Source organism: Salvia splendens, chromosome 17 (genome assembly GCF_004379255.2).
Source record: "Salvia splendens isolate huo1 chromosome 17, SspV2, whole genome shotgun sequence".
Taxonomy (NCBI): domain Eukaryota; kingdom Viridiplantae; phylum Streptophyta; class Magnoliopsida; order Lamiales; family Lamiaceae; genus Salvia; species Salvia splendens.
In genome coordinates, this window is record NC_056048.1 from 1952027 (window position 1) to 2024115 (window position 72089).

Here is a 72089-nt window from a genome sequence, read left to right on the forward strand (position 1 = left end):
TTTAGAATCTAGTTTAGGATAGAGTCGGTCAGGGGTGTAACCAGGCTAGAATTCGACTTATTTCCTTTTGTTTGTTCTTCACGCTTGAGGACAAGCATGTGGTAAGTGTGAGCAGTTTGATAGTCGCATTCTAGGCCTTGGTTACTGGTCAGTATACGCGGTTAATTGGATTATATCAGCAAAACAGTTGCTAAAGTGTGCAGGGAAATGGTTCTAGTCAGTATGAAAAGGTTCGGACAACTCAGGTGAAAAAGAGCACCAGAAGGGTGCAATACTGACCAGGATGCATGCCAAAAAGGCTCGAGATGGAGAAGAAGGATTGCTGGGAAGGATCAACCACAAACAAGGGCAAAAGAGTCATTTCACGAAGAGAGTCTACCCTAAAAATCAAGGGCAGACCTCCCTATAAAAAGAAGCCACTTGGAGAGAGGAAGAGCATAATCAAAATCGGGATCGACAACACTCCACTTTTAGTTAGAATATTTTCTCTCGGTAGATCAGTTTTCTTCAACATTGTCCTACATCTTCTCATTCTTCGCTACAGCCATGATCACCTGAAGTTTCCAGAAGTCCGCCGGAGATTCACTTTCCACCGTTCCAGCCAGTTTATTCCGTAGTCGTAGCAGTTTCATCGCCCGGAGTGGCAAAACAATCTTTATTCGCTTTCTTAGTTAACCTTTACTTGTTTCCGTACGTTGGATCTGCTGCATTTTCAGTACCTATCATCTTTTGAAGCATTTCGTTTCGATCCAAACGTTTTATGCAATGAAGTTATTTTTTTTATGCATCTCTTCCGGTTTAAATCTTCTTCATTCTGCCTAGGTAGCTTATATCTAGTTGTTGCAGTAATTTCTAAGTGTTGGAAGCATGATTTCATTTGGAGTTGTTCGATCTGAGTTTGTAGTTATGTTTGTTGTTTAGATCTAATTCCCGAAGTGTTTAAGTGCGAAATTTTAGTTTACGTGATTTCTGTCACCTTGCATGTCACCCAGTGAGCGTAATTTCAGTTTCGCTAGATTAATCTTTTGATTTAGAGTTTTAATCGTGAATTTGATTTGTGGAGTTTGTTAACCTGAAATTCTCGTTCATGGAATCTGAGTTGTTTGCTTTGTGTTCATACTTGTTGGAGAAGACAATGTCCACATCCAAATTTGGGACCACTTTTACTTTTTAGTTACTTTTGCTTTTGTATTTACTTTTTCAGCTGGTACCCTACAGACTGACAGTGTAGCCAGCCAACTCACACCTTCTCTCTGATATTCCGTTTAGTCTTTTATAGTTACCCAGTACTTCTCACATGTTCCTGAAACAGCATGTTCCTCACTCTCACGTACACAGCTGCATGTCGATCATTTCTCACTCCACATAGTCAGTAGAGTACCACCTTTAATTCCTGTTTAGGTAGAATCTCAACTCAAGCGTGGTAGCTAACCAAACACTTCCAGAATATCACCACAATTTCCCAAACGCATCATCTCTGTGGGATTCGACCCTTACCTCCACTATACTAGCCAGTAAAAGTGGGTTGAGGAATTTCTTTGATACCAGGTTTAGGTTGTCGTGCCAACGACTCAGCTAGGTTGGGATATTATCCTGATCAGTTGGATGCACACCTGAATATAACACAATACCGAAAACCTGCTCTATTACACAGATTTACGTAGTTTATCAACATTGTGTTGGCTACATCCATGGGGAGGAAATGAGAACAGATTGTATTCAGATTGTTTTCAGATTACAAAGTTATGCACCATACTTCTATATAAAATAGGCATACAGACGACGGGCTAGGCCCAATAAGATAATTAAGGCCTAAAACAAAAACATAACATAGCGTCAAACAACATATTCAAGGCATACTAACAGCGAGACCCCCGTTTGACTAGCGACAAACAACATATTCAAGGCATACTAACAGTGGTAAAATCAAAATACTGGAGAGAGGCCATGCAAGAAGATATGAAAGCCTCGGTCCGTACTGTAAATAGGAGAAATGTCAATTATCGAAAGTATTGGCAATCTGTGGGTTTTCACTATCAAGCAAAGACCGGATGAATATATCGAGTATACAAATAGTGGATGCATGAGGAGACAATATCACATACTCCCTACGTCCCTAAAAATTTGTTACTTTTCATTTTTACCATTTTTGGTAGTGGACCTCATATTCCATTAACTCATTCTCACTCACATTTTATTATAAAACTAATATATAAAAGTAGGACCTACATGCCACTAACTTTTTCAACCCACTTTCTATTATATTTCTTAAAATCAATGCCAAGTCAAATGGTGACAAATTATAGGGGATGGGGTAGGACCCACGCGCCACTAACTTTTTGAACTCACTTTCTATTATATTTCTTAAAGCCCGTGCCAAGTCAAATGGTGACAAATTATGGAGGATGGGGGGACGGAGGGAGTATGTGGAAAAAATGAATACGGTTCAACTGCAGGATTTGTTCATTATCAATCATTGAAAACAAATCCTTCTCAATTGATATACCATTTATTAGCACTAAAAATACTTGCAAGTATACAAGGTAAATCTACTATAGCTAAAGGTCAGTACCGGGATATCGAACACAGGGAATAAGATTGTAACTGTCTATTATATACCAAACGTCATATACTATTTAGAGATACGAGATTTTTGGTTTGATTAATTAAACTAGACAGAAACAAATAAACAAATAACACAAAACATAAAAATATAAATATCAAATAATACAAAGCAGACTAAGGAATTTAGAGTTTTTTAGGAACCACAATAAAAAGCTAATATCCAAAAGACTTCCTTTAATTACGGTCTCTAGAGGTACTAAGCTATCACAGATGTAAAACTATATCTTCTCTCGAAGCATATAATTTGTAGATTGCTACCTAGAACCGAAGTCTCCTTCCTAGAACTAAGATAACAACTCCTAAAAGCTCTTAAGATAAATTCAAAGGCTCAAATCTCTCGATTTTATTGGCAAAGACGTCAACCTCTCCTCTTTCAAATTAGACTAATCACTTTTCAGTTCTTGTAGTAAAATCCACATGTATTCATAAGATGGCCAATCAAACAAATGTATAAGCACAAGAGAAATTGAAATAACTACAAGAGCTAACAAGGAAAACCAATTGAATAAATAACTCAAAATCATAGCATGTTTACCAAAAATTCTACAAAAGATGTTTAATACTCATACACAAGTAAAACAAGTCCAGAGCCTTTGTCCTAGTGGCAAAGAGCATAGACATTTTGCATGAGGTGCTGAGTTCGAGCCCTCTTGATATCAGTTGTAATTTCCTCCTATCTATAGTATAGGAGTTTATTTGTAATTTCCTCCCTTATATAGGAGTTAATTTATTAAAAAAAAAGACAAGTAAAACAACAAAAAGTACTAGACATGAAGTAAAACAAAATAAAACCCAAGGTTGAATGATGTAGTCTTCGGTCTTCTCTTGCCTGGATCTGCAGAGCTCCGCTCCAATGGAGGATGAAAGAACAATATATGGAATATGGCATAGAAGAAGTATAGAGATGGAGATGATTGGAGGCTCTGGGGTGAATATTATTAATTAGGTTATGAGATATAGATAGGCTTGAAAAAGATTTATAATTTGTAAAATGTATCCTCCAAGTAATGGGAAAGATGGTAAATTTGAATTCCTCAATTAATAGGAGAGATTTGGCAACAATTTCTTTTCTTCCTTAATTTTCGCCTAATTTTTTACTGCACTGCGCAACGTTCATAAAATGACCATAACTTTCTCCAAAGAACTCCGATTTAGATGTTCAAGGTACCCACGTAAAGCTCTTTTGAAGAAGAAGAGAATGGTACGTATTAAGCACTGATTCGACTTCAAAATCGTTGGCAGATGGGCTCGAACAGAGGCTGCTGAACCTTCACACTTTTGCACATTTTTTCTGCCTTTTTCTATCATTTATCAACAAAAACGTTAAAACACCAAAATGTATAATATACGCAATTTAAGAACATAATTTACAAGATTGACATTTAAAACGAGCCAAATCAAGTGTTGAAACGGATTTTACATATGTATAAATATGCCAATTTTGCATGTAAAAGTATTGAAAATTTGGATTGCTACAATATTTCAAATCATCGTATTAAATATACTAAATTTAGTCAAATTTTGTCATTTATGAGTCATTATCTCATAAGTCAAATTTTGTCATTTATGGGTCATTAACACAGTTATTTGGATTATTGGATACACGTAGGAGAAAATGTTCCCTAGAGATATTACTATTTAGGGTATATATTTGTCATTAGGTCATTATGACAGGGGTATATTTGACATGATATTTTTTTATCAAGAGATTTGAATTAGGTTAACATATTTCAGTGCTGGAAAATAGAGAGATGATTTACATGCATAGTAACATGAGATAATATGATACACGGGAAACAAATCATGCAACAAGTAAATTACTTAATTGATAATTGTGGCGTTAACACTTCTTCATTGCTATCATCAACAACGGAAACATTTATGTTGCTGTCGCTAGTGCTGGTGCTGGTGTTGGTGCTTCTTCAAATTATGGTTTTGATTGAACAATTGAAATTCGAGCTCTAGATAAATAATTTGATCATCAATAAATTTATTATCCATCCAAATGTTGACAATGCCGCATTATTACATAAGCTTTCTTACAGTACAAAGCATTAAAAAAATTAATTGATTATGAATGCTTTTCTATATCTTCATTATTATCCTATCAAGTATAATTTTGTAATTATATAAATACAAGAGGAATTCATTCCCTTAATTTTCCTGGAAAAAGTTAGAGTGATTTTTCTAAATTACTTCACCAAAGTCTAGTCAGATTAATGAATGGGGTTAATCAGTTAGAGATAAATCACACTGTCCACAAGTATCCATAGATAATAATTTATTTATTCATAATATATAACATAGTGAACATAGTACATATTACAAACTTGGTCTTGAAATATAGTTGCTAATTTTCTATAGCTAGAGTTGCCATACATAGGCAAAATCTAGCCAACTATTTTTCTTAAACAAGATTGTATTATAGAGCCAAAACACACACATGCAATATTAATTGCTATTTTATTTAGTCATAAGGTGGTAGTTTATTTAGGTGATGAAGGAAGTATAATAAAGGAGTGAGGGATGTATATATGTATAAGTGAACATTTATTGGTGGTGTGGTTACACTTTCTCGTAATTTATCAGGTTTGACAGATTTGTGAAAGGAATTGTGGAGCTAATGCTCGAATAATTATGCAAACAGGATTATTGGCCGGAAGCAGCTGAGATGGAGGTGGTGGAGGCGGAGGTGGAGGTGGTAGAGGTGGTGGTGGAGATGGACAAAAGACGTTGAAGGGTGGTACCGGTATGCATACGGTGGCGGAGGTGGTGGAGATGAAGATGGAAGTGAGAGCCACCACAAGTAACAACTTATTGAGTCCCATATTGTTGAGCTCTATGCTTCTTATATTTAGATGTGTTTTGGTTGAAAATTGTTGTGAAATGTGATCATATATATAGGCATCCATATTTGTGACTATGCCAAGCAAGGTTACTATATATGTCAATTATGCAATGCATTCAATTTGAATAATAGTTGCTACAAGTCATATATATAGCTAATCAATTATCTAAGTTAGGTCACTTCTTCCATTTCATATTAGTTTACAGTTTACTTCCATTGCATGATAATTTACTTCATGTTAGGCAGGAGTAGACTAAAAAATGGAGTACTCAATTTTTTTGTGAATTATATATTTTTTATATTTAGATGTTATACACTCTTCCAGTTAAATATGTGCCTCCGAAAAAGATTTCAAATCCAAATTTTAAAACACTAAATGCAATCGTTTTATACTAGTATTCTCTTCGTATACCATTTAAAGAGTCATTTTGTCATTTTGGATTATCTACGGTTTAAAGAACCATTTATTTTTTCCACTTTTGGTACGAGGATTCCACATTCCACTAACTTTTTACCCTCACAATTCATTTTAAAACTAATAGTACTAAAAATAAGTCTTACATTGCACTTACTTTCTCCCTTTACTTTTCTTCACAAAGTCATACAATTTCTTAAACATGTGGCAAGTCAAAATGACTCTTTAAGTGATGGACGGTGGAAGTAACATTTATCACTTAGAATATTAGTGAATCAACGCTATGTAGATTCTATTATTGCTCAAGTTAAAATGCCTCAGTTGACATGTAATATTAATTAATATGCATAATGCACAAATGAGAGTACTACAATTTTATTTCATTAAAACGAGAGTTTATGAATTCAAAATAATATTAGTTTGCTAACACATTAATATAAGATAACATCATAGAACATACCAATTCCTAATATTGAGCCAGGAACTGGTATTCATGAATCAACGAACTAACATTGAGTAAGAAATTAATATATTTTGTAATGATATTTGATATTAATTTATTTGCTAATAAATATGGTTCAGTGACTTTAACTTTAAGAAAAGTTCTCAAATAAACCATCTCCATGCATTAATTATAGTACTTATTTTCTTGTAATTCTCATAATTAAAATTCAACTTGTTCATTTTCTAAATTGTTCTATGAGTTGAGATGCATCAAAATATCGTAGAATGATGTAATATGTATGTATGCTTCTAAACACGTAGAAAATAACACACATTAATGCGTACATTGTTCGGACAAATGCATGCTCATAGTCCTTTTTGTCTTGTTAATCATACTACACATTCCCTTTTCTTCTTCATTGCTATCATCAACAATCATCTCCGTTGTTTGTGCCGGTGCTGGTGCTTCATAGATGGATTTTCATTGAACCAATCTAATTCATCCTTAAATAACTTGATCACCTATACATCAATTTATTATCCTCCTAATGTTGACAAAACCACATTATTACATAAACTTTCTTACAGTACTAAGCATTATATTCATTTTTATTTTAAGAAGTGTAAAGATAATTATTATTAGAACTTTTTAGCTATATAAATGAGAGTGATCGAGAATTGAGAACTTACTGTTTCATTTTTCCCCCTAAATTTGCCTGGAAAAAATTAGTGTGATTTTTCTAAATAATTTCACATTAAAACCAAGTCTAGTCACTAGTATTAATTAAATGGGGTTAATTAGTTAGAGATAAATCACATGGATTTTGACCAAAATAAGAATTGATTTAAATGCAAAATGCAGGCCAATCCTGATCATGTAACTTGCCAATCTGATGATAAAAAATTATGTGTCTTATAAGGATGTCGCTATTAGTTAGTTTTTAGGTCATTTTAAAAAAAATTCGGATTTAAAGTCATTTTTAGATTATTTTAGGTGATCCTTCTAAAATGATCTAAATATAAATTAAAAGTGACATCCGTATTTTTTTATTATGAGTTCTGCAATAAGATTGAGTTTTGCATATATCACAACTCTAAATCACATTGTCTACAAGTATCCATAGATAATAATTTATATATTTATATACATAGAGAACATAGTACATATTACAAACTTGATCTTGAAATATAGTTGATAATTTTCTATAGAGTTGCATATAGGCAAAACCTAGCCAACTATTTTTCTTAAACAAGATTGTATTATAGAGCCAAACACATACATGCAATATTAATTGCTATTTTATTTAGTCATAAGGTGGTAGTTTATTTAGGCGATGATGGAAGTATAATAAAGGAGTGAGGGATGTATATATGTATAAGTGAACAATTATTGGTGGTGTGGTCACACTTTCTCGTAATTTATCAGGTTTGACGGATTTGTGAAAGGAATTGTGGAGCTAATGCTCGAATAATTATGCAAACAGGATTATCGGCCGGAAGCAGCTGAGGTAGAGGTGGAGGTGGAGGCAGAGATGGAGGTGGTGGAGGTGGAGATGGAGGTGGAGGAGGTGATAGGGGTGGAGGCGGAGGCGAGGGAGGTGGTGGAAAGGGTGGTGGGGGAGATGGAGGTGGTGGAGGTGATGGTGGTGGTGGAGAGGGTGGGGGTGAAGATGGAGGTGGTGGAGGTAATCGCAGCGGTGGTGGTGGAGATGGACAAAAGACGTTGAAGGGTCGTACCGGTATGCATACGGTGGCCGAGGTGGTGGAGATGAAGATGGAAGTGAGAGCCAACCCAAGTAACAACTTATTGAGAATTACATTTGCAGCGGAAGTGTTCAAGACAATAAATCACGTATGAATACATAATGTATTGGACATCCTAGGCTAACTTATTAACGCCAATTGCTCAACACCACCTCTCGCTCATTCACGTTCAACTTGCACGTTAGAAAAGAAACATGCAGTGCTGAGTACTTGGTATACTCAGTGGGCACAATGCCGAAACATAATTTTAGTAAAAGTTTTGTCAGCCATAGTTTAGTGAACGCAGGGTTTTAACTTAAAAGGCTCGAGTCACTAAAATTTACTTTGGTTCGTAAAATTGATTGCACAATCATAAACATAGATACCATATCTGAACGTATCTGAACCGGGAATGTGGCCACATTCCACGACGGTCACTGGACCGGCCAACTTAAAAGCTAGCTCACGATCCCTATATGTGTACGCTAGTCCGAGTAGGGTTTGCGGCTCTACTGCGACCCGAATTCGATTAAACATAAATGGCATAGCCAAGCATATAGGTATTTCATAAAAGATAAAAGACATGACAAAACATAAATAGCATAATTTTCACATAATCATGCTAAAAGACAAGTTCACATTTTGAAAGACGTCCCTTTAGAAATAAAGCAATACTTTAATTAGACTTTAAGAAGTCAAGAAAACTTAAATGTGAAAGCATCCTAAGTCCTCATTTTATTCATTTTCTTATTTTTTTAGAAAAATTCTAGGATCCTTGAACATTAATTAAATCGGAGATCTAATTAACGGTTTTACTTAGGGAAGCCCATGATTTATTTAGGCACAGCAGGCCCAACTCCTACTTTATTTTAATTATTGGCCCAAGCTACATAAATTATTTTAATTATTAGTCTAAGATCAAATTAATTCTTTAGGACTAAACACATAAACTAAATTAAATTGGCAAAGGCCCAATCTAATTAATTGTTGGTCAAAGTACTAAAAATAACCAACATATACTCCCCATCAAAATATTGGAGAGGGGCAATACATGAAGAAATGGAAGCCTTGGTTCAAAACTGCACATAAGAGAAATGACAACTATTAGTAGACAAGCATTCGATATATTAGTTGTCAGTGGGTTTTCACTATCAAACGAAGACCAGATGAATCTGTCTAGTAAAACAAAATTCGATTGGTGTCAAAAGGGACACACATGGTGAAGAGTACTGGACTTATGAGTTATTGTTAATTAATGAAGAATGAGTCCTACCTCATTAGTAATTCACATACAGGATTTCATATCCAACATGGAAAACAAGTCACACAACAATCCAATAGATATGAGATTCATAGTAAGATACTTCACACCTTTATTAGTGAAAACGTGATAACTTGTCAAACTCAGAATGTAATAGCCGAGACTTAGATTTCTCGGGAATTATGAAATAAAATACTAGAACTTTTATTGACGAATGAAAGAGTATTTTTATTTCTTGAATAAGGGTACAAGTACAACTTCAGAAATTTCAAAGCCACCAAATTTCAAGTGTTTGGAATTAAATACACACCAATAAACTTTTACATGTTAAGAAAAAGAGAGAATTTCAAATAGAAACCCTATCTCTTTTAAAATGAAACTACTAGCTTCGGGCCCTTCTTCTAGCATGGTTTCGGCCCAGTTTCCGATGGCCCGTTGGGCTGAACAGACGAGACAGCAACCGAGAAGAGTCAGCCTCTTGTCCCTGCCAGAAAACAACAAGATAAACAAGAGGTTACATAAGACACTAAAGCTTTTAGTTGGCAAAGTAAGCAAGGATAAGGAACAAACCTACTTTGAGCTTTGAAGACCAAAACTTACCGAAAAAAAAGAAAGGTAAGAGGTTGCTTTATCCCTGCACTCCACGGCTCACACCAGCCAAACGAGCAGCCACCAAGCACGGCAGTTCGGCACCGAGTTCGGCAGTTCGCCACCAAGCACGGCAGTTCGGCACCGAGCTCGGCAGTTCGCCACCAAGCACGGCAGTTCGGCACCGAGTTCGGCAGTTCGCCACCAAGCACGGCAGTTCGGCACCGAGCTCGGCAGTTCGGCACCAAGCTCGGCAACTCCGTGATCTGGAGAGAAAGATCAAAACATGAAGAAGAGCTCGGCTGTTATGACAACTCGTTTCAACAGCCGTTAGATCTCCTCAATCGTTTACAGAGACAACAAGAGAAGTGTATTAAGAAAGGGAAGGGGAAACAATACCTTGCAGAAATGTGAGTGAGTGTTGGACCGAAAGAAGCAAACTCCAGCCAGCAGGCTCCCCTCCAGCTAATACTCTGCAAAGCTGCAGATAACAGCCCTTGCTTTCCCTACCCAAACCGGTTATAGTCCGGAAATCAGCCCCCACAGTGCCACCTCTAGTGTGCACCTGCAAAAGAAGACAAAATGCATGAATGAATCAGAGTACAAGGCAGCACAAAACACCAAAATCAGTTAAAGAATGCTGCAAGGTCAGCCAAGTACCTCAGTCATTGTGCAGCTTTCAGTTACAAGCTGTGCATAAATATGCCAATCTCCTCCTCAGTTCCATCCCCCACCACACAACAAACTAGTTACTAAACGGAGCAGCAAGCGGAGGAGCAAGAGAGGTCAAGACCAAGGAAGGGAGTAGCTTAGCAAGTTCAGCGGAGTTACAAGGGAAAGGTAACACCCATCAGCTTAAATCTCAAGTTTAATGGCATCATTCGAGCATGATAGAAACAAAACATGGAAACGATTTATGATAACATGAGAATCTGAGAAATCAGTAAACCTCCCTTGCACATACCCCAGCCTCATTAGGATGCATGTCTAGGGTAGTGTAGCACTTTTGAGACTGGAGGAAAGGAACCATGGAATGGTGTCTTCCACACAGAATCAGTCACATAGAAGCACAACCACATTGCTTTTCAAACGCGAACTAGGACTAGACTATGACAAGAGAAAGAAGATAACTAGTAGGAACTTAGCTTCGGCGAGGCGACTGCCTGATTAAACGGCGCACTGCCACGAGGGTCTCCGCAGCGGCAGAACCGCCGTCTGCGTGTCACCCCTAAGCCGAGGGGTCCAGCGTCGCCGAAGGGAGGAAGATGGAGGCGACGGCAGCGTGGACCGAGGGATGCCGCTGAAGGACGGAGAATACGACGTCTTCCCTCCACGGGTGACCCCTCCGCGAACAAAACGTCGTCAAGATTGCCCGTACAAGGTTATGCCTCAAAGGGGGAAGAGATGGTGGGTAGTGGGTCGCCGGTTAGACAGCGACGAGTCCTCCACCTCCCCAGGTTTCCGAATTTTAGACCCCTTCTTGCCGAGTAGGAGACAGAGGGTGGGAGCGGTCGTGCGATGCGGAGAGGAACGGAATAGAAATGGGCTGACTCCGGTTCCTCACACGCCGGCGAGGAGCGCTGAAGGTGGCGGGGTGCGAAATCGCCGAGAGGAAGGAGAGAAAGGGGGCTAGGGTTCCTCATTTTCAATTTGGGGATTTTTGAGAAATGAGAGAGAGATAGTGACGATGGTTGGTGAAGGGGGTATTTGGGCCTTTTCCACTATTCATCACTTGGGCCTGGAATTAATTAAGCTGGGCCAGATTAAATGAGAAGAAGAAAAGAATTGGGCCAATTAGATAAGCTGGACCGAAAATGCTTAATGAAATAATACTTTGGCCCAGATTAAGTAAACTCCTTGCTGGACTTAAGAAATTAGTTCTCGGTTTAATACTTTTAGTGAAGAGCCTCTTTTCAAGTATAATGGAAATTATTTCCTAAGCCACGGAAGAAAAGAACTTATAAGCCGTGCGTGAAATAAAAGCCAGTGAATAATTAAAGCGGACTTTATTAGTCGCAGAAAGTATTTCTTAAAATACTTAAGATAATCCGAGAATTCTAATACCGAACGGGTCAGCCGGTTACAGAACAAATTAAATCACCGATTTAAAGATTTAAGACTTCTAATTTTAGAAGGCAGAAATTAAAATAATAAGCACACGCTTAGGCATGCATTCATGCAAGATTTTTGAGGTCTAATTTAAATATATTAATTTTGTAAAGGAACGTCGTCGTTCGACGCATAATCTCAGAACAGGGGAAAGCACCTATTTTGCAAGAGTTAAGCAATTGAGGTGTGGGCTTCTTTCCTTTTTATTTACAGAACTCTATGAGAATAAGGGTGAACTTTTGAATGAATTGTCATGCCATGTTTTATTTTGTGATTGCCATTCATGGTTAAAACGAATTCGGGTCCCAGTAGGTCAGTAAATCCTACTCGGACTAGTGTACACATAGGGACCGTGAGCTAGCGCAAGGTTGGCCGGTTCGTGGGTCGTGAGCTAGCGCCAGGTTGGCCGACCCAGTGATCGTGGAATGTGGCCACATTCCCGATTCACACAGCTTGACATGGTATATCATCAGAAAGTTAAAAGACTGCAGTCTATTTCAGAAAGAAATAACAGATTTTAGTGACCGGGACTTGTTTTCAGAAAAACCCCGCGTTCACTCAGCTTGGCAGACAATTAAAAGAAAAACAGTTTTCGGCATAAGCCACTGAGTATATCAAGTACTCAGCCCTGCATATTGTTTTCCTAAATGTGCAGGTTGATCGATCGAGGCAGAGGAGGTGTTGGGATTGAAGATGAAATAAAAGAAGGGTAGCTAGTGTAGTATGTCTCCATACATGTTATACTTGTCTTGGAACTCTTCCGCTGCATAGACCTAGCTTTGTCTCAGTAAAGACAATGTCCCCCTTTTCACTCTGATGTAATAATTTGCTATTTTGATGACTTTTAGACAGTATTTCCTTAATTTCAGTAATTATGATGATGTGTTGAGACCGTTTAGAATTTTTAGTCGCGAAATAGCTGCGCTTTCTTTGACTAGGAAGTTGTGGTCGTGACACAGAAGCAGAAAGTTGTAACACTATAAGTACTAGAGCTGGGTTTATGCATACATGTAAATTTGTTAATTTTGCTTGTAAAATTACCGAGAATTTTGATTGGGCTGTCAACACTTAGAAAAGCTGATTTCATTTTAATTATCTGCATGTAGAAAATGACAAGACTTATTGTAACAACCGGAAAAAAAAAGAAATTTTTTTTTAAATAATCTAACTTGGTCACCAAGTTAGTAAATTAATATAATAAAAAAAAATCTAAGATATTTTGCTCCAAACCGCCATCCCTCTATATTAAATCTTCTCCTTAGTTTATTCTTCTCTCTTCTACGTTCTCTGCAGTAAGAAAAAAAAAACACATCCTGCTCAAATTCAATTCAAGAAACCCAGAGCTCAATCAATTGAATTACAAGTAATCCATACTCCTCCGTTAATAGCACAATTTCGCACTTCTTTTGGAAATCAAACGTTATGTAAAATTTTGACAGAAACTGAATCTGCAAAATCCAGTGGGCTACTCCTTTCGGTCCTACAATTTCACAATCGATATCGGATTATCAAGGTAAAAATCCTTTCCCATTTTCGAGTTTCAATCATCAGTTTATGCATAAACATACCATCATCCGAACTAATCGCATAACTCAAGCAATTAACACAATTGAACACTCCCACGATTAAATCGAAATGCGAAAGAACTTGGTAAGGGGACTTATCTTTTGGGGCTGAACGGGTTAGTTCCGGGATGTTTCGGGGCTGTTCGGAGTTGTTCGGGGCTGCGCGGTGTCGGTTCGGGGTGGACTCGGAGTCGATCGGAGGCTGACCGGCAGGCTGGGACAGCAGCGGCTACAGCAGCGGTTCTCGGCGACGGCGGCAGATCCGCAGCGGCGGTGGCGGTGCGGCGAATCGAGGGAGAGAGAGACCGACCGAGAGAGAGAGGCCGACTGGGAGAGAAAGGGACGGAGCGTGCAGACCAGCGGACTTCCGGGACGAGGGCGACGAAGTCGCCGGATGTGCATGCACAGCGGTGGCGGCGGCGGAACGGGAGAAAGACGGTGAGGATGGCGGCGCGACGGTGAAGAGAGAAGAGAAAGAGAGAGAGAGACGAGAGAGATGAGACGTGAGAGTGAGGGAGAGGAGGCACTGCTCACTTCTTCAATTAGGGATTAGAATTGGAGAAGGAAGTGAAATGGGGGAAAGTCACGTATGGGGGAAGGAGTATATTGGGTCATTATTCATTTTAATTGGGCCACTTTAATTAATTAAAGGGAATCGGGCCTAGAATTGAAGTAAGGGAATAAATGGACTACCTCATTTAATTGTTGAATTGGACCATGAGGTCATTTATTAAGATTTGGGCCAAGAGATTTATTGTTTGGGCCTAGAGAAGAGAATAAATGGGATTATTTTCCTAAAGGAGTTTGGGCTGCAATATAAGTTTGCTTTATGCTATAATTCTAATTAAGTTCTTTGGGATAGATTAATTTAAATCCTTGGGCCGATGAATAAATTTAATGGTGATGAATTAATATGAGTCCATTTCTTTTAAAATCATAATGGCTGCTTTAATTAGAGGGAGGCCCAATTTTTGAATTTATTTATTGTGGGCAAAAAAAAAATGGGAAAGAGACTCGGCCCAGTTTCGAAAATGGTATCATTTGAGAGATAAGGTGAAGAATTTTGGGTTTTGTAAATAAATCTTTGGGTTGATAATTGAATTAATTGTGGAGAATTGTATTAATTAATTTTAGGATATTTCCAAGGCAGAAATAAATATAAATTCTCGGTGGGAAATTATTACGATAAGTTAATCATGGGATTAAATAAATTTTTTTTAGGAGTTATTTAATTATTTTCGAAATAATTTTGAAGTATGAATAATTTTTCCCAAGTCCGAAAAACATATAATTTTTCTTAACAAAGGGAAATAGTTGCGATAATTCAATTATGCGCTTAAATAAATTTTGGGATTTTTGTTCAATATTATGATGGAAAAATACGAGGAGCTAACGGAGGAATTATGGGCGTAAGCGGCCGACCGACATCGCCCCGCGACGCCTTGGGCGGCCGCTGAATAATAAAAAATATGCGAAAATCGAGAAACGAGATAAAAGACTTTAATGAGGGTGCATGCATTCTAATTTAAGTAGTTTTGTCCTTGAGTCTAATTAGTGTATTATTGTATTGTGTTTTTTTAAAAAAGGGTGCTTTCGCAAGTAAAGTCGGAACGAAAGATTCAAGTTAAGGAATCTAAACGATCAAGGTGAGCTTTCTTATACTAAAATACAAATCGTATTTTATGAAAACACAAACACATGTTCGTGATGTTTTAAAGATGTTGTCTTGCCATAAATGTTTTGTGTATGATGCCTATCTGTTTGGCTAAGGCCAAGTGAATTATGAAAGATGATATATGTGAATCGATTCGATTTTGAGTCCTAGTAGGGTGGTGTCCCTACTTGGAACCTCTGACCGTGAACGGCAGAGAAGATGACCGTGGAAGGTGGCCACCTTCCCGGTACATGGAAACCTCTGACATGATGGGCAGGGAAGGTGACCGTGTGAGAACACCATCTCAACGGCACAATGTGATCAGATATGGCTAAGTACAGGAAAAAGGGGTTGCAACCCAATGTGATATTTTTAGTAAGCTCGGGTCTTTTCAACAACACCCCGAGTGTTACTGTGATGATGGCTTGACAATATTTTCAAATGTATATGTGTATTCTTCGGCAATGTGTTCACTGAGTACTTTTTGTACTCAGCCCTGCATATATTTCTAAATGTGCAGGTTGAGCAGCGAAGTGGTGGAGGAAGTGCTATTGAGACAAGACATTTAATTCAGTCAGATTTTGACTCTCGGAGGTTCATGTCTTCATACATGGAACCGCGTTCATTTGCTTCCGTTGTGCATCTTAAAAGACTCAAGTCTATTTTGTTCAAAACTCTGATTGTAATTCGAGCTATTCCCGTTTGTTTCGAGCTATGGTCGAATTGTGTTGTTTTCCCCTTTCTTCCCCGCTTCTTTAATCCTCCCCTAGTCGCGATCAACCGTGTTTTCTATCCTTAGAAAATGCGGTCGTGACAGAGTGGTATCAGAGCATTCTTTCTCGCTCTAAACCCGTGAGTCTTCTTTGAAAATCTTTGGTCTAGCCTCGTTCCACTAGACTGTCTAATAGATGAAAATGCTCTTAGCACTCCCACCAATCGCGCTCAACGAGGAAAAAGGTAACTTGTTCTTTTTTCAAAAGAAAGTCAAGATGTTTGAAAGTTTGAAATGGAAAAAAAAAGTACTGAAATATGAAAGTATAAAGTATACAAGTCTGGTACCAATTGTTGAAATGATGCCTCTTTCTGAGTTTGTGAAATAATACCTCTTTTTGAGTAGTCATTGAATCATGTTGCTAAAATGGGGAAATCAAAATTTCCAAGAACTTAGAATACTTAGTTATGCGTTCCTTCTAGAACACAATATGAACTCGAACTTAGAAGTACAGTATGAACATTTCTCGCTTTCCCGAGCGACGAAAAGAAAGTACGCGATAAGAAAGAAACTTCGTCACGAGAAAAGCAATCCGGCATAAACAAAACAAAACGATGTTTCTAGAAAGATGGTAGGGGTTATATGTTATTCTCTACGGCCCAATGACATGAATAATCTGGGTTAGCCATTGTCTTTCTGGACAATCCAATCACATACATACATAGCAAGAGAATATGATTACAATGTAAACAAAGAACCTAGCTCTACAATGTAAGTAAGTAGAAACAGCGTGATACGAGGATGAGCGTTCTGACGAAGCGAGAGTACCAAGGAGTCATAATTCCCACATATGGTCATCTGACGTGATCGTAAGGTGAAAGTAGCTTGTGACCAAAGTTTCCCATAACTCGTTTACCATCCTCTATAAAGAGTTAAACAACGGAGAATCACCATCGTAGTTAACCAAGAAGATTCATCAGCAACGCTCACTTGGATTACCATGAATTTCATTTTCTCGCATCCCCCTTGATCAAAATACTTTTGTTGAATTAAGACCTTAAATGACTCCTTTTGCAAGGTAACGTGCCATTATTTCCCTCTTCTATGTCAGGGTTGTGAATCACTTTCAGTTCTGAGCTTGCTCCCTCCTGTTTTCTGATAACCTCCAATGACTACGGTCCTTCTTTACTCGTTCTGTATAAAAGCAATACTTTGACTATCTAAATTCTTGCCACCAAACTCCTATACTAGGAGTTACTTTATTTATAGTCTTCAGAATGAACATGTTTCCCTAAACTATTGTCTCTTCAATAATAATATATTCTTCAAAGATCATTAGTAGACTTTAGTGTTTTCAAATGATCTTGTTGACACTCTTTAATGTATAAAGAATAGTCACCTCTTCTTAATCCCACTATAATTATTCCATCATGCTTTGAGCTCTTTACCAACTTCAAGTCTAAAGTAATTTGCTCTCTTCCCAAACTAGTTGCTCTGGTTGTCTCCTCTACTAGTTAATTTCCGTGATTTGGTTATAAACTTTGTAAATTCATTAACGTGATATAGTATCACGATGTTGTTGACCTAAAAGGCTAGTTCCTTATTATTCTTCTTTCTCAAATCCACTTGAGCTCAATCATTTTCAGTCTTACTATATTGGAGCAGCCACCTAATGAGACCTTAAACCTTTTAATTTGACCCTTTGTGTTTTCAGACATTCTTATTAACAAGCTCTTTGTTTTATATGAGGACTCTCATCTTCTAAATTCAAATATGACTGTTGTCTCTTGATTTGAGCTTTTCTGCAAGCTCCATATTTAAAGCTGGCACGTTGCTTCTCTCTTGGCTAGTTTCCTCTTGTTGCCTTCTTTATTAGTTAGTTTCCCTAAATTGAAACTCTAAAAATTTCATTGATATGATCTTCCATCACAGTGTTGTCGAGCAAATTGCAATTGTTTGTTTTTCCTTTTCTTTTCAAATCCATTTGTAACCAACCATCTCAGGTCTTCCTGTTATCATCTGGGGATACTTGAAACTTTTCTACTTCATTGTTTATTTTGATTATATTATTGGCAACCTATTGTTGACATCTACATTCTATTCATCATACCCTCACTTTTGCAATTTATTCCATCTGGCAAGCTCTTCCCACAATAAAATTCTCAAGTTCTATGGGTATAGCTCAAGCCCTTTGAAGTTGTATCTTTTCTTTTCTGGGGTGAGCACAATGAGCTCAATTGAGCCTAGTCTTTGCACTTCATGAAAACCTTTGTTGCAAGCTACTGGTAAAAGTTTGTGGTAAACCAAACACTCACGTAATTGAAATAATTATAATTGTTTTGTTTTTATGGTTACCTTGAAGCCTACACAAAGCAAGAACGATTCGAATATTTCTCTTGGAATCCCAAATTCAGTTCTTATCAAAGTTAAAACCGTTAGATCAACTCTATATTTCCTCGCGTGAGACCCTCATGGGAAGCAAGACACTGATCACTGACCTCATGGGAGGCAAGACACGGACAGTAATAGGCAACATGGGAGTTAGAGGAGAAAATGAAGGAAAAATATCCGGAGTCTTTTGTCTAAATACATCCTAAATTTCGGGACGAAATTTCTTTTAAGAGGGGTAGATTGTAACAACCGGAAAAAAAAAGAAATTTTTTTTTTAAATAATCTAACTTGGTCACCAAGTTAGTAAATTAATATAATAAAAAAAATCTAAGATATTTTGCTCCAAACCGCCATCCCTCTATATTAAATCTTCTCCTTAGTTTATTCTTCTCTCTTCTACGTTCTCTGCAGTAAGAAAAAAAAAACACATACTGCTCAAATTTAATTCAAGAAACCCAGAGCTCAATCAATTGAATTACAAGTAATCCATACTCCTCCGTTAATAGCACAATTTCGCACTTCTTTTGGAAATCAAACGTTATGTAAAATTTTGACAGAAACTGAATCTGCAAAATCCAGTGGGCTACTCCTTTCGGTCCTACAATTTCACAATCGATATCGGATTATCAAGGTAAAAATCCTTTCCCATTTTCGAGTTTCAATCATCAGTTTATGCATAAACATACCATCATCCGAACTAATCGCATAACTCAAGCAATTAACACAATTGAACACTCCCATGATTAAATCGAAATGCGAAAGAACTTGGTAAGGGGACTTATCTTTTGGGGCTGAACGGGTTAGTTCCGGGATGTTTCGGGGCTGTTCGGAGTTGTTCGGGGCTGCGCGGTGTCGGTTCGGGGTGGACTCGGAGTCGATCGGAGGCTGACCGGCAGGCTGGGACAGCAGCGGCTACAGCAGCGGTTCTCGGCGACGGCGGCAGATCCGCAGCGGCGGTGGCGGTGCGGCGAATCGAGGGAGAGAGAGACCGACCGAGAGAGAGAGGCCGACTGGGAGAGAAAGGGACGGAGCGTGCAGACCAGCGGACTTCCGGGACGAGGGCGACGAAGTCGCCGGCTGTGCATGCACAGCGGTGGCGGCGGCGGAACGGGAGAAAGACGGTGAGGATGGCGGCGCGACGGTGAAGAGAGAAGAGAAAGAGAGAGAGAGACGAGAGAGATGAGACGTGAGAGTGAGGGAGAGGAGGCACTGCTCACTTCTTCAATTAGGGATTAGAATTGGAGAAGGAAGTGAAATGGGGGAAAGTCACGTATGGGGGAAGGAGTATATTGGGTCATTATTCATTTTAATTGGGCCACTTTAATTAATTAAAGGGAATCGGGCCTAGAATTGAAGTAAGGGAATAAATGGACTACCTCATTTAATTGTTGAATTGGACCATGAGGTCATTTATTAAGATTTGGGCCAAGAGATTTATTGTTTGGGCCTAGAGAAGAGAATAAATGGGATTATTTTCCTAAAGGAGTTTGGGCTGCAATATAAGTTTGCTTTATGCTATAATTCTAATTAAGTTCTTTGGGATAGATTAATTTAAATCCTTGGGCCGATGAATAAATTTAATGGTGATGAATTAATATGAGTCCATTTCTTTTAAAATCATAATGGCTGCTTTAATTAGAGGGAGACCCAATTTTTGAATTTATTTATTGTGGGCAAAAAAAAAATGGGAAAGAGACTCGGCCCAGTTTCGAAAATGGTATCATTTGAGAGATAAGGTGGAGAATTTTGGGTTTTGTAAATAAATCTTTGGGTTGATAATTGAATTAATTGTGGAGAATTGTATTAATTAATTTTAGGATATTTCCAAGGCAGAAATAAATATAAATTCTCGGTGGGAAATTATTACGATAAGTTAATCATGGGATTAAATAAATTTTTTTTAGGAGTTATTTAATTATTTTCGAAATAATTTTGAAGTATGAATAATTTTTCCCAAGTCCGAAAAACATATAATTTTTCTTAACAAAGGGAAATAGTTGCGATAATTCAATTATGCGCTTAAATAAATTTTGGGATTTTTGTTCAATATTATGATGGAAAAATACGAGGAGCTAACGGAGAAAAAGTACAGGAAAAAGGGGTTGCAACCCAATGTGATATTTTTAGTAAGCTCGGGTCTTTTCAACAACACCCCGAGTGTTACTGTGATGATGGCTTGACAATATTTTCAAATGTATATGTGTATTCTTCGGCAATGTGTTCACTGAGTACTTTTTGTACTCAGCCCTGCATATATTTCTAAATGTGCAGGTTGAGCAGCGAAGTGGTGGAGGAAGTGCTATTGAGACAAGACATTTAATTCAGTCAGATTTTGACTCTCGGAGGTTCATGTCTTCATACATGGAACCGCGTTCATTTGCTTCCGTTGTGCATCTTAAAAGACTCAAGTCTATTTTGTTCAAAACTCTGATTGTAATTCGAGCTATTCCCGTTTGTTTCGAGCTATGGTCGAATTGTGTTGTTTTCCCCTTTCTTCCCCGCTTCTTTAATCCTCCACTAGTCGCGATCAACCGTGTTTTCTATCCTTAGAAAATGCGGTCGTGACACTTATTCAATTCTTAAGAAGTAGATATAAATATCTTTTCTATATATTAAAAGGATATGATAATGTGTTGATCACTCTTGTATTGCCCATACATGTAATGATCTGATGCATATCTGCAACCATAAATTTTAGTAACTTTTCCTTGGCATATACGGTTGTTATATTTTTTTAAAAAGTAATTAGTTATTGGATCTAAAGGTCTGTAAAAAGGACTACAAATTATGCAACAAGTAAATTTCAACTATCGTGTTAACTTTGTAAACGTGCCATAATTTGCTCAGAAAGACGCATGCTCGTCCTCCTTGTCTTGTTCATCAAACATATTCCTTTTTTCTTCTTCATTGCTACCACCAATAACTCTGTTGTCGGTGCTAGTGCTGGTGCTGGTGCTGGTGCTGGTGCTGGTGCTTCCTCGAAGGATTTTAATTGAATCAATCAAATTCAAACTCTTTAAAGAGAATTTGATCATCCACATATACATTATTATCTCTCCAAATGTTGACAAAGCCACATTATTGCATAAGCTTTTTTACGGTACAAAGCATTAAAAAAATAAAATGATTGTGGAGTAATGCATCAAAATGCTTTTCAATATCTTCATTTCAATATTAGGAAGTGTAAGGGTTATATATGAGAGGTAATTCACAATTTAATGTTTCAATTTTCCTGGAAAAAAGGTAATTAGGGTGATATTGCTATATAACTTCAAAAAAACGGTTTAATTAATTAATTAGGTTAATTAGTTAGAGATAAATCACGCTGTCTGCAAGTATCCATACATAATAATTTATTTATTTATATATATAACATAGAGAACATAGTACATATTACAAACTTGGTCTTGAAATGTAGTTGCTATTTTTCTATAGCTAGAGCTTCCATACATAGGCAAACTATTTTTCTTCAACAAGGTTGTACCAAACACAAACACACAACATTAATTGAAATTTTATTTATTCAAATGGTGGTAGTTTATTTCGTGGACAGACGGAGTATTTATTAGTAGTGACATATTATTTGGCAGACGGTGGTGGCGGAGATGGGCAGATTGTTACGTTAGCGGGAAGGAGACGGTGGTGGCGGAGATGGGCAGATTGTTACGTTAGCGGGAAGGGGAGCAGGGAACAGTATAACAAACGGAGGCTGGGTAGGGGAAAATTGTTAAGAAATGTGATCATATCTATAGGCATTGTTGGAAGATACACAATATCACATAATATCACGGGAGATACACGAAGATCACGGAATCAATTATAATTATTCTTTCCCTAATTCTAGCTAGGGTAAATCATATTTGTATCTTACCATGTGTAGAATTCCTTAGCCTATATGAGGCGTGTAATCCCTCCACATTGTATATACTAGAATAAATATAAATTCTCCTCTTCAACATGGCATCAGAGCCATATAATCACAGGCTCAGAATATAATCTCGTCATTGCCCGAATACCTGTCCCGACCAGAAGGCGGCGACGGACGAACCGGACCTGAAAATGGCAGAAGGAGACGATGTTAAGAATGGCGATCTCAGATTGAAAGCAAGCAAGAATGTTACAGTAGCATTCAAGCTAAATGGAAGAAATTATGCACTATGGGCCCGACTGATGCGGGTAGCCATTGGAAGCCGAAGGGCATTGCGGCACATCACCGGGGTGCCGGAACCCCCAAAACCAACCGACAAGGAGTTTCTGGAATGGGAGGAGACCGATCTGGTGGTCTTCTCCTGGATCGTGGACAACATGGAGATCGAGATCGTGGCAGATTTCGCACACCATCAAAGTGCGAAAGCTATTTGGGATAGCTTGGCTGTGACGTATCAAAGTACGTCCGATTCATACTTGATCTATGACCTGGAGGACAAGGCCAGCCGGATTGTCCAAGGGGACACCGACTTGAAGACCTACTGGAGGACCTTACACGGAGTGTGGATTGAAATCGACCGTTGCCAGACCAAAACCATCACGTGCTGCGACAAAGGGATAGGTGAATATCGGAACATCATCAATCAGCGACGATTGTACAAATTTCTGGCAGAATTGAACCCCCAGTTCGAAGGAACCAGACGGGACATCCTCAAGGAAAGCCCGACGCCTCCGGTAGACGTCGCATACGGCTGGGTGAAACGAGAAGCCGTACGACTCAAAATTATGCCGTCGACTAGTCCCGACTCAACCACAGCAGCGAATGGAGTCGGATTCGGCTTTGGATCCCGACAAACCAGACCCCGTACCCAACCGACGCCGCCTCGACCTGGACAGCCACCCACTGCCACCAACAGCCGCTGTGGAGCCACCAAGCCCGACAAAACAAAATTATGGTGCTCTAACTGTGGAATGAACAAACATACCCGTGAGAATTGCTTCAAACTGATCGGGTTTCCAGATTGGTGGGACGAGAATCAACAGGGGAAGGCCAAACTGGCCATTGGAGTAGGGGAAGCCGGCGGAATAGACAACCCCACTCGAGGACGGGACGCGGACGATGTCCCTCCACACGGCGGCAGCGGCAAGCGGGCAGAGGAGGTCGGACAAGCAGCGTTCGCCGGGCGATTCGGGGGAGTGGAGAGCGGCGGATCAACCGACGAAGGAGGTAATGGGCTAGGGTTCATAAAACCTAGCCCATATGATTTTTTGAACTTAAACCCCCATACTTCCCTTAATTCACAGATTGACCCCGAAACTCCTGAAAATTTGCAGTCTGAACCCCGAATTATGCATGCAGCCCCCCATACTTTGAATAATTCAAAAAATGACCCCATACTGTGTGATGATTTGTTTATTAGCCCCAACAGATTTGAAATATTACATGAATTACCTATTGCTTGTGCTGTACAACATAAGTCTTGTAAGAAAGATAATCGGTGGATTTTTTACTGTGGAGCGACCGATACAATGACTCATGATAGACAGGATTTTGTGAATTTTTGTGGGGCTATGAAAAGTCATATACAAACTGCGGATGGGGAACTTACGTCAGTAGAAGGGAGTGGGACAATTGAGATATCCCCAACGTTGAAACTGTCAAACTGTCTTTATGTTCCCAAATTGTCGCAGAAATTGATGTCTATTAGCATCGTGACAAAGGAATTGAATTGTACATTACTGATGCATCCCAATTTCTGTGTATTACAGGATATCAGGACGAAGAGGATCATTAGGCGTGGCACTGAGCGTCTAGGCCTCTACTATGTCGACGAGATGGCTCACCAAGACAGTGCCGCGATGCTGGCTCACGGATCTGCAACTCGAGACGCTTGGTTGTGGCACAGACGTCTAGGTCATCCATCTCTTGGTTATTTAAATTGCTTTTCCCGAATTTTTCGCATCTTAAGGATTTTGAGTGTGAGTCATGTGTTTTGGCAAAAAGCCACAGACAGTCATTTAAACCTACTGAAACTCGTGTTAAGAGTCTTTTTTCACTTGTTCATGCTGACGTTTGGGGCCCTGCGCCCGTGATTGGTGATCATGGTTTTAGATATTTCTTATTGTTTGTGGATGATTGTTCAAGAATGACGTGGGTATATTTTTTGAAAAACAAATCAGAAGTTTACGAAAAATATGTCCTTTTATACAAACTAATCGAGACTCAATTTCAGACATCCATAAAAATCCTTAGGTCTGATAATGGGAGGGAGTTTGTTAATAAAGAAATGTCAAATTTTTTCTTGAACAAAGGGTTAGTTCACCAAACCTCGTGCCCATATACCCCCGAACAAAACGGAGTAGCCGAACGGAAAAATAGGATCATTATGGAGATAACTCGTGCTTTATTCTTTGACTCTAATGTTCCAAAATTTTTATGGCCCGAAGCGGTTGCTACATCTGTTTATTTGGTGAACCGTCTCCCTACAAAAATCTTGAAAATGAAAACCCCGTTGCAGTTTTTATCTTCTCTAGCCGATGTGCCTGAACCTCTTACCCTACCCCTTAAGATCTTTGGGTGCTCTGTATATGTTCATGTCCCTAAACACGAGAGAACCAAATTTTCCGTGTGCGCAATAAAGTGTGTTTTCTTGGTGTATGGAATAAATCAGAAAGGATATAGGTGCTATGATCCGTCGTCTAGGAAGATAATAACGACCATGAACTGTAACTTCTTAGAATGTGAGTACTACTACACCAATTTTAGTGGTCAGGGGGAGAGTATAACCATTAATCGGTCAAGTGGACCCCTGAATTGGTTCGTGCCATCACCAAGCGAATCTGCGGCGGAACTAACAGAGACAGCTAGCACTGTCGCCGAGCCCGTCTTGTCACCGGCAGAGCCTCCTCAGTCATCCACACCCGACCATTCTCCTCCAGTGATATCCGAGGTAACCACTGAAACTGATGTCAATAGTGCAACTATTCCTAACAGTACTGATGTAGAACCCGTGGAGAATGTTGCAATTGATGGGGACACTGGACAGTACATCCTCCCCAACAGGAGCACAAGAGGCGTCCCACCTAAGAGATACAGTCCCGAGCGTATATCAAGAAAAAACAGATATTCAGTGGCGAACTTGGTGACGGCAAATCTGACCAAAATGGCAAAGGCCTTTATGGCCACACTATACGAGGAAGAAGAACTTCCCCGGACAGCAGAGGAGGCAATGGAAATACCACATTGGAGGGAAGCAATGCTTGTGGAAATAAAGGCACTAATGAAGAATAAAACATGGGAAGCATGTATGAGACCAGAAGGATCTAGACCCGTGGGATGCCGGTGGGTTTTCACAATCAAGAGGAAACCAGATGGATCGATAGACCGCTACAAAGCAAGGCTAGTGGCGAAGGGTTATACTCAAACCTATGGAGTCGATTATGCAGAAACTTTCTCACATGTAGCCAAGATGAATACTATTCGTGTGCTATTCTTTATTGCTGCGACGAAAAACTGGCCACTGCATCAGTTTGATGTAACTAATGCGTTCTTACACGGGGAGCTAACTCGGCCAATCTATATGGAAGTTCCACCAGGGTTCAGTGAGGAGTTCAAGGCAGGGGAAGTATGCAGACTCAAAAAGACACTTTATGGTTTGAAGCAATCACCAAGGGCGTGGTTTGGAAGATTTACTGAGGTCATGAAGAAATATGGATACCAACAGAGTAATTCCGATCATACTCTGTTCATAAAAAGGAAGGAGGGAAAGATCACTTGTCTAATTATTTATGTGGATGATATGATCCTTACTGGCGATGATGAGGAAGAAATCAGAAAGTTGAGGGAGAACCTGTTTACCGAGTTCGAGATGAAGGACCTGGGTCTATTGAAATATTTTCTAGGTATTGAAGTAATGCGATCAAAGAAGGGAATATTTATTAATCAACGGAAGTATGTTCTGGACCTCTTAGCTGAAATAGGAATGCTAGATTGCAAGCCGGCAGAAACCCCGATGATGCAGAATCATGGTCTGCGACTGACAGAAGGAGCTGAACTCACTCATCAAACGAGATATCAACGTCTGGTGGGTAAACTTATCTATCTCTCCCACACTAGACCTGACATTGCATATGCCGTGGGAGTAGTCAGTCAATTCATGCACAAACCCCAAGTTGATCATTGGGAAGCGGCTCTAAGAATTGTGCGCTATCTGAAGGGAACACCAGGGCATGGGATCCTATTCGAGAACCACGGGAACTTAGAAGTACACGGGTTCACAGATGCAGATTGGGCAGGGAACCCGAATGATCGAAAGTCGACTGCAAGGTACTTTACCTTCGTTGGAGGTAATCTGGTGACTTGGAGAAGCAAAAAGCAAAAGGTGATAGCCCTATCAAGTGCAGAAGCAGAATTCAGGGGGATCAAGAGTGGGATAACGGAGATCCTATGGCTAAAGAAGTTACTGACGGAACTAGGCTTGATGTCAAAGGAACCGTGCAAGCTCTTTTGTGACAATAAAGCAGCGATCAGTATATCTGAAAATCCGGTACAACACGATCGAACGAAGCATGTTGAGGTAGATCGACATTTCATCAAAGAAAACATAGAAGCAAGAGTGATAGATCTCCCATATGTTCGTTCAAAGGACCAGCTAGCAGATATCCTCATGAAAGCAGTTGACGCTAGAAGTTTTGGTGAAGTATTAGGCAAGTTAAGAATGGGAAATCCCCCTTACTTAACTTGAGGGGGAGTGTTGGAAGATACACAATATCGCATAATATCACGGGAGATACACGAAGATCACGGAATCAATTATAATTATTCTTTCCCTAATTCTAGCTAGGGTAAATCATATTTGTATCTTACCATGTGTAGAATTCCTTAGCCTATATGAGGCGTGTAATCCCTCCACATTGTATATACTAGAATAAATATAAATTCTCCTCTTCAATAGGCATAAATGTTCATGTCGAGTATATATGTCAATTAAGGAATGCATTCAATTTGAATAATAGTAGTTGCTACAAGTCATATTCTCTCATCAATTATCCAAGTTAGGCCATTTCCATAGTACTATTTAAAGTTTACTTAGTTTTAGATAGGAGTAGACCCAGTAAAACAAATAGTTAATAGCAATTTAAATCACGAAGTTTGGTCAAATTATGGTTTGTCTCGCAAACTTTTAAGTTGAAATATTAAATCATGGAGTTTCAATTTTTCTCAATTGTTCCATCCATGCACAAAATCAACATTTTTTTGTAATGTTAAAAACGACAATATTTCAATAAGATAAGAATATAAATGAAAAAAATAAATGAATGTAAAGGAAAAAAATATTTATTTTAATGAAACATGTCGTTTTGAATATCGCTAAAACTGACATTTTGTGCATGGATGGGATAATTGAAAAAAATTGAAACTTCGGGATTTAATATTTCAATTTCATTAAAAAATTTCATGGGACATACTAGAATTTGATCAAACTTCATGATTTAACTATATATTAACTCTAAAAAAATGTATATGGTGTGAATTATCAATTTTTAATCGCTTCTGCTTACGCTAAATATATTTATCACCTGAATATTTGTGAAGAGACTAAAAACTAGACTTTAAGATTCTAAAACGGCAAATTTAAACGTTTTGTATAGATATATTTGTGATTTGTGAATCAACGTTATGAAGATTCTGGATATTACTTACTACTTACTCCGTCCACGAAATAATGTTCACCTTTGTCAATTTGTTCCGTTCATAAAATAATGTCCACATTTGCTTTTTTCATTTTTAGTAAATGGACTTCATTTTCCACTAACCCATTACACTCAAATTTTATTACTATAAAACTAATTTATAAAAATGGGACTCATATTCCTTTCTCACTTTCTTCACATTTTAAAAAATCCGCACCAAGTCAAAGTGAGACTTAAATCGTGGGCAGAGGGGTACTGTATTATTGCTCAAGTTAAAATGCCGCGTTGACATATAGCATTTGATTTAATAACTTTAACTAATATGCATAATGCAATAATTATGATCATTTTCTTGTAATTTTCATAATTCAAACTCCATATAGATTCATTTTCTGAATTGTTATGTGACTTGCATCAATATATCGTAAAATAACGTAAAATGTTTACTAAAGAAAATAATCTAAAATTTGTTAATGCTTCAAAATACGTAGATTATAATATAGAGGTAATGTACATCAGTACTAAAATAAGTAAGACAATTATAACAGGAGAATTACCCGCAAAACTGACCATTTCGATACACTTGTAAGTTTCATCTCATTTTTATTCTCTGAGGAAAGAGTACGAGAAAATTGAAGAAGCGGTTGTTGTGATAGAATAGAGTAATTGTGTAATCGAGACAAGCAGAAACGTAAAGAGACACAGATTTACGTGGTTTATCAACATTGTGTTGGCTACATCCATAGGGGGGAAATGAGAACAAATTGTATTCAGATTGTTTTCGGATTACAAAGTTATGCGCCATACTTCTATATAAAATAGGCATACAGACGACGGGCTAGGCCCAATAAGAAAATTAAGGCCTAAAACAGAAACATAACATAGCATCAAACAACATATTCAAGGCATACTAACAGCGAGACCCCTGTTTGACTAGCGACAAACAACATATTCAAGGCATACTACAGTGGTAAAATCAAAATACTGGAGAGAGGCCATGCAAGAAGATATGGAAGCCTCGGTCCGTATTGTAAATAGGAGAAATGTCAATTATCCAAAGTATTGGCAATCTGTGGGTTTTCACTATCAAGCAAAGACCGGATGAATCTATCGAGTATACAAAGAGTGGATGCATGAGGAGACAATATCACATACTCCCTCCGTCCCTAAAAATTTGTTACTTTTCATTTTTACCATTTTTGGCAGTGGACCTCATATTCCACTAACTCATTCTCACTCACATTTTATTATAAAACTAATATATAAAAGTGGGACCCACATGTCACTAACTTTCTCAATCCACTTTCTATTCTATTTCTTAAAATCCGTGCCAAGTCAAATGGTGACAAATTATGGGGGATGGGGTAGAACTCACATGCCACTAACTTTTTCAACTCATTTTCTATTATATTTCGTAAAACTCGTGTCAAGTCAAATGATGACAAATTATGGGGGATGGGGGACGGAGGGAGTACGTGGCAAAAATGAATACGGTTCAAGTGCTATTTTCAGTTGCTGCATACCGAGGTTGGCCAATTTGATGTCACCAATACATTTTTACAAGGTGAATTAGGGAAGGAAGTGTACATGGACACACCGACAGATCTTTAAAATGAGTTTTGAATAGAAAAGGTGTGCTAGACCGCTAGTTGAAAAATAAATTGTATGGTCTGAAATAGTCATCCGGAGCATGGTCTGAATAATAGTATATATTGTTCTAATGCACAGCATATATATGTTTGTAAGTTTGTAACCATAAATTCTATTTTTTTATTGATATATTGTTATGATGTATTTTTAAACAGTATGAGCAATTAATTAATGATTTAAAAGTTTGTAAGAATGTTCTTCAAACGTGCCATAATCCGCTCGGACAGATACATCATGTATGCTCATACTCTTTTTGGTCTTGTTCATTAGACTACATATTCCTTTTTTTCTTCTTAATCGCTATCATCAACAACCGTCTTCGTTTACAAAGCATAATAAAAGTAATTTGATTATGGACTACTACATCAATATGTTTTTATATCACTTTTGAAATCGGCACGGATTTTAAGAAATTGTTTAATTTTGTGAGAAAAAAGTAAAAGAAGAAATTTAGTGGAAGGTGAGACCCATTTATAGTAATAAAAGATGAAATTTAATTTTAAAAGGATTGTGAGTGTAATGTGTGAGGTATGTACTAAAAGTGGAATAAGGTTAACGGTTCTATAAATCATAGACAACTCAAAATGGTAAAATAACTCTTTAAATGGTGAATAGAGGGAGTATATTTTTTTATTTACATATATGGGAGTGAATTCACAACTTACTGTTTCAATTTTCCCTTAATTTTTATCTAGACACTATAGTAGATTAATTAAAGATGTTTACGCCTAGCAACCGTATGCATAAGGTTGCGGAGGTGGTGGAAATGAAGATGGAAGTGAGAGCTACCACAAGTAACAAATTGAGCTTCATATTAAGCTCAATGCTACTAATACTTAGATGTGTTTGGTTGAAAATTGATCATATATATAGGCATAATTAAATATATAGTATATGTTAATTAATGGAATGCATGCAACTTGTATAGCAGTAGTTGCTACTAGTCATATATAGCTCATCAATTATACAAGTTAGGACATTTTTACATAATATCCACAGTTTACTTCACCTTAGGAGGAGTAGATCCAAAAATAAAAATGTATTTATACAAGTACTACAACGTTATTTATATGATGGCATTGTGAATAAACTTTTAATCGCTTCTACTTTACCAATATTAGTGTTATTTATATTGTTTCAATCAAATATATCCGATGATATAGTTAGTGTGTACATATTTAATGCGAGATTTGTAGTGGTTACCAAATTAAATGGAAGCTTAAAGTTTGAATTCTAGAGTTTTCTATATAAATAAATAAATAGATTTATCACTTAAATATTTTGTGAAGAGATTATGAATTAGACTTTGAATATTTAATATTTGGCATGATAACAATGACTAGTAAGGTACATATTTCAACGTTAAATGCATCGTTGACATACTGCATTCATTTGATTAATAAACATTAATTAATATGCATAATACATGTACTAGTAATGATCATTTTCATGTATTAATCATAATAATTCAAATTAAAGAAGAGGAGACACCACATATTATGGAAAAACTGGTAAAATCAAAATATTGGAAAGAGGCAATGGGACGAACCAACAGATTTTTTAAATGAGTTTTGAATTAAAAAAAAGTATGCAAGTTAAAAAACACATACCACCTAGACCCTAGTCTGAATAACATGGATGGTCTGAAACATATTTTGTAACCATAAATTTCATTTTCTTCCTGACATATTGTTACTTTTTTAATACTAGTACTTATTTATTATATTTAAAAGTTTGTAGGACATGAGAAAAAGTTTGTAAGATAATTTAACAATAATTCATCAATAAATACTTTTAAACTCTGCAAGTGTGCCAAAATTAATCCAACATCGGAAACAAATCACACAACAAGTGAATTTCTAACTTTCGTGTTCACTCTGCATACGTGCCATAATCCGCAAGAACGATATATACACGCTCGTCCTCCTCTTTGTCATGTTCATGCTCACGTAAAAAATTTATTTTACGAGTAAATTTTAAGTATTTAAAGGATGAAAATATAATTTATAAAAATTTGAAGGATGAAAATGAAAATCATAGAAATTTATAAGTGCAAAATATAAATTGCATACAATATAGAGGGAAATTGTAATTAACAATATTTATGAGAGTCATTTTGTAAATTTTCAAATGCAGTTAATGTAGATTTAGACGTCATTTTGTAAATTTTCAAATGGAGACTACATATACCTTTTTTTCTTCTTCATTTCCATCATCAACGACCGTCTTCGTTTAATAAGCATATAATAAAAGTAAATTGACTATGGATTACTGCATCAATATTTTTTTTATTTAACTTTTGAAGTTGGATTTTAATAAATTGTTTGCCTTTGTGAAGAAAAGTAAAGGAAGAAATTTAGTGAAACGGGAGATCCACTTTTAGTACTACTACTTATTAGTTTTATAAAAGATTGTGAGTGTAATATGTGAGGTCTGTACTAAAAGTGGAATAAGGTAAATGATTCAGTAAATCGTGGACAACTCAAAATGGCAAAATAGTACTAAAAGTGGAATAAGGTAAATGATTTAGTAAATCGTGGACAACTCAAAATGGCAAAATAGCTATTTAAATGGTGGATAGAGGGAGTATATTTTTTTATTTACATATATGAGAGTTAATTCACAACTTGCTGTTTCAACTTTCCCTTAATTTTTATCTAGACACTATAGTAGATTAATTAATAAGGTTAATTAGCTAGCTAGAGATAAATCACACTGTGCAAGTAACCACATATAATAATAATAATATCTTTATATATATAACATTAAGAACATATACATATCACAAAGTTGGTATTGAAAGTTGCAAGCTCTATAGCTGGAGACGTCTGAAATTTTATTGGATGATTAATAATGTTTTATTAAAAATCAAGGCATAATATAAATTTGGAAAATTGGAACACACTGAAAATATTATTCTTGGACTTTGTTCAGAAAAGTTTGCTTTATTTGATATCTATTTTATTTATGCAAGGTGTAAATATATTATTGAATAAAACAATACGGTTATAAAATACTCCCTCTGTCCTATAATAGATGACACACTTGAAGATTGGCACAAGATTTTAGGTGAAGTTGTTTTGTATGTTAGGTGGAGAGAGAAGATAGTATATTTATATTAATGTGAGAGAGAGTTTTTTCCAAAAAAAAGGAAATGTGACATCTTTTGTGGGACAAACTAAAAAGGAAAGTGTGATATCTATTATGGGACGTAGGGAGTAGCATTATTGTAAATTTAGTAAAAAGGATAATTAATTATAATATCTATTTCTATTTATTCTGCGGAGATTATTTAATTTTAATGTATAATAGTTGTATATGAAAAAATAAAAATACTTTATTAAATCACTAAATATAATGTTGATTTTTCTTTGAACTGAAATTATGACAATATAAGTCATGAAAGAATGACACCAGACTTTATTATTTACAATTGGATGACAGCTCAAATTGGTTTATATAATTTGGTTTTATATCTTATTTTGTTCCATGATGGTTATTATGATGAAAATGGACAAGCACCAATATATGGCTTATATTCTTATAGTAGTACTACTTCCGTTTCACCATAGTTGAAGCGAAACTTTTCGGCACGGAGTTTAAGAAAGAGATGTTGAGTGTGTTGAATAAATAGATAAAATATGTAAGAGAGAGAAAATGGTGGAGAGAATAAAGTAGAAAGTGAATAAAGTAGAGAGAGTAAAATAAGAAAGATAAAATAATTACTATATATGGAAATGACTCACTATGAAGAAACTTCCCGAAATGGAAAAATGACTCAACTATGAAGAAACGGGGGGAGTATTAGTTATTGATTCCTCTCATCCCAACTCTTTCCACCTCAATGATAATATGTTACCATCACTTTTCTTCTTTCTGATTCGATTGTTTCATGCTTGTGACCCAAATCACTACCAAAAAAATACTAGTAGTCAATTACTACTAATTTATTACATTTCAAAATGGTGTTAGCAAAATAAATGTCATAACGAGTTATCACTCTAAAAAACACATTTTCCATTTTGATATATCCCACAATTCTGAAGAACATTTTTTAAAATAGAAACATTACTATCTATTTTTTTCTTTTTCCTACTTTAATTTCTCTTCTAACTTACAAAACAACCCTACATAAATCTCCTGCGGAAACATCAGATTTATTCTTCTTGTTGTAATAGAAACTTGAAAATTTAAAATTTTAATGTTTCAGGTTGGAACTATGCTATCCTTTCTCGGCATTATTCTATAATTTTATTTTGTAGTATACTTATTTGATTGTAATATATTAAAATAAAATTTTCTCGTTAATTATTGATGTAGTTTACGCCGATGATGCCGAAAACCGTCGATTTTGTCGGAATGACTTGAAATTCGCACAGTGCAAATTTCAAGTCATTCCGAGAAACAACCCTGCAGAAACATCAGATTTATTCTTCCTGTTGTAATTTATGGTAGTTATTGAAAATTTAAAATTTTAAATCTTGAGGTTGGAACTTCCTCACATATAAATATGATATCCTTTCTCGGCATTATTCTATAATTTTATTTTGTAGTATACTTATTTGATTGTAATATATTAAAATAAAATTTTCTCGTGAATTATTAATGTAGTTTACGCCGATGATGTCGAAAACGTCGATTTTGTCGGAATGACTTGAAATTCGAACAGTGCAAATTTTAAGTCATTCCGAGACAATCGCAGTTTTCGGCATCGTCGCTATCGTCTGCTGCATAGAAGGTACAAATAATGCACTACTGCATAGAAGGAAGATCACTCCATACAATACTAAGGTTAGAAAATAGGAGCTCATGTGAATACGTTCATAATTCATCAGCCAATTATGAAAGTCCCACCCTGAAACATTAAAATTTTAAATTTTCAAGTTACTACCGTAAATTACAACAGCATATATATACTGGCATTAGAAGACATGAACGATATTAATTATCAGTGTAAAACAAGATATACAACCTTAAGTATAACATGGGAAGAAGGTAAGAAAAGAACTATTCTTTTATTTATAACTATACTCTTTATTCTAAAAAGAAATATTTTTTGATCCAAGGTCTACTTTTTCTCTAATTAACCATCATTTTCTCTAACGAATTTCTTCAAATGGATTAATCCAACAATTAAATTCAGCGACCTATAAATTGATCAATTTGTCTTTTATTTCGTTACGCATTATACGTAACTAGCTCCACATTTTGATTCATTTTTTAAATTAATGTTCTAAATTATGGTAAAACGTAGGAGCATATTTTTTTATGTATAATTATGCTCCTTATTCTAAAAAGAACTGTACTTGATCCAACCTCAATTTTTTCAATCACACAAAATATGTTAAATGGTATAGACAACATATTTAGAGAAGAAAGCAATGGGAAAAAATTATTGTATTTTGATTGAATGATAAAATGGTACTCAACACCCATATATTTAGGATGTCGGCAAGTTGATCCTCAGAGCGAACAAAAGGGAGTTCGACAATCCCATTCTCAATGTTTTCTTTGATGAAGTGTCTGTCAACCTCCACATGCTTCGTTCGATCATGTTGTACTGGATTTTGTGAGATGCTTATAGCGGCTTTGTTATCACAATACAACTGGCACTTGCTTGGAGGGAGATTAATCTCTTTCATCAATCTCCTTAACCATAAAATCTCGGTCAACCCACTTTTAATCCCACGAAATTCTGCTTCGGCACTCGAAAGAGCCACCACCTTCTGCTTCTTACTTCTCCATGTTACCAAATTACCTCCAACAAAGGTAAAGTAGCCTGCTGTAGACTTCCTATCGTTTGGGTTCCCTGCCCAGTCAGCATCTGTATAACCATGAATCTCAAGATGCCCATTTTTAGCGAACAACACTCCATGCCCTGGAGTTCCCTTCAAATACCGACAAATCCTAAGTACTGCCTCCATGTGATCTGTCTGCGGCTTATGCATGAACTGACTTACGACCCCAACTGCATAGGCAATATCTGGCCTAGTGTGCGAGAGATATATGAGTTTTCCGACTAGTCGCTGATATCGACTACGGTCAGCCAACTTGGCTCCTTCTCTGATTTGTAATCCGTGATTAACTGCCAGAGGAGTGTCTGCTGGTTTACATTCCAGTAGGCCAGTCTCTGCTAGGATGTCCAAGATATACTTCCTTTGTCGCAGAAAAATTCCTTTGGTTGACCTTAGCACTTCAATCCCAAGAAAGTACTTGAGATTCCCCAAGTCCTTCATCTCAAATTCCTGAAAAAGATTTTTCTTTAATTCCTCAATCTCTTCTAGGTCGTCACCTGTAATAATCATGTCATCAACATATATGATTAAACATGTGATCTTATCTCCCTGCTTCTTAAAAAATAGCGTATGGTCTGAATTGCTCTGTGTATATCCATAGCTAATCATTGCCCCAGCAAACTTCCCAAACCATACTCTTGGAGATTGCTTTAATCCATACAAGGTCTTGCTCAATCGGCACCCTTCACCTGCTTTAAAATCTGTTGCAAAACCTGGGGGTGCCTCCATGTAAACTTCTTCTTCCTTCTTCAACTCTCCATGTAGGAAGGCATTCGTCACATCAAACTGGTGTAATGGCCAGTCCCTATTAGCAGCAATGGATAACAACACCCGAATTGTGTTCATCTTAGCTACTGGAGAAAAGGTCTCAGAATAGTCAACTCCATATGTCTGAGTATAGCCTTTTACGACAAGTCGTGCCTTGTACCTTTCTATCGAGCCATCAGGTCTTCTTTTGATAGTGAAGACCCATCGACAACCCACTGGTCGCTTCCCTTCTGGTAGAGCACATTTCTCCCATGTGTGGTTTCGAATCAGTGCATCAATCTCTTTCTTCATTGCTTCTCTCCAATGCTTGTATTTCATAGCTTCTTCCCATGTCTGTGGTATTTCTTCTTCCTCATATAGTGCATTCTCGAAAGCCCTAGCCATCTCTGATAAATGGCCTTTGGCTAGGTTCACAACAGAGTACCGCTTTTTTCTTGTCAATCCTCTCTGGCGTATACCTTTTGGGTGGAACTCCTCTGTTTGACCTTGGTGGAAGTATGTACCTCCCAGTGTCAGGGTCAACTCCTTCGACCTCGACTTCCTCAATTTCCCTTTCTTCGGTCTCAATTGAATTTTCTTCTGCACTTACAGTGTTAGCTAAACAATTATCTGTATCCACAGGATTACTTACATTGGATAACCTTAATGGAGAAATATTTGAGGCGATGCCACTTTCTACGATGGACTCTACCACATCAGAGACTTGCTCAACGAAATTGCTTACTGTTTTCTCTGATAGATCCGCATCAGGATTGCTTGGCGTTGGCAGTGGCATTGAGATCCAACTTAGCGGGTCCGTATCATTGTTATCCCTAACATTACTCTCCCCCTGGCCACTAAGATGGGTAAAGAAGTACTCAGTTTCAAGAAAGTTGCAGTTCATTGTAACAAACATCCGGTTGGACTTTGGATCGAAACACCTATATCCCTTTTGATTTACCCCATATCCTACAAAAACGCATTTGATAGCGCAAGGGGATAGTTTAGTTCTTTCATGTTTAGGAATGTGGACAAAAACAGAGCATCCGAAGACGCGAGGTTCAAGAGTCAAGGGCGGAGGAATTTTTGTGAAGGTGGAAAAGACTTGTAGAGGAGTTTTGTGTTTGAGAATACTTGTGGGCAATCGGTTTAAGAGATAGGCTGAGGTGGCAATGGCTTCTGGCCAGAAGTGTTTCGGGGCTTTTGACTCTATAAGCATAGAACGAGTCATTTCGAGGAGAGATCGGTTTTTCCTTTCAGCCACACCGTTTTGTTCGGGAGTATGAGCACATGTGGTTTGGTGTATAAGGCCTTTGTTTTGGAAGAGTTGTTTCATGGTAGAATTAACGAACTCCCCCCCATTATCTGACCGAAGGACCTGAATGGTTTTGTGAAACTGAGTTTGGATAAGGTTATAGAAATGGGTAAAGTGTGACAAAACTTCAGATTTTTGTTTCATGAAATATATCCAGGTCATGCGAGTGCAATCATCCACAAAAACTAAGAAATATCGAAAACCTTGCCCCCCAATAACTGGTGCGGGCACCCAAACATCAGAGTGTACTAAGGCAAATGGGGTTTCAACACGAGTATTACTTAATGGGTAAGAGTTCCGATGACTTTTGGATAAAAGACAAGTTTCACAGTACATGTCATGCTTAGGAATAATACTATGAAATAACAATTTTAAGTAACCGATAGATGGATGACCCAAGCGCCGATGCCAAAGCCAAGCTTTCCGGTCAGCTGATCCGTGAGTTAACATGGCAGTCCCTTTTTGAGCTATCTCATCCACATAGTAAAGCCCATCACGTTCAGTGCCACGCCCAATTATCTCTCCGGTTCGGATATCCTGCAACAGACAAAATTGTGGCTGCATTAGTAACGTACAATTCAATTCCTTTATGACATGACTAATGGATAATAACTTATGAGACATCGAAGGAATATATAGACAATTTGATAACTGCAAAGTTGGGGAAATGTTAACGGTTCCAGCCCCCTCAACCACCGTAAATTCCCCATTGGCAGTTTGGATATGGGATTTTAGAGGTTTCTGAAGGTTGGTAAGGTCTGAGGCATCATATGTTATGGTATCGGTTGCCCCACAGTCAAAAATCCATTTATCATTTTTCTCATGGCCATTAGATACTGCACACACAACTCCAAGCTTCTCGAGATGCTGAAATCGATTTTGGCAAGTGGTTTGGGAAATTATGGAATTTTCAGGAGATTTTGGGGCTAATTGTGACTGAGAATTTTGGTGGGGTAAAACCTGTAATTTCCCAAAGATTTGGGGGCTTCCAATAAAAGAGCCCCCTAACCCTAATCTACCTGAATCGGGCGCCGCCTTTCCCCTCATCAATTCTTCACTCCAATCGTGAATTACACTCCCACTTCCGCTGGCAACGAAGTTTGCTGCCCCGGTTGTGTTCGCCGGCTGAGCAGCTTCATTTCTGGTCCTTCCTCCTGGCTGGATAGCACCGGCGGTTTGTGCGACTCCCTGCACGGCGTTGCCTCCGTCGCCTCCAACTGCTGCGGCGGCGTGCCCGTCACGGTTCCAGGGTGTTTGCGGTTGCAGCGGCTTGCCGTGCTTCTCTTCCCACCAATCTGGATATCCAACTAGTTCAAAGCATGAATCTTTTGTGTGTCTTTTCCGTTTGCAGTAGGAACACACCAATTTTGACTTGTCTTCTTCATCACTTCGCTGATTTCTATCATTGCCACTACCGCGACCACCACTGTTGCTGCCGCGACCACCACCGTTGCTGCCGCGACCGCCACCCCGAGAGCCGCCGGTAGGGTTCTGCCACCCTCGGATGGCGAGGCCAGTTCCAATTCCATCCATGGCAGCTGCTCCGCCGGTGTTTGCCTGTTGTAACACTCGGAGTCGTGTCTCCTCCTGCTGAATCAGGTTGTACGCATAGTCGACGGAGGGAAGCGGGTCCATTTTCAGTATCTCTCTCTTGGTTGTTTCATATTTGCTATCAATTGCATAGAGAAACTGACATACTCTCTGATCTTGTATGAATTTGTTATGAATCTCCATATCCTCTGGACATTTCATTGGGTTCGTCTGTTTTTGGTCGATTGAAATCCAGATCTCTCCCAACCGGCTCCATATTTCTTCTAATGAACTGCTTCCTTGTCTCAGTGTGGTTGCTTTGAACTGAAGATCATACACCTGGATTTTATCTCTTCCGCTCCCATATGTGACGGCCAACGCATCCCATATATGCTTTGCCGTCGGATGTTGTGAAACTCGACTGACCAGTCGAGGCTCAATGTTTTGTATTAACCAAGTGATCACACAGTGATCGGCTTGTTCCCATTGTATGAAGGCTGGATCGGTTCGCGGTGGGGAAGGAGGCACTCCGGTGACGTGAGATACCATTCCCCGACCGCTTATTGCCGTCTTCATCAATACGGACCAAAGGGCGTAATTTTCTCCATTCAACTTATTCCCACCAATGTGGAGGGGCTGCGTGTCAATTCTGAATGGCATGGAAGCTGTTTCTGGTGGATTTGGTTGGTTCATCGCAAAACTATTGCGCATAAAGTTGGCAAATTGCCGGGCAAATTCATCTGCCATAGATGAATCTGAGGTTTCGGTTACTATATAGTTGTCATTTGACATTTTGGCTTATGGTTATAGGTACAGCGGAAAAAGGAAAAACAAAAAAACGGGAAGGGGCCGAGAAAGGTATCAAGGACGATGATGATACCTTATCTGAGTCCAAACCCGCTCTGATACCATGTTAAATGGTATAGACAACATATTTAGAGAAGAAAGCAATGGGAGAAGATTATTGTATTTTGATTGAATGATAAAATGGTACTCAACACCCATATATTTATAGGGATGTTGGTGACTTTTGAGATCCTACAATAAATGTATATTCATGGAACTACACTACTATTGGAACAATGCATGCACATCTTCAATGCTTTTTGGAACTCCATTCTTGGAACTCTATTCTTCTTTAATGCTTATTGATACTTCCCCTTTTCTCAACAAAATAAAGAATAAAAAAAATACTCGTGATCATCTAATTACCACAACAAGTCATCATTCATACAAATGACATCAAATAGTTAATTGCATAAAACATTTGCAATCAACCTCATGCGCACATGAGTAACACCAGCTTATCCGAATGAATCTTCGATGCAACGGCGGAATGCTCAGTTCATTCTTGAAAAGATTATGCGGATCAACCATTGTCTTCACCCGAACAAGGCGATCAAAATTATCCAAATAATACTTCTTACCCCAAACGGTCGCTCATTTATAGCTCGTCTTCCCATTAGGGTTATTGACACCAATGTCGAGATCTCTGTAGTTGAGGTACGCTTTCCTAGGCGAGCGCGACACATAAGGAGTCAAGTACTTGTAAAGCCTCCTCATCCAGCTTATATAGCTCTCGTCCCAAAATATCAGGTGTTGGATCTTGTACAAGTTTTCGGCCCTATGAGGAAACGGAGTGGCGGAGGCAGGAATATCTGACATCCTCCCGCCGTAAGGGGTGAGGATGATCACAGACTAGCCGGCCTCCGCCTCGAACATCCTCCTCCATATGCCTTTGAGCCCGGATTCGGAGATGGGCTTCTTCACGTAGTCGGACTTCGATTTTAAGTATCTCACCGCCGGTTGAGATCTGTTGAGCAGCATTTCTGGTGCATCGAAGGGGAAACTCGCGAGGAATAAGACGGATTCGATCCAGCTCATCTCTTTGTAGTCTTCTCTCACTAACCCCAACTCGGGGAAGCTCTTCTGCATCAACGGAAGCAATAAGTCTATTTTTCCCGAGGAATAGTGAGTTGAATATAGCTCGAATCGTCTTGTTTCTTCCTTGGACATCGGAGCGTAGAGTCTCCGGTAATATGATGATTCTCACGAACAAATCATCAGCGAATTCGGGCGCGATGGATTGCCATTTGTGAATTAATTGGGTAATGTTATGCTCCAGAGTCCTGCCGACATTGAAAACAGTGACTGTTTCTGAAACATCCACCAGTTGCACCTTCCAGGCAGTGATCACGCCGAAACTGGCGCCCCTGCCGCCTCTGATGGCCCAGAGCAGATCCTCGCCCATTGATTTCCTGTCCAGGATTCTGCCGTTGACGTCCACTATTCTCGCATAGATGACTTTGTCTGCGGCTAGGCCATATTTTCTCAGTAGTGTGTCATAGCCGCCGCCGCTAAAGTGGCCGCCAACGCCGACAGTCGGGCATACTCCGGCCGGAAACCCTAGAACCGGGATTTTCTCGGCGATCCTGTAATATAAAGAACCAATGGTTGCGCCTGCTTCGACCCATGCGGTCTTCTCTGTGGCATCGATCGTGATTTCCTCGAGATTGATCAAATCGAGGATCACGAACGGGACATTTGCAACGTACGATAGTCCCTCGTAATCATGGCCCCCGCTTCGGGTTCTGATCTGCAAGCCGCTGGCTTTGGCACAGTAGATAACCGGGGGGATTTGAGATTCGTGCTCCGGCTGTACGATGACGGAGTGGAATCGGAGATGAATCTTAGGCTTTGGATGGGGAATCGGAGGATGGAAAAGTAGGATGAGTTTGAAGGGGTGTTAACGTTGCTTGAAATCAAAGAATAGTCCTTGAATTTTTGGGTTAGACATTCAACAAAATCTTGGTGCTTATCCGCAGCAGAAGCTGCGTGTAAACACAAGGAGATGAGAAAAAGAAGAAGAAATTTGGAAATGTTTGGAATCTTCGTCATTGAGAGATGATGACTATGATGAATTTGTGATCTTGGGAGCATTGGCGGACACAGTAAGAGGGACAAGATTTCTTTCATACCTTTTCTACTTTTAAATTTTTTGGATATTATCCAAAACAGTTCTTAGCCCTTCCTAAGCAAACATGATTGAGCATTAAATCGATGGAAGCTGAACGATGTGAGGGTGAAATTTGCATACTAACAAGACTATGAATTAAGCTCCATCTTTGAGAAGGAGAGAGAGACGACATAATATGTGGGAGAAAAAGAATAGTACTCCTTATTTTCTGATGTAAAGCAAATTCTATAATTTAGTTTATTTTAACGACTCAACATAGAATGCATCACCTTATAATGAATCACATTTAGTTTATTTTAACGACTCAGCATTATTCTATAATTTCATTTTGTAGTATACTTATTTGATTGTAATATATTAAAATTAAATTTTCTCGTGAACTATTGATGTAGTTTACGTCGATGATGCCGAAGACGTCGAATTTGTAGGAATGACTTGAAATTCGTACGGAGACTTGAAACTTGAAATTCGCACGGTGCAAATTTCAAGTCATCCCGACACAATTGTTGTTTTCAGCATAGTCGCTATCATCTGTTGCATAGAATTAGTATAATTTTGGTGAGCGGCCAGAAATGGTAAAACTTTTTTGTGGACGGATGTAGTGTTTGATTTTATAAAAGAATGTGGTAGAAAATATTAGTGAAATATGGTCATACTTTTATATATTGATTTTATAATAAAATGTGGGTGAAGTGAGGTAGTGATATATGAGGTTCACTTGTTAAATATAATAAAAGTGAAATGAGTCATTTATTGGCGACGGACTAAAAAAATGAAAATGAGACATTTAATGACGCACACATATAGTATTTGTTGGGGATAGGTGGTGCACAACCGTACTCCACATTAGTATGATATTGCCCTCACGGTTTTGCTCTTGGGGTACTCCCCAAAAGACCTCATACTAATAGAGTTGGGGTAACCTATATATATACAATGACAGATCTAGGTGGGGTCGGAGGGGGTCGTCCGACCCCACTGCCGGCCATCGCGGGCTGAGAAACTCCATTAGTTCCGGTCTTTGAAATCGCCGTCGACCCCACGGTGTGTCATGGCGGAGAAGATAGCAGATGCAGTGTTTGGTGTCTATATAAGTTTGATGAGAAATCGAGAGAGAGGAACACCTTGAACATTTTCGAGAAGAAATTCGAAAAATGAGTTGCAGAAAATGAAAAGATGGAGTTGAGAAGAAGAAGAAGACGAAAGAGAACAAAGGTGGGATCGGAAAAGAAAGGTTTATTGCGGGATCCACTTTTAGTTGGTGGGCAGAGAAAATAAGGCATTTAATAGTAGTATTAAATTCATCATTATAAATGTAATTCAGATTTTAAAAAAAATACACTAATGGATTCGTAGCTATGGATATATCTTATTTTGATGGAAAGTAATAAAAATAGATTATTTCAAAATATTAAAAATTAATAGTGTAATATTTTCATAAAACTTTAGTTAGTCATGTGAAGTGATAGGATAAAATGATTTTAGAATTAAATTTAATTTTTAGTGTTAATAAATTTATTTATTTTGTCATTTTTTTTTATCGAAATCACTTATTTATATGATTTTACTTCATCAATTTCAAACCTTTGTAAGTGAAGCAAAAAATGAGATGTTGTTCTGTGCGAGTATTTGGATGATGTATTTGATCTAAAAAAAAGAGTTTATGACGACAATGATAGCATGAGGTGCACAATTTGGGGTGATATATAACTGCAAATGAAGCCACAAAGAAAACCTCATCGGTGTTGAAACGCGAGAACAATACTCTTCACTGTATCCGACCCTACGAGTTTCATTTTCTGGATCCGTCATTGTATACGGTGGCGGACGCAGAAAAAAATTACTGTAGGGGCTTTACTATATAAATTTTATAATCAATATAATATAATATATTATAAATTTATACTCCCTCCGTCCCACAAGAATATGCACTTTCTAATTTTGGAACTATTTTCTCTCTAATGAGGTGGAACCCATTTTCCACTAACAATACTTTACTCCCTCCGTCCCCCAAATATTGTCCCACTTTGATCCGGCACGGCTTTTAAGAAATGTAATGAAAAGTGAGTTGAAAATTTTAGTGGAATGTGGGTCCTACTTTTATATATTAATTTTATAATAAAATGTGAATAGGAATGAGTTAGTGAAATATGGGGTCCACTACAAAAATAATAAAAAGTGAAATGAGACAAATTTTGTGGGATGGACGGAAATGGAAAAATAGGACAAACTTATTTTTACCAATTATGCATTAAAATCCGTGCCAAACCCAAAATGCATATTCTTTAGGGACGGAGGGAGTATATATATATATAACAATATACAATACAAAAATGACAATTACAAGAACGATAAAAACAAATATATATTTCATACATAAAACTAGTTCAATTTTACAACACATATCTAATCAAAAGAATAAAATGACCATGTTGTATTTTCACATCTAAAGTAATGGCAACTGAATTCTACGTGTTCTCATCGATTAAAAATGCTGCAGGATTTGTTCATGAGATAATATGATACACGGGAAACAAATCATGCAACAAGTAAATTACTTAATTGATAATTGTCGCGTTAACACTTCTTCATTGCTATCATCATCAACGGAAACATTTCTGTTGCTGTTGTTGTCGCTGGTGCCGGTGTTGGTGCTTCTTCAAATTATGGTTTTGATTGAACAATTGAAATTCGAGCTCTAGATAAATAATTTGATCATCAATAAATTTATTATCCATCCAAATGTTGACAATGCTGCATTATTACATAAGCTTTCTTACAGTACAAAGCATTTAAAAAATTAATTGATTATGAATGCTTTTCTATATCTTCATTATTATCCTATCAAGTGTAATTTTGTAGTTATATAAATACAAGAGGAATTCATTCCCTTAATTTTCCTGGAAAAAGTTAGAGTGATTTTTCTAAATTACTTCACCAAAGTCTAGTCAGATTAATGAATGGGGTTAATCAGTTAGAATCACAGTGTCCACAAGTATCCATAGATAATAATTTATTTATTCATAATATATAACATAGTGAACATAGTACATATTACAAACTTGGTCTTGAAATATAGTTGCTAATTTTCTATAGCTAGAGTTGCCATACATACGCAAAATCTAGCCAACTATTTTTCTTAAACAAGATTGTATTATAGAGCCAAAACACATACATGCAATATTAATTGCTATTTTATTTAGTCATAAGGTGGTAGTTTATTTAGGTGATGATGGAAGTATAATAAAGGAGTGACGGATGTATATATGTATAAGTGAACATTTATTGGTGGTGTGGTTACACTTTCTCGTAATTTATCAGGTTTGACAGATTTGTGAAAGGATTTGTGGAGCTAATGCTCGAATAATTATGCAAACAGGATTATTGGCCGGAAGCAGCGGAGGTGGAGGTGGGGGAGGAGGTGGAGGTGGGGGAGGCGGTGGTGGTGGAGATGGACAAAAGACGTTGAAGGGTCGTACAGGTATGCATACGGTGGCGGAGGTGGTGGAGATGAAGATGGAAGTGAGAGCCACCACAAGTAACAACTTATTGAGTCCCATATTGTTGAGCTCTATGCTTCTTATATTTAGATGTGTTTTGGTTGAAAATTGTTGTGAAATGTGATCATATATATAGGCATCCATATTTGTGACTATGCCAAGCAAGGTTACTATATATGTCAATTATGCAATGCATTCAATTTGAATAATAGTTGCTACAAGTCATATATATAGCTAATCAATTATCCAAGTTAGGTCATTTCTTCCATTTCATATTAGTTTACAGTTTACTTCCATTGCATGATAATTTACTTCATGTTAGGCAGGAGTAGACTAAAAAATGGAGTACTCGATTTTTTGTGAATTATATATTTTTATTATTTAGATGCTATACACTCTTCCAGTTAAATATGTGCCTCCGAAAAAGATTTCAAATCCAAATTTTAACAATCGTTTTATACTAGTATTCTCTTCGTATACCACTTAAAGAGTCATTTTGTCATTTTGGATTGTCTACGGTTTAAAGAACCATTTACTTTTTCCATTTTTGGTATGAGGATTCATTCCACTAACTTTTTATCCTCATAATTCATTTTAAAACTAATAGTACTAAAAATAAGTCTTGCATTGCACTTACTTTCTCCATTTACTTTCTTCTCAAAGTCATACAATTTCTTAAACATGTGGCAAGTCAAAATGACTCTTTAAGTGATGGACGGTGGAAGTAACATTTATCACTTAGAATATTAGTGAATCAACGCTATTTAGATTCTATTATTGCTCAAGTTAAAATGCCTCAGTTGACATGTAATATTAATTAATATGCATAATGCACAAATGAGAGTACTACAATTTTATTTCATTAAAACGAGAGTTTATGAATTCAAAATAATATTAGTTTGCTAACACATTAATATCAGATAACATCATAGAACATACCAATTCCTAATATTGAGCCAGAAACTGGTATTCATGAATCAACGAACTGACATTGAGTACGAAATTAATATATTTTGTAATGATATTTGATATTAATTTATTTGCGAACAAATATGGTTCAGTGTCTTTAACTTTAAGAAAAGTTCTCAAATAAACCATCTCCATGCATTAATTATAGTACTTATTTTCTTGTAATTCTCATAATTAAAATTCAACTTGTTCATTTTCTAAATTGTTCTATGAGCTGAGATGCATCAAAATATCGTAGAATGATGTAATATGTATGTATGCTTCTAAACACGTAGAAAATAACACACATTAATGCATACATTGTTCGAACAAATGCATGCTCATAGTCCTTTTTGTCTTGTTCATCATACTACACATTCCCTTTTTCTTCTTCATTGCTATCATCAACAATCATCTCCGTTGTTTGTGCCGGTGCTGGTGCTTCATAGATGGATTTTCATTGAACCAATCAAATTCATCCTTAAATAACTTGATCACCTATATATAAATTTATTATCCTCCAAATGTTGACAAAGCCACATTATTACATAAACTTTCTTACAGTACTAAGCATTATATTCATTTTTATTTTAAGAAGTGTAAGATAATTATTATTAGAATTTTTTAGCTATATAAATGAGAGTGATCGAGAATTGAGAACTTACTGTTTCATTTTTTTCCCCTAAATTTGCCTGGAAAAAATTAGGGTGATTTTTCTAAATAACTTCACATTAAAACCAAGTCTAGTCACTAGTATTAATTAAATGGGGTTAATTAGTTAGATATAAATCACATGGATTTTGACCAAAATAAGAATTGATTTAAATGCAAAATGCAGGCCAATCCTGATCATGTAACTTGCCAATCTGATGATAAAAAATTATGCATCTTATATGGATGTCGCTATTAGTTAGTTTTTAGGTCATTTAAAAATAATCCGGATTTAAAGTCAATTTTAGATTATTTTAGGTGATCCTTCTAAAATGATCTAAATATAAATTAAAAGTGACATCCGTATTTTTTATTATGAGTTCTGCAATAAGATTGAGTTTTGCATATATCACAACTCTAAATCACATTGTCTGCAAGTATCCATAGATAATAATTTATATATTTATAAACATAGAGAACATAGTACATATTACAAACTTGATCTTGAAATATAGTTGATAATTTTCTATAGTTAGAGTTGCCATACATAGGCAAAACCTAGCCAACTATTTTTCTTAAACAAGATTGTATTATAGAGCCAAACACATATATGCAATATTAATTGCTATTTTATTTAGTCATAAGGTGGTAGTTTATTTAGGCGATGATGGAAGTATAATAAAGGAGTGAGGGATGTATATATGTATAAGTGAACATTTATTGGTGGTGTGGTCACACTTTCTCGTAATTTATCAGGTTCGACAGATTTGTGAAAGGAATTGTGGAGCTAATGCTCGAATAATTATGCAAATAGGATTATCGGCCGGAAGCAGCTGAGGCAGAGGTGGAGGTGGAGGCGGAGATGGAGGTGGTGGAGGTGGAGATGGAGGTGGAGGAGGTGATGGGGGTGGAGGCGGAGGCGAGGGAGGTGGTGGAGAGGGTGGTGGGGGAGATGGAGGTGGTGGAGGTGGTGGAGGTGATGGTGGTGGTGGAGAGGGTGGGGGTGGAGATGGAGGTGGTGGAGGTGATCGCAGCGGTGGTGGTGGAGATGGACAAAAGATGTTGAAGGGTCGTACCGGTATGCATACGGTGGCGGAGGTGGTGGAGATGAAGATGGAAGTGAGAGCCAACACAAGTAACAACTTATTGAGCCCCATATTGTTGAGCTCTATGTTACTAATATTTAGATGTGTTTTGGTTGAAAATTGTTGTGAAATGTGATCATATATGTAGGCACATATGTGGATGGCTATGTCAACTTATGGAGTATATGCATTCAATTTGTGCAATAGTAGTACTTACTATATCTCATCAATTATTGAGTTAGGCCAATTCATATTATTTACAGTTTACTTCCATTTCATACTCCCTCCGTCCCTAAAGAGTATGTATTATTTTCTTTTTCGTCCGTTTTTAAATAGTATGAACTTTCAATTTTGGAAACTCTCTTCTCTCTAATGAGGTGGGGCACATTCTCCACTAACAATACTTCAAAAACTTTTTCTATCTACCTCTTTCTTACTTTACCAATAATGCATTAAAATACGTACCGAACCCAAAATTAATACTCTTTGGGGACGGAGGGAGTATTAGTTACAGTTTACTTCCATTTTTAGTAATTTACTTCATGTTAGGCAGGAGTAGACTAAAAAAAGGTAGTGGAGTATTTGTTTGTGAATTACAAACTTTAAGGGAAATTGGTTCAGAAAAAATATGAACTTTCGGGTATTTCTCATAATCTTTAAAGTGGTCTAAAAAGTCACCAACTTTTCGGATCCTGCAGATTTCGAACACTAAAGTTTCCGATATAAATTTTACCTACGTGAAATGCCAAAACACCTTGTAATAATTGAAGCTACATTCTATCTTGTGGGATGATAACATGAATGTTCTAGAATTAGTGTCGGCATTCCGCCTAGGCAAAGTTTATGCCGGAAACTTTAATGTGGGATTTTACTGTCACGACCGAGCTTACTAGTTATAGCAAGATTGGCTATATCGTGACTAAATATAAGTTTAAAGGGAAAAGTGAAACATTTGTACGACTAGCAAGACTGAAATGGACAATCATAGGAAACTCAAGAGGTTCATCATAAAGTAAATCAGAGTAGAGACATAGGTGTTTGACTAGAAAAGACAAATTCCGGAAATCCTAACATAAAGAGAAGTACATTTGCAGCGAAAGTGTTCAAGACAATACATCACGTATTAAGACATAATGTATTGGACATCTTAGGCTAACTTATTAACGCCAATTGCTCAACACCACCTCTCGCTCGTTCACGTTCAACCTGCACGTTAGAAAAGAAACATGCAGTGCAGAGTACTTGGTATACTCAGTGGGCACAATGCCGAAACATAATTTTAGTAAAAGTTTTGTCAGCCATAGTTGAGTGAACACAGGGTTTTAACTTAAAAGGCCTGAGTCACTAAAATTTACTTTGGTTCGTAAAATTGATTGCACAATCATAAACATAGATACCATATCTAAACGTATCTGAACCGGGAATGTGGCCACATTCTACGACGGTCACTGGACCGGCCAACTTAAAAGCTAGCTCACGATCCCTATATGTGTACACTAGTCCGGGTAGGGTTTGCGGCCCTACTGGGACCCGAATTCGATTAAACATAAATGGCATAGCCAAGCATATAGGTATTTCATAAAAGATAAAAGACATGGCAAAACATAAATAGCATAATTTTCACACAATCATGCTAAAAGGCAAGTTCACATTTTGAAAGAAATTCCCACCTCGATAGCTTAAGTCTTTTTCGGAAAATTCCTTGACTTGGTCATAAACGATGTGTGAAGACGCCCCTTTAGAAATAAAGTAATACTTTAATTAGACTTTAAGAAGTAAGAAAACTTAAATGTGAAAGCATCCTAAGTCCTCATTTTATTCATTTTCTTATTTTTTAGAAAAAATCTAGGATCCTTGAACATTAATTAAATCGGAGATCTAATTAACGGTTTTACTTAGGGAAGCCCATGATTTAATTAGGCACAGCAGGCCCAACTCCTACTTTATTTTAATTATTGGCCCAAGCTACATAAATTATTTTAATTATTAGTCCAAGATCAAATTAATTCTTTTGGACTAAACACATAAACTAAATTAAATTGGCAAAGGCCCAATCTAATTAATTGTTGGTCAAAGTACTAAAAATAACCAACATATACTCCCCATCACTATCGGCCGACTCCTTTCCCCCAAATCACTTCTCAAAATTCAAATCCCTAATTCACAAAGAAATCCCCTTGTTAAAGAAGGGTTGTTTCTTTCCTTCTAATAGTAGTTCTTTAATTTCTCTTGTTCCTTAGCCATTAAAGCTTGTTTTTATCTTGTAGGTGAGAGAATGGCTTGGCTGCCACGTTGCTGTCCCAGATATGGGCTCGCTGCTCTGCCGGACATGGGTCTTGGAGGGGTGCGATTTGGGCTTCGGAAAAAGAAGCCCAAAGTGCAAGCAATATAAGATTTAATTTCTTAAGCTTTTTGGCCCATTCATGAGTATTTTGTAATAGCATCCATAATTCCTTTTTCCTAAACTCGTAAACCCACATGTATTAAATTATGAAAGTTAAAGTGTAGTTTGGGATGTAGTTGAACATTCTAGTTCGGAAATGAAATCTTCATATGCTTCCTCGATGTTTGTTATGTTTCATAAATATATGGAATTATTTTGGTTCGTTCGACTCTCACTATATTTTACTTCGCGAACTATCAACACTTAAGTATTCACAAAGCAACGAGTTCTTATTTATTTCAACATAATAAGAGAGTGACACATTTCAAGTTGGTGAACTCTTACAACTTAAGCGAATAAACGAGCAGGTATTACATTTACATAGTTGGAAAAGTTGGTGATTTTTTAGGTTATTTTAAGGGTTGTGATAAATATCAAATTTTTGTAAAAGTTTATGATTTTCCTGAACAATTTTCCAATTTGTAGTCCCTTATGCTTTACCGATAATGTTATTTATGTTTAGGTGACATACTCTCTTCCATTTGAATATGTGCTTCCTAAAATAATTCAATCAAAATTTTGAAACAGTCAATGTACGTATACGTTTATCACCAGAATGTTTGTGAATCAACGTTATGTACATTTATCACTAGAATGTTTGTGAATCAACGTTATGTAGATTCTATTATTGAACAAGTTAAAATGACGAGTTGACCTGAATTAATTATTAATTAATATCCATAATGCACTAATGAGAGTGGTAAGTGACAAAATTACGAGAATTGAAAATAATATCAATACGTGATATATTAATGTCAGTTGATATCACAAAATATACTGATATTCATGAATCAACGAACTTATATTACGTCAGAAATTGATAAGCATCCGTGTTGAGTTCTCAAAGGAACCATCTCCATGCATTAAATGTGATCATTTTCTTGTAATTCTTATAATTCAAATCCATCGATTAGTTTTCTAATTCGCCCTCGAGATACATCAAAATATCGCACTAATGTAATATGTTGACTCAAAAAAAAAATCTAAAATATGTTTATACTTCAAAACACTATGACTATAATGTGTACATTAATTCTAAAATAAGACAATTATAACCGTAGAATTACCCTCAAAACTGACCACTTTTGACACATTTGAATAGTGAGAAAATTGAAGAAAATGAGATGCCATAGATTATGGAAGAATGGGTAAAATCAAAATATTGGAGAGAGGCAATACATGAAGAAATGGAAGCCTTGGTTCAAAACTGCACATAAGAGAAATGTCAACTATTAGTAGACAAGCAATCGATGTATTAGTTGTCAGTCGGTTTTCACTATCAAACGAAGACCAGGTGAATCTGTCGAGCAAAACAAAACTCGATTGGTGTCAAAAGGGACACACATGGTGAAGAGTACTGGACTTATGAGTTATTGTTAATTAGTGAAGAATGAGTCATACCTCATTAGTAATTCACATGCAGGATTTCATATCCAACATGGAAAACAAGTCACGCAACAATCCAGTAGATATGAGATTCATAGTATGATACTTCACACCTTTATTAGTGAAAGTGTGATAACTTGTCAAACTCAGAAGCAGAAAGTTATAACACTATTAACTACTAGAGCTAGGTTTATGCATACAGCATACATATAAATTTGTTAATTTTGCTTGTAAAATTACCGAAAATTTTGATTGGGCTATCAACACTTAGAAAAGCTGAATTCATTTTAATTATCTGCATGTAGAAAATGACAAGACTTATTCAATTCTTAAGAAGTAGATATAAATATATTTTCTATATATTAAAAAGATATGATGATGTGTTGATCACTCTTGTATTGCCCATACATGTATTGATCTGATGCATATCTGCAACAATAAATTTTAGTAACTTTTCCTTGGCATATACTGTTGTTATATTTTTTTAAAAAAAGTAATTAATTATTGGATCCAAAGGTATTTAAAAAGGACTACAAATTATGCAACAAGTAAATTTCAATTATCGTGTTAACTCGGTAAACGTGCCATAATTTGCTCAGAAAGATGCATGCTCGTCCTCCTTCTTGTCTTGTTCATCAGACATATTCCTTTTTTCTTCTTCATTGCTACCATCAACAACGTCTCTCTTGTCGGTGCTAGGGCCGGTGCTGGTGCTTCCTCGAAGGATTTTAATTGAATCAATCAAATTCAAACTCTTTAAAGAGAATTTGATCATCCACATATACATTATTATCTCTCCAAATGTTGACAAAGCCACATTATTGCATAAGCTTTTTTACGGTACAAAGCATTAAAAAAAATAAAATGACTGTGGAGTAATGCATCAAAATGCCTATCTTCATTTCAATATTAGGAAGTGTAAAGATTATATATGAGAGGTAATTCACAATTTCATGTTTCAATTTTCCTTGAAAACAGGTAATTAGGGTGGTATTGCTATATAACTTCAAAAAACGGTTTAATTAATTAATTAGGTTAATTAGTTAGAGATAAATCACACTGTCTGCAAGTATCCATACATAATAATTTATTTATTTATATATATAACATAGAGAACATAGTACATATTACAAACTTGGTCTTGAAATATAGTTGCTATTTTTCTATAGCTAGAGCTTCCATACATAGGCAAACTATTTTTCTTCAACAAGGTTGTAGCCAAACACAAACACACAACATTAATTGAAATTTTATTTATTCATATGGTGGTAGTTTATTTAGGTAATTATGGAAGTATATAAGGGTGGTAGTTGGAAGACATTATTTCGTGGACAGACGGAGTATTTATTAGTAGTGACATATTATTTGGCAGGCGGTGGTGGCGGAGATGGGCAGATTGTTACCTTAGCGGGAAGGGGATTGGGAAGGGGAACAAGGAACGGTATAGCAACCGGAGGCTAGGTAGGGGAAACAGTTATGCATAGACGTACCATTGCAGGTGGTGGCGGTGGTAAACGGGTCACGCACTACACCAAAGCGGAGTCCATTGCTGTGGCGAGGGCGTGGGATGCCATCATATCGGACCCCATAGTGGGCACCGATCAGACCGAGCTGAGCTTTTGGAAGCGCGTCCTGTTGGCATACAACGAGTTCAAGCCGAGAGGCGCCAAACCGCGTGACGGGGAACGACTCCTCAAAAAGTGGTCTAGGATTCTGAGGGCCACCAAGAGGTTTGCGGGCATATACGAGAACAACCTGCTCACTGCGGAGAGTGGCCGAAGCGAAGCCGACGTCAAGGCGCTGTCGATGACCCAATTCAACACGGAAGGTTGGCGTTTACCATGTGGGAAGAGTATCTCGTTCTCGAGCACTGTCCGAAATTCAGGTCCATCTGTGCGCAAGAGCGGGGCGGAGCTCCTGGGGCGAAGCGTACTAGACACAACATAGTCGGGGACCATAGCAGCGGTAGCGGCTCTCAATCAATCGACCTCAACGACGCCTAAACCGAAGAGCCCTCCGCTACACACTCTAGGGGCCCACGCCCTCCGGGCCAACAAGCCTCTATCCGAAGCGCTAGAGGGGCTGCAGGTGCCTCCCGCCTCTCGTCGGCCGCGTCTGGACCGCACATCTCACAGCCCGCCCCTATACCACCATCCATGGCCACTGGTTCCCACGAGGTCTTGAGGGCGAACCTAGATGTGTAGTTGATGAAACAACTGCAAGACAACTGCCGTTTCAACGAGACCGCAATCGACCCGATCACCATGGGTATATACTACAAGCTCATGTGTCGGATCCAGAATCAGCTGGGGTTGTCTGAGGATGCGGCGGGGGGGCGGCGAGCGGCAGCGGGGGAGGCGGCGGAGAAGAGGAGGAGGAATCCGATTCCGCCACCGAGTAGACGGTGGCAGTGTTTTTATTTGTATTTTTTTTAAATGTTCGTTGTATAATTTTCCCGGTTCCACAATACAACGAATATTTGGTCCCAATACTTTTTTTACATTTCAGTATTACATCGGTTTCTAATTATTTACATTCCGATAATTTTAATTACAATTGATTTAAAATAAACGAAAAATGAAATAAAATGAAAAGTGGCTAAAAAAGTGGCGTGGCTATTGGAAGTGTCCGGCTTATAGCTGCGGACACTTTTTTTTGTGGGCGCGGACAAATAAATTGGGACTGTGGACAAAAAAAGTGGCGGGGCTATTGGAAGTTTCCGGCTTATAGCTGCGGACACTTTTTTTTGTGGGCGCGGACAAATAAACTGGGGCTGTGGACAAAAAAAGTGGCGGGGCTATTGGAAGTGTCCGGCTTATAGTGGATACCCTATGTATATATATAGACACAGTACTATTACTTAAGATAATAGGAGGAAATGAAAATTGGTATATATATATGAATGATATAAAAAATACTCTAAAAGTAACCAAGTTAACAGTTGAAGAGATAGGGTTATTAGCTTCTTTTATATAAGGCATTTTACCATCAATGGCATATTCACTTTCTTTTAAATACTAGAAATAATTAGATCTCTGTTCCCCACCAACCCAATAACTTTCTGAATTCCCAAAATACCCCGAATATCTTCGGATTTAACGTCTCAGATAATTTACATTTAAAGAAGCCATTGATTCTCAGTGGAGCACAGTCGTCTCGCCACTCTCACCATTGAGGTACTTTCTCTCTCTCCCTCCGTCCCTCCCTCTTTCTGTCGGTTTTACGCTGTCTTCTCTGTCTGTGGCTATCAATCTGCGTTGGCATTGACTCGAGGTTCAATTTGAATGATTTTGCTTCACTGATGAAAATGGCGCTGGTGCTAGTGAAATTAGTAATGTTTTGATTGTTTGTGATAATTTGTAGAAACCGCATCGGATTTCATCTATCTTGTACTGCTACTTGCTGCGATCTGGTCGAATTCGGGGATTGTGTTGTTGATTGTTGTTTTATTGTGTATAATGAGCTGCGTGTGTACTTCATTTTTGCAGATCTAGCTAGTTCATGCACGAGTTGTGCATTTTGGTTAAAAATAAGTGAATCTTCACTAGTGAATTTGGAAAATCTTCTTTTTTGATAAAGAGCTTAATCTTATTAGGGCATCTTCTTCTTCTTTTTTTTTAACTGATACAACAACTATGTAAATTGCACTTGGAACACAGATACACACACAAACATGATACATACAAAATCGAGTTGCTGGATATTTAATTAGCACTGGAGTCATTGTTGTTCATTTTTAGTGGATGTCACATGAGTTTTTGTTGATTATTGGAGTGTATGCTTCTCTGTTCCTGAATTTGTCCTGGAGTATATCTCTCTCTCTCTCTCACGTGGACCTGTGCCCCAAGATCTGGTCAAGTTTGTTGATGCACATCATGATTGACTGCTTTCTCGATTTTTATTGAAAATGTTCTTTTGGCATTTACTGAATATTGCAAAGTTTGATGCTTTTGACTTTTGTTAAGATGAGTCTATCTTTTTTTTAGTCGAATAGAAGCACTGTTTACAAAATTGGGGTTTTTTCTTCTTTTGTTCTAGACCACACTTGTCATTCCTTAAGTGTACCGAACTTTTTTTTTTATTCCAATTTTGGGAGAGACGCATGACTCTCATGCGTCTCCTTTTAATGAAACGCATGACGGAGATGCGTCTTTTATAGAGACGCATGAGGGACATGCGTCTCCCATTTTTTTCGATTTTTTTGGAACGACGCATGACCGTCATGCGTCTTCATGCGTCTCTAAATACATACGATACAACTGTAAGCCATTGTGTAATGATTGAGAAATTGTATGGATACTTTGACACTCAAGGTCGGCAAGTCTATGGAAAAAGTGGAAGAGTGAGAATGGAGTTAATGCATGCCTCTATTAAAATTGGAAAAAAGTGGAAGAGTGGAAAAAGTGGAAGCGTGAAAAGTGGAAAAGTGGAAGAGTGAGAAATTGGGAAATAGTAGGCTAGTAGCATCATTATTCATGCTTTATTCATGAATTTATGCTTACGGTCAGAATGGAGTAATGCATGCCTCCATCAGCACAGTATTCATAGCAATCATTATTGTAGTGTATATTTAGAGACGCATGACCCTCATGCGTCTCTCCCTAAGACGCATGACGGTCATGCGTCGTTCAAAAAAAATCGAAAAAAATGGGAGACGCATGTCCCTCATGCGTCTCTATGAAAGACGCATCTCCGTCATGCGTTTCATTAAAAGGAGACGCATGAGGGTCATGCGTCTCTCTCAAAATCGGAACAAAAAAAAAGTCCAATACACTTGAGGAATGATAAGTGTGGTCTAGAACAAAAGAAGAAAAAACCCACAAAATTGTTGTGACTAAGTAAAGTGCATCAGATATCTTTAATTTAATTGAGTGTATCCATTCCCACATAAATTAGAATTGATAGGGGATTGTGAATCTGTGATTATGCTGTTCATTTCCTGTACAGCACTGTTTGCTACTTTTCTCTCATTATTCTTTTTCCAATATTTATAGGCCTCTACTTTATAACAATGTCGGATCTAGAGGCTCCCCTACGCCCCAAGAGAAAGAAGATTTGGGTGGACTACTTTGTCCAATTCCGATGGATAATTGTTATCTTTGTTGTCCTTCCGATTTCATTCACACTATACTTCCTCACGTATCTTGGGGATGTGTGGTCTGAGTCGAAATCGTTCAAGAAGCGCCAGAAGGAACATGACGAAAATGTCGAGAAGGTTGTGAAGCGGCTCAAGGAGAGGAACCCGAAGAAGGATGGTTTAGTCTGCACTGCCCGCAAGCCATGGATTGCTGTTGGAATGCGACTATAAGCGTGCTCGCCATTTCGAGGTTGACCTTTCGGCCTTCAGAAATGTTTTGGAGATCGACCAGGAGAGAATGGTTGCTAGAGTTGAACCTTTGGTTAATATGGGCCAGATTTCCAGGGTCACTGTCCCGATGAACCTGTCTCTTGCAGTTGTTGCCGAGCTTGATGATCTTACCGTTGGAGGTCTGATCAACGGCTATGGTATTGAAGGAAGCTCCCATATCTATTGCCTGTTCTCCGATACTGTTGTGGCGTTTTGGCTGACGGCCGGTTGGTTAGAGCAACGAAAGACAATGAATACTCCGACCTTTTCTATGCTATCCCATGGTCTCAGGGAACGCTAGGACTTGTTGTCGCAGCCGAGATTAAGCTCATCCCCATCAAGGAATACATGAAGGTAACATACAAGCCTTTGGTGGGTAATCTCAAGGAGCTTGCCCAAGGCTATATTGATTCTTTCGCACCAAGGGACGGAGATCAGGACAATCCTGACAAGGTACCGGACTTTGTTGAGACCATGATCTACTCCATGACTGAAGCTGTCTTCATGACGGGTAGATATGCTTCGAAGGAGGAAGCCAAGAAGAAGGGAAACAAGACCAACAGCGTTGGCTGGTGGTACAAGACCTGGTTCTACCAGCATGCTCAGACTGCATTGAAGAAAGGTGAGTTTGTCGAGTATATCCCAACGAGAGAATACTACCACAGGCATACCAGGTGCTTGTATTGGGAGGGGAAGCTCATTCTCCCCTTTGGTGATCAGTGGTGGTTCAGGTTTCTCTTGATGCCCCCTAAGGTTTCTCTCCTCAAGGCTACTCAGGGCGACGCTATTCGAAACTATTACCATGAAATGCACGTCATTCAGGACATGCTCGTCCCGCTCTACAAGGTGGGAGATGCTCTGGAATTTGTCCACAGAGAGATGGAGGTATAACTTTCTAGTTTTCTTTTACAATTTTGATTATGTTAGTTTTGTGTTTATACTAACAAGTGAATGCTGTATAGGTATATCCAATCTGGCTCTGCCCACACAGGCTGTACAAACTCCCGGTGAAAACTGTTGGCAATTGAAACTAAAAAATATAACATATAACTGTCTCACATCGGTGTCAAGAGAAAACTGAAACTAGTATATAAGTCTCATGGGCCCCTCCTCCTATTACCAATTGGTTTTAGGATGGAACCCATGGATTTCTATCATGGTATCAGAGCGGGTCACCGATTGTGGGCTAAAAATTGACTGACCCAGCAGTATATCTGGGCTGAAACCGAAAAAAATGACTGACCCAGCAGTATAACTGGGCTGAAAATTTGGGCCGTGGTCCAACTAATCGAAAAAAATTGGGCCGATTGTCCAATCGATTAGAAAAAGTCCAACCCCTCCAATGTTCACCTTGAAGGGTTTGAGGGAGGGTGTTGGCAATTGAAACTAAAAAATATAACATATAACTGTCTCACATCGGTGTCAAGAGAAAACTGAAACTAGTATATAAGTCTCATGGGCCCCTCCTCCTATTACCAATTGGTTTTAGGATGGAACGCATGGATTTCTATCAAAAACCATGGTCTATCCCGAGCCAGGATTCGAGCTACAGCGCAGACAGGGTGACACCCAGTATGCTCAAATGTACACTGACGTCGGGGTCTACTACGCCCCGGGGCCAGTCTTGAGAGGTGAGGAGTTCGACGGGTCTGAGGCGGTCCGTAGGATGGAGAGCTGGCTGATCGAGAACCACGGATTCCAGCCGCAGTATGCTGTGTCCGAGCTGAGCGAGAAGAACTTCTGGAGAATGTTCGATGCTGGCCTCTACGAGCACGCCAGGAGGAAGTATGGAGCTGTGGGCACCTTCATGAGCTTGTACTACAAATCGAAGAAGGGCAGGAAGACGGAGAAGGAGGTGCAGGAAGCCGAGCAGGCGATCTGCGAAGCCCCGGACGCCGAGGCTATCTAGACTATAACACTGGCGAATGCTGGTTGTTGCATCTGTTGTTGTTTTGTTTGAGATTCGAGTAGGATCGAGTTGTTATGTTATTTCTTTCCCTTTTATCTAAATTTTAGAGTATTTTGTTTTGCTTATGTATTGAGTACTTGTAGTTTTGCTCAGTTTGACTATTTATTCTCAGAGATCACTTTTATTTCTTTTTGGGTGATTTTATGATCTGTTGTTGAGGGAAAGAAAAAGGGTTGTCTATTATTTTTGTGTATGTGATAAATTGTGTAGTCTGAGTAAAGTTTAGTTTTGTCCATTTAAATTTTAAACACAATCAAATCTATTCTAACTTCTACCTATCCTTTGGGGTTGGGTTCATGATTTCCCAACTTGATTAAATGAGATTATTCTCCGACATATACTAGTTAAATTTTATTGATAAATTCCAAACATGCATATATCCTAAAGCTGATTTGGCAATTACATATTCTGTCTTTTATAGTATAAAAGTCCCTTCTTCCATAGCCAATAATTTTACTTTTCCATTTTATGCCATTTGTTTATATTAGGAACATTACAATTCTTTATAATACAATCACGTGGAATATTCTTACTGGATTACATACTTTGTATTGAAATTTGAAACTAGAAAAAAAAAGTTGTTAAAATTTTAAATTTATATTAATCAATTATATTATAATTAATTTAAATAATCGATTTAATAATGGAAGTAATACTTTTAGTTAATACAATATTTATAACAATCATAACTAAATATCCAGTACAGTAGTACTTAATTTTCATGCAAAAAAAATAGTATATGCCTTTATTGTTTAAAAATGGACGGAATATTAAATTATTAATTAATGACAGCTTAGTATACCTTTCGAAATTCCCAAAAACTTGTTTATAAGAGTAAAATATATCAATGATGAATTCCAGTCCATACAATTCTTCATACACACAACACAACTCTCTCTGCGATGGGGTTGGTGATAGTGATATCTCTGCCTTTGATTATTTTCTCAATTCTTCTGGGATTTGGGTGCTATCTATTAGGAAGGGAAAAGGGCAGTAAAGAAGCATACGCCACCGCTCAAATTTTTGGCCCACCTGCTCCGCCGCCGGGAATTGTCGCCGCCGATTCCCAAGCTTCTCCTCCACCACACTTCAAGCCCCACGATTCTGCCATTGTTTAATGCTTAGAGCTTGTTACTACTATTTCTGAATTGGGTAATTTTTTATTGTTCATATATATTTGGAATTTTTATGAAATTTTAAATTTCTTACTAGGCTTTGTATTATTAAATACTACTACTACTATATTTTTTTCTGTATCTGTTGAAATATCACACCCGCAAATAAATCGATATCTATCGTGAAAAATTTTATGAACTTTTAGTACGCCGTCCGCTTGATTCATAGTAGTGTAGTCGTTTCTTTTCTGCATTTAATTTAAAAATTATATATTAAGTCAATTTAAAAAGGAATAAAATAAGAAATAAAAATAGGTAAATAAATAAAAAGAAGAAGTAAGAAATGGTAAAGTAAGTTAGTAGAAATCTATTACTACCTTTGCTAAAAAAGAAAATGACTCCGCGATAAAATGACTACTCGACTTTGGAACGGAAGGAATACTTATTGTTCTATGTCGGACGCTGGCAAAATTGTTCGGTGACAATTTTAAGTAATGTGGAGATGATTAAATTAGTGTTGAATAACAACGTAACATATTCAAAGAATATTTTTTTAGATGTTTAATTAAATTATTTTTTATAGTATTTAATTTGATTTTTTATGAATTAGTACGTGACGTTTTGGTCTAATTGGACATTACGCTATTTCATATCAAGAAGATTTATTTTGGACATTTTGAATCCATCCAATCACAAATTGAGACACTTTTTAAATACTGAATTTAATAAAGTTATGTTTTGTTAATTGAAGAGAAAATAAAATAAATGTGCTACTTATTTTAAAAAAACATAGTTAAATACGTATGAAAAATTGAAAACAAACCTTCATTTCATAATTAAATTTGCACAAAAAAAAAAGGAAAAGATAAAACGCATTGCCACGAACAACGACTTTACTTCAGCAAGCTTCCCTACTACACACGGCCGTCGGTGGCGATCAGATCAACCAAAAACCGATCTCGCGGGGGCGGTTCTCACCGTCGGCCGCGTCAATTCCGTTTCTTCTTCTTCTTCTTCTTCCAATTGCTTAATTATCGATCCAATCAATTCCAATTTTAACCAATGGCTGTAAAACCCAAGTCCCGCACAGTTCTCGAACCCTTCGCACAATCCGTCGTCGACTCCGCCACCTCTCCGATCAAACACGCCGCTCTCTCCAAACTCTCCGACGACCAATCTCTGATCTACGTCTCCAATCTTTCCGGCGTCCTGTCACTCTACTCGCTGCGAACCTCCCCGCCGCAAATCGCCTTCGTCAGACGCCTCGCGCTGCCCGGCACCGGCGCGCTGAGCTCGATCCTCCCCCTCGTTCACATCGGTAAAGTTATTGTCCTCGTCGATGGATACTTGTATCTGATTGATTCCAATTTAGCTGAAACGCCTAAGAGAATTGCTCTATTTAGAGGAGTCACTGCGATTTCTAGGAAATTTCGAAGTCGAAGCTATGGCGGTGGTGAAGCTAATTATGTGCATAGAAATGGTGATAGTAACGATGTGAAAATTTTCTTCGCGGTTGGGATTGGGAAGAAATTGGTATTAGCGGAATTGGTTTTGGGTGGTTCGTTGGTGATATTGAAGGAGATTCAAGGGGTTTTTGATGGATTTATTACGACTGTGCAGTGGATCGATGATTCTGTGTTTGTTGGCACCAAAACTGGGTATTATTTGTATAATCGTGTGAACGGGCGGTGCGAGTTGATCTTTTCGCTACCGGATTCGTCTAGTTTGCCGAGACTGAAGTTGCTGGCCAATGAGTCGAGGGTGATGTTAATGGTTGACAATGTAGGGATTGTTGTGGACGTGGCGGGGCAGCCGGTGGGAGGCAGCTTGGTGTTTAAGGAGGCTCCTGATTCGATTAAGGAGATAGGAAGTTATGTGATTGCTGCGACAAATCTGACGCTGGAAGTGTATCACAAGAAAACGGGATTCTGTGTTCAGAGGCTTACGTTTGGGAATGGAGGCGGAGGGCCGTGCATGCTGGCGGATGAGGAGGGAGAGAATGGGAAGCTTGTTGCAGTTGCAACGTGTTTAAAGGTATCTTAAGAGCTTGAAAATAGTGATTGAATCTTGAGTTTGAATGTGTAATGCGTCACTGTGAATTGTAGATTATGCTCAATTGTGATTTTTTTGTGCTTGTATTGTTTTTTATTATAATGTTATTCCGTTTAGAATTTAGATCAAGGCATCAGCTATATACAGTAGATTGCTCGATCTTTTACCGAATATGTTACTGAAAAAGGTCCGAGTGATGAATTCGGGAGTGAGAGTCAATTTTAACTGAGACTAGAGTGTCGATAATTTTGTTGATTGCCTTTCTTTTCCGGACACTTATTTTGTTGTATGTCTCTTATTTTTTGTATTGAAGCTAATCTGCTACTGGAAAGTTTCTGGAGAAGAGCAAATTAAAGATCTGCTCAGGAAAAAGAGCTTCAAGGAAGCCATCTCCTTGGTTGAAGAGCTGGAGAACGATGGTGAGATGACAAAGGAGATGCTTTCGTTTGTTCATGCACAGGTGGGATTCCTGTTGCTATTTGATTTGCATTTCAAGGAAGCAGTAGATCACTTCTTGCTTTCAGAAAACATGCAGCCTTCTGAACTTTTTCCATTTATCATGCCAGACCCAAATCGCTGGACACTGCTGGTATGTGTTAATTCCTTTCAGTTTTGTGCTCATTGGGAAGCTTTACGTGTTTCTTTTTGTCCATTTTGAATGCCACACCACTATCTTAGTCTTATTCTCTAAAACTTACCACTTCTGTCCATGTTAACATGTGCATCTTTTGTTACTAATGTATATTAAATTGTTTGGATCCAGGTCCCAAGAAATCGGTATTGGGGTTTGCATCCTCCTCCAACACCTCTTGAAAATGTAATAGATGATGGATTGACAGCTATTCAAAGAGCTGTTTTTCTAAAGAAGGCAGGTGTAGAGTCTGCTGTTGATGATGAGTTTCTTCTAAATCCCCCAACAAGAGCTGATCTGTTAGAGTCTGCCATAGAGAACATGATAAGGTGTTTCTAATTTATTTTTTTGAGAGGAGGTGTTTCTGAATTTTCAGTTGGTAGTTATTTGATGTTCACTATATTCAGCGTCGTCCGAGGGCCAGAGTTCTTTCTATGAGTGCTTGAAATATTTCGGTTTCCTCTAAAGGCATGTTTCATAGTGCGCTACTTTGTATCTGGCTAGTTTTCTTTGTCTCTCACTTTCGCTAATGTGCTGCAGATATTTGCAAACATGTCGTGGAAGAGATCTAGCCACTTCAGTGAAGGAGGGAGTTGACACTCTTCTGATGTATCTTTATAGAGCTTGGAATTGTGTTGATGACATGGAAAGGCTTGCTTCTTCGGAGAACTGCTGTGTAGTGGTATGGATTGCCTTTTACTTCTCCCTCAATTAACTTAGGTATCTGTTATGGACTTATTATGTCCTTTTATGGTCTGTAATAAGGGAAGATTAAGTATGAGGTTGTTTAGCATCCAGTGGCTGACTGTTTGAGGGACTTCTAAATTCTTATTGCTGCAAAGTTTTTGAGTCAACTAAAAGATTTTATAACAATTGTTTTAGAATAAGTGAACAAATCTTGCTTTGTGTTAATAATGTCACAAATTCTATCTAAATCATATTACCGACTTGTCTAAACAATGACCATGGGAATTCAATGGGCAGTGCAGGAGGAGCTAGAAGCACTAATGAATGAATCTGGGCATTTGCGAACACTTGCTTTCCTTTATGCTGGCAAAGGAATGAGTGCCAAGGCTGTTTCTACTTGGCGTGTGTTGGCCAGAAAATATTCGTCAGGCAGCTATCGTAATGAACAATCTGAGGTAACTGATTTACAAGATCCCACTAGAAGGTTTATCTCAAATCGTGAGACTGCAGCAATAGAGGCATCTAAGATTCTCGAGGAATCATCAGACCAGGATTTGATACTTCAGCACCTCGGATGGGTTGGTGACTAACCCTTCTGAATCATTCTCAGCTTTTTGCTTGATATATCTGATTTTGTGTGGGGCCTTTTGTTTCTCTTTCTAGATTGCAGATATTAGCCAGGTGCTTGCAGTTCAAATTCTGATATCAGAAAAAAGGAGCGATTTACTATCACCAGGCAAGGTTAACAGGGATATTAATAGGCGTCATGATATTCCAAGCATGTGCTTTTTATTTTCTACTACTATATTTCAAGACCTGAGAAGTTTCCAGGATTAAGTTTGATGGACTATTATGTCCTTGTATCTAAAGAGAAGAGTTCCCTAGTTGGTTGCGGTAACTTACTATGATATACTAACCGAAGTTACTACTATTCTTTATTTGAATGAAAAGGACTGTGCTGGTTGCTAGTAGACTTGCACATCACTTTTCTGCCACAGTTTTGCTAGTTTATTCATCAGTTCCTTTAGAAAAAACTTTAGTACAGTATATATATTTTAGGCATGTGACTTTTTGGCTAGTTTTCTGCAATTCAAATGACTTTATGTTGAACTTTAGTAATGGTATCCCTGAATTTATCTGCAAAACTTGTGATTCTTAGTTGTAATACTTTCGCTATTATATTATGGTGCATTAATCCCTCTTTACGTTGCTGATTTTGATACAACTTTTAACGTGCCAGACGAAGTTATCGCTGCAATTGATCCCAAAAAAGTAGAAATTCTTCAAAGGTATATTAATTTTTATGCTGTTTTATAATTACATAGAAACGGTGCATTTCTTACTTTTCATTGCATACCTCTTCCAGTTAATACAATGCATTTCTATTAATCATTTTAAGAAATCTTAGTTTACCTCAACTTATCATGATTGCTTTGTACGATTTTGTGTGTTGTGAAACAGATATCTCCAGTGGTTGATTGAAGACCAAGACTCTGAGGACCTGCAGTTCCATACAACATATACACTCTTGCTTGCAAAGTCAGCACTTGAAACTTATGATGAGGAGCTTTCAACTCAAAATGTTCTCAGTGAGATGAATGTGTCTGAAAACGGAAGGAGTTCAATTTTTGATACTCCTGTTAGGGAAAGACTCCAGATATTCTTACAGTCATCAGCCCTATATGATGCAGAGGAGGTCCTCGATATGATTGAAGAGTCAGAACTTTGGCTTGAAAAGGTTGACTAATAATTCTCGAATTCAGTATGTCTATTTTACTTGAAGTAATAAGAACATATAGTAAGATGTTTTTCCATATTAACAGCTGAATCTGATATTGAACATTTAATTTTACTCTCTAATACTAACTAATCTGGCTTGGTTTACTTTGGCAGGCTATTCTTTATAGGAGGCTTGGCCAAGAAGCCCTCGTGTTAGATATTTTGGCTTTGTAAGTTTGCACCACTATCAAATGTAGGATTGCCGTATATGTTTCCAAGAAACTGAATAAGAGCTTACTTATTGTTGAAGTGTAGTGCATGAAAAATAGGGAGATTCATGGTATATAATCAAGAGTGACAAGGTTTGTGTGTCCCTTTTATTTTATTAGGAAACTGGAGAACTTTGAAGCTGCTGAAAACTACTGCGCAGAGATTGGTAGACCAGATGCTTATATGCAGTCAGTTATCTTTCTCTCATTTTATTCGTTAAATGCTGGTGATGATACTTTTACCATGGCTTAATATTATTCTTTCTCTGTGATGCCATCAGGTTGCTCGACATATATTTGGATCCTAAGGATGGCAGAGAGCCCATGTTCAAAGCCGCTGTCCGTCTACTCCACAATCACGGAGAAATGCTAGATCCTTTGAAAGTGCTCGAGGTATAAGTTTGCATCCCACTTGCCCCAAAGTTCCCTATCTTCTTTTTGTGATTATAAATACGACTTATTTATAATATATATTTTCTGTCCCAGAGATTATCACCGGATATGCCTCTTCAGCTTGCTTCAGATACAATATTAAAAATGTTAAGAGCCCGGCAACATCATCGACTGCAAGGAAAAGTATGTTTCGTGATATGCTCTCTCTTTGCACTGCCATTGCAGCCATATAAATGGTTTTGGATAATCATATAAATTTCTTATTATTCGGTCCGAATCATATAAATGGTTCTGGATAATCATTAGAAATTGACATGATTTAGGCTTCGAAGGTTAGTTTGTGTAAAAAGATATTTGTTGATGATATTAATGATAATCAGGCCCCTTAGAGACTGCTAAATACACAACCTTTTTCGCAGTTTGTTCACAAGATGTCTCATGCCTTGAACGTTGATGGGAGTTTAGCAAGACTGGAAGAGAGGTCCCGCCTTGTGCAGATCAATGATGAAAGTACTTGTGATTCTTGCCATGCTCGTCTCGGTACCAAGCTGTTTGCAATGTACCCGGACGATTCTGTTGTTTGCTACAAGGTTTGTTGTTTGTTTTGTTCCTCTCTATGGTTTACGTCTGAATTTGTATGCACCATCTTGGATTGATGGACGCCTTCCTTGTAGTGCTACCGCCGTCAAGGTGAGTCGACTTCCGTCAGTGGCCGTGATTTCAAGAGAGAGATATTACGTAAACCCGGATGGCTGGTTACTCGATGAAATGCTGAATTCATATATTCTCAATTCAAGATGACACGGTGCCGCTATCTTAAACACCCACCCGGATAAGCGAACCGATATTAGTCAAATTCATCTTTCGGTTGCAATGTTTGCTGGATTAGTTTAACTTGCTATATATGAAGTTTGGAGCGACGGGTGGGTTGATCTGAGATATAGATGTGTAATATTTGAGGAATTTTAGAGTAAAAATTTGCAGGAGAAGTAGATATTTTTGTTGGAGACGATGTATATAATCTTGTAAACTAGCTAAATTTCTGACTTGAGCTAAAAAGATTGTTACCAATTCTTTCCTTACTGTTGTTACGCATTCGTTTTTTTACCCCTAAGATTTGTGTGCTTGGGCATTTTGTATTGACAAACAAGATTCGAATCGCTGAATAACATGACATTATTTATATTTACATCACCGATTTGAGTTTGTCTGATGAAGACAAGTACTACGCAGTTTTAAAGTGGGCTCAAAACGCCACCTCCTCCCTTGGATGTGAAGGCGCCGCTGGTGGGCAAGTCGCCGAAGGTGGTCGGATAATCGTAAGACGTGGTGGCGGGTGGGTGCTTTTCGATCTTCTCAGTAAGCTGAACCATTTGATCAGAGATGTTCTTCACCAAGAGGCTCATAGACTCGATCTGCTGCTTATGTTCTTTCCGAAAGAGAGTATTTTCCTCAATCTGCTGCTGAGGCTGGGGCTCATCGCTTCTGAAAGGTTCCTTGAGATCCTGGAAAGGCGGACCGTATTCATTGATTTTGTTCTTACCTTGCTCTTGTAGTTATTTGATTATTATTGAGTTTATTCCTTTTAATTGCTTGATCACCACTTGATTGTATATGATTAATTAGATTAATCAAGAGATGAAATAATTAATATAGGAAGAAGAATAATTTGCACCTTAATTCAATAGAACTTGGAAGAGTTGAGGTTTTGAGTGAGGTCTTTGATCTTTCATGCTTTTGGGAGTTAGAGGTTTAGGATTAGAAGGGGACTTCAATCCTAGCACCTAATCTACAGATTTCTCACCTCGGAGGAAGTTTAATCTATATTTGTGATCGACTTAATAACTTTAGGGACACCAAAAGGTAAGACAAATAGATTAGATAAGAGCTTGGAATTGTGCATCGGATCCTTGAATTCTACAATTTTATTTATATTATCTTTTCACATCTTGTTTACTTGTTATCATTTGTTCACTTGCTTATTACTTGCTTTCAGTAGTGTCAGAACAAACCAAACTTTTCTCGATTGTCTAGATAGTAGTTGACATTTGTTTGTGGTAGTTAAGTTGATACAAATTTGTCTCTGTGAGATACGATACTCTTGCTTGCTAATTGCTACACTAGCCCCGTTCACTTACAGATATTACTTGAGTTAAAATAAGTTGAGTCACTATGTGAAATTATGAGTTCATATTTCATTCTTATAGTACCATTATTTTACCATTTCATATATATGAATACTTATACTGTTAAATATAAACGTAGCTAATAATAGTAACTAAATGACATGAAAATTAATCTTGTTATATTAAATCTTCGTCTGTTTAAAAACAAAATATAATATGGAGTATATAATATTTCATACAGTATATTTTATTTTGTTAAATTCATGTTCTTATTGATAACTAAACGGATTAAACAATTTATAGCTCATGGTGCAACAAATTTAGTCAAAAAAACCGTAAGTCTAAATTTTTAGATAGTTTCCAAATTTCATAATAATATCTATTTTTATAAAGAAATTAATGTATTTAGTGGGGTCTCTACAAATCCTATGTCAAAAAATAAATTATTAGTGGGGGCACACTGCCATTTGGTATGCATTGATCATTGAATTTTTCTTTCATTTAATACTTACACACACTTTTTCTTTCTCTAATTAACCACATTAACCAATAACTCTTAAAATTCTATGCCGACTAAGAAATGTTTCATTTTAGTCGGGACAAAGAGAGTACTACTCTCATTAGCCTTAAAATTTACATGTTTTAAAAATTGTAATAGAAAGAAAATTGTAATAGAAAGTGAGTAGAAAAATATTAATAGCACTGGATTCTAATTTTATTTGTATTAAAAAATAAATTTATATACGTAATATAAAGGTTAGTAATATTCTAAAATAAATTAAAATTCAGCAATCAATTTAATATACATGTACTATTAAGTTTATTCTTCGTCCCAAGATGATGAACCATTCTTGTATTTTAAAAAAAGGTTGAAAAATAGTTATGGTTAGGCCTATCAAATCGAGTACCAGCGGATACCCGATCCCGAATTTCCCAAAATTTAATACCTGATACCCGATCCGAAAATGATTTCGGGTATCCAGTCCTGATTGTAGATTTTTTTTAAATTATTTTTTTAAGAAAATTAACTACAAAATTTTAGAAATACAAACTTGTAGTTCGGATTTGATACAAACTTGAAGTAGTTCGAGTTTAAGATACAAAAAAACCTACTACAAACTGTTAGAAATAAAAAATTCATATCATTCATCCATAATAAACTTCACAATTCATACCTTAACCCTAAATGTGACTTAAGAGTGAAGGATTTCAGGAGTACATTTGATTTTTTAAAATAATTAAATAGATACATAATTTATTAAATTTAAAAGAAATTATAAAAAAATGGGTAATTAAGGTAATTTGGGTATACCCGATCGGATATCGGGTTACCCGATACCCAATAATCCAAAAATCTTATACCCGAACCCGATCCCGAAACCTGAAAAATCGGGTATTGGGTATCCAATTCCCGATATCCACTTTGACAACCCTAGTTATGGTAAACAATGGTATAAGGAGTCTACATAAATAAATTGGGATTTATTAGAAATAACTAGATAGTTGTGTGCAAACTGAATATGTGATACATTAGGCCATCCGCAATGATGTCACTTATCCATCCCTTAACCGTCCCTTAAATTACTATTCATGGGGCCCCACTGTACTTTTTTACTCCATCTCTTAACTAAGGGATGGAACCTGCAACCCTCCATCTCTTATCCGTCCCTTAAATTACTATTCATTCAATTTTATTTTTTATTTTTATTTCCAACAAATTCTGTAATATCCGAAAATAAAATAAATAATTAAGAATTTTACTCTTTTAATTAAGGTTTGAATTTTGTGAATATCTTGTTTAAGATATGGTTTGGTAGTCTTAATTGATTTATATTATTTATGTATGTGAATATTTAGATTTTTATGGTTAATTGAAAAACAAAATAAAATCCTAATTAACAAATTATATATCTCTCTCTCTCCCTCTCTCTTTCGGTTTCTCTCCCTCTCCCCACTACTTTCTCAACCTCTCCCCACTCCCACATAACCGATGCACTCCCTTTCTTTCCAATCTCTCCCTCACATCGGTTCCTCTCTTTCTCTCTCGCAATCGTTCTCAACATCACGGTAAGGTCTCCCTCTTTCTCCCCCTCGGTTCTCACCTTTTTCCTTTCACTCCCTCTCATCGATTTCTTGGTTCATCAAGGTGTAACTCTCTCTCGTTGTGAATCGGAGTCGGAAGAGGAAGTAAAGCGTTTGAACTACGTTTGAACTATCCGAGAAAGGTAACCCAAGACCCTAACTCATGATAATTTCGAAAACACATGCATATAGGACGTTTTGAGTTGTTTAGATGCTGTATAGGACTTGTGGTTATGTGTTGGTGTGAGTTTGATTTTGGTTGTGACCGACAGTGGGTTCCGAACCCTTTTTGACGAAGCAAACGATCTCCTTTTGGTACGAAATTTTAACTGTTTAAACTTGGGTGTGTCTTCTGTGTGGTGTGTAAATTTCAGCTTCATTGGACGTCGGATGATTTTATAATGATTTTTGTAAGTAAACTGCGCAGTTCTGCGAGATGTACGTTTTTGGGTGATGTGTTTTTGTGCAATGGGTGTGAATCTGGGTGTTTTGATATTATGATGTATGTGGGTGTGTTTGGCCAAGGGATGGCTCGGAGGAATCAGTGTTTGGTTCGAGTGTTTTGTGTGTGTTGGCCGAGAGTTTTAGGGTTTGGCCTAGGGTGGTGTTGTGGAGAGTTTTGGAGGGTTGATCTCTTGTTTTCGGGTGTGTTTTGGGATGTAGAATGTGTGTTGTGAATGTCGTATAAGGTTTGAGAATCGTTGGTTGGGGGAAAACTGGTGTGCACTTGATCGGGCCAGCGGCCGAGACGCCGAGCCAGATGCCGAGCCAGTGCCGAGAGAGGTGCCGAGACGGGCGCCGAGCCAGATGCCGAGCCAGATGCCGAGACAGGTGCCGAGCCAGTGCCGAGAGAGGTGCCGAGACGGGTGCCGAGCCAGGGCCGAGCCAGACGCCGAGACATGTGCCAAGCCAGGCGGCCGAGACGGTCGGCCGAGGTGCCGAGCCAGGCTGCCGAGACGGTCGGCTGAGGTGCCGAGCCAGGCGGCCGAGACGGTCGGCCGAGGTGCCGAGCCAGGCTGCCGAGACGGTCGGCCGAGGTACCGAGCCAGGCGGCCGAGACGGTCGGCCGAGGTGCCGAGCCAGGCGGCCGAGACGGTCGGCCGAGGTGCCGAGCCAGGCGGCCGAGACGGTCGGCCGAGGTGCCGAGCCAGGCGGCCGAGACGGTCGGCCGAGGTGCCGAGCCAGGCCGAGACACCGAGCCTTTTCCGAGCCAAGTGAGCCGTTTGCACAAGGAGGGTGTACCGGGAGTACGAGTGTTTCGGTTGTGTGTCGTGTGCGCGTCGTGGGTGCGTGGTATGCGTGTCGGGTGCGTGCGTGGTGTGTTTCGGACGTGTGTTTTTGTGTGATTGACTTATAAGATGTTGTTAAGTGTGTGTACGTGTAATGTGCTAGATGTTGAAGTCATCCACGTAGGAATCATGCATTGTCGTTTAAACCTCGTCTTTCCTGACTCTAATCTTGATATTTATTTATCTTTCAAAAGGGTGATCCTTACGAAGAAATTGTGGTTGAAGAAGGGAACTATTTAAAAGCTAAGCAATTGAGGTGGGCTTTTCTACCCTACTATTTTGTGGGTTATCTTTAATACGGACGTTGTTCCGGAAATATTTATGGAGATGAACTGTTTGTCTTGCCAACTGTTTTGTTTTGAAACCTATCTGAAGTGGTTTACCACATATGTTTAATCGAATTCGGG

The 72089-nt window shown here is 37.8% G+C and overlaps 2 protein-coding genes, 4 long non-coding RNA genes and 1 pseudogene across 7 annotated transcripts; 2 read left to right on the forward strand and 5 right to left on the reverse strand.

The window, feature by feature from the left end:
* Positions 1 to 9543: 9543 nt before the first annotated feature.
* LOC121774076 lies at positions 9544 to 10113 on the reverse strand. The gene is made up of 2 exons (XR_006044908.1): positions 9937 to 10113; positions 9544 to 9820 (listed from the first exon to the last, which is right to left on the reverse strand). It is a non-coding gene; the product is annotated as an uncharacterized LOC121774076 (long non-coding RNA).
* A 20-nt stretch (positions 10114 to 10133) lies between these two features.
* Positions 10134 to 11966, reverse strand: LOC121774077. Its single transcript, XR_006044909.1, has 3 exons — positions 10585 to 11966; positions 10324 to 10489; positions 10134 to 10190 (listed from the first exon to the last, which is right to left on the reverse strand). It is a non-coding gene; the product is annotated as an uncharacterized LOC121774077 (long non-coding RNA).
* Positions 11967 to 13101: 1135 nt separating this feature from the next.
* LOC121773764 lies at positions 13102 to 13541 on the reverse strand. Its single transcript, XR_006044843.1, has 2 exons — positions 13408 to 13541; positions 13102 to 13320 (listed from the first exon to the last, which is right to left on the reverse strand). It is a non-coding gene; the product is annotated as an uncharacterized LOC121773764 (long non-coding RNA).
* A 5070-nt stretch (positions 13542 to 18611) lies between these two features.
* Positions 18612 to 20349, reverse strand: LOC121773848. Its single transcript, XR_006044867.1, has 2 exons — positions 18848 to 20349; positions 18612 to 18760 (listed from the first exon to the last, which is right to left on the reverse strand). It is a non-coding gene; the product is annotated as an uncharacterized LOC121773848 (long non-coding RNA).
* Positions 20350 to 40637: 20288 nt separating this feature from the next.
* Positions 40638 to 45550, reverse strand: LOC121775420 (berberine bridge enzyme-like 18). The gene is made up of 2 exons (XM_042172503.1): positions 45368 to 45550; positions 40638 to 41669 (listed from the first exon to the last, which is right to left on the reverse strand). Exons 1-2 carry the CDS (start codon positions 45548 to 45550, stop codon positions 40638 to 40640), a joined length of 1215 nt encoding a protein of 404 aa, XP_042028437.1.
* Positions 45551 to 55233: 9683 nt separating this feature from the next.
* On the forward strand, positions 55234 to 59458 carry LOC121774155 (annotated as a pseudogene).
* A 1836-nt stretch (positions 59459 to 61294) lies between these two features.
* On the forward strand, positions 61295 to 67267 carry LOC121774844 (vacuolar sorting protein 3-like). 2 transcript variants are annotated; one of them, XM_042171709.1, is made up of 14 exons: positions 61297 to 62468; positions 62800 to 63075; positions 63250 to 63446; positions 63658 to 63799; positions 64107 to 64382; positions 64468 to 64540; positions 65045 to 65093; positions 65266 to 65542; positions 65698 to 65753; positions 65913 to 65981; positions 66074 to 66185; positions 66279 to 66368; positions 66605 to 66775; positions 66860 to 67267. In XM_042171709.1, exons 1-14 carry the CDS (start codon positions 61497 to 61499, stop codon positions 66950 to 66952), a joined length of 2853 nt encoding a protein of 950 aa, XP_042027643.1. In that variant the 5' UTR covers positions 61297 to 61496; the 3' UTR covers positions 66953 to 67267. The 2 variants fall into 2 exon arrangements, 1 of the variants encoding a protein (XP_042027643.1); XR_006045039.1 differs by lacking the exons at positions 66605 to 66775; positions 66860 to 67267 and having other exon boundaries at positions 61295 to 62468; positions 65913 to 65985.
* Positions 67268 to 72089: the final 4822 nt, after the last annotated feature.

Excerpts from the sequence above, each read along its gene's own strand:
- LOC121774844 (XM_042171709.1), top strand. The coding sequence starts at position 61,497 with ATGGCTGTAAAACCCAAGTCCCGCACAGTTCTCGAACCCTTCGCACAA. Across the intron at positions 64,541-65,044 it reads GAGCGATTTACTATCACCAG|ACGAAGTTATCGCTGCAATT; the intron begins GCAAGGTTAACA and ends TTAACGTGCCAG. Across the intron at positions 65,094-65,265 it reads AAAGTAGAAATTCTTCAAAG|ATATCTCCAGTGGTTGATTG; the intron begins GTATATTAATTT and ends GTTGTGAAACAG.
- LOC121775420 (XM_042172503.1), bottom strand. The coding sequence starts at position 45,550 with ATGGGACTCAATAAGTTGTTACTTGTGGTGGCTCTCACTTCCATCTTC. Across the intron at positions 41,670-45,367 it reads TGCTTCCGGCCAATAATCCT|CCGGAGCACGAATCTCAAAT; the intron begins GTTTGCATAATT and ends GTCATCGTACAG.